The sequence below is a fragment of the Pristis pectinata genome, chromosome 17 (genome assembly GCF_009764475.1).
Source record: "Pristis pectinata isolate sPriPec2 chromosome 17, sPriPec2.1.pri, whole genome shotgun sequence".
In the NCBI taxonomy this organism is placed as follows: Eukaryota; Metazoa; Chordata; class Chondrichthyes; order Rhinopristiformes; family Pristidae; genus Pristis; species Pristis pectinata.
In genome coordinates, this window is record NC_067421.1 from 20,317,306 (window position 1) to 20,384,578 (window position 67,273).

The 67,273-nt window shown below is 41.1% G+C and overlaps 1 protein-coding gene across 3 annotated transcripts; it reads right to left on the reverse strand.

Annotated features, from left to right (window-relative positions):
- Positions 1–8,995: 8,995 nt before the first annotated feature.
- Positions 8,996–56,881, reverse strand: sdsl (serine dehydratase-like). Of its 3 annotated transcripts, XM_052032440.1 has the most exons (9): positions 56,670–56,881; positions 44,105–44,266; positions 43,962–44,001; positions 42,005–42,144; positions 35,860–35,948; positions 28,285–28,512; positions 25,813–25,937; positions 24,008–24,189; positions 8,996–9,330 (listed from the first exon to the last, which is right to left on the reverse strand). In XM_052032440.1, exons 1-9 carry the CDS (start codon positions 56,670–56,672, stop codon positions 9,322–9,324), a joined length of 978 nt encoding a protein of 325 aa, XP_051888400.1. In that variant the 5' UTR covers positions 56,673–56,881; the 3' UTR covers positions 8,996–9,321. The 3 variants fall into 3 exon arrangements, with proteins under 3 accessions (XP_051888400.1, XP_051888398.1, XP_051888399.1); XM_052032438.1 differs by lacking the exon at positions 8,996–9,330 and having other exon boundaries at positions 22,873–24,189; XM_052032439.1 differs by lacking the exons at positions 8,996–9,330; positions 56,670–56,881 and adding an exon at positions 46,359–46,378 and having other exon boundaries at positions 22,873–24,189.
- Between the last annotated feature and the right edge of the window lie 10,392 nt (positions 56,882–67,273).

Below are 67,273 nucleotides of genomic sequence, written 5' to 3' on the forward strand. Positions count from 1 at the left end.
CTGTCATCGTCATCATCGACATCATCATTGTCATCATCATCACCACCATCATCAACATCTTCGCCATCGTCAACCCAGACAACGAAGTGAGGTAGGGACCTGAAGAGGACTGAAATGTCACTTGCTATTTTCTTAATGAGGTAAAGCTTCTTCAGTGGTCTTTGAAATCACACAGAAGTTTCCTCTCAGCTGTGGAAATCTTGTGGAAAGTGCAGTATCATTGTAAAATAAGTGGTTGACAAACACATTGAAGGATACCCAGCCTTCACTACGCTCTTGCAGCCACAGTAATTAAGTTATTACCAAGCACTTGAGTGAAGCAACATTAACTTGCTATTCATCATTCCAAGCCTGAATGGTGACAAGGGCTTGCTATCTTCGGGCACAGACTCCCTCTCTGTTTATGCTGTGAGCTCGTGGAATGGAGTCCACCATTGAATCTCACGGCTACAAGGTGTAGCCTGACCCATTTCCAGATAGGACCTTTCTTACGTGCTGTCTGTTGCTTTCTTTTTCCTCCTCTTCCACCTCTTCCTTTCTTCTTGCTATTGTGCATTGGGCGAGAGACGTGTCCTCATGGTAGCAAAGACCATGGTCCTGTGGCTGTAGCTGTGATTCTACTCCTCAGCACAGAAGTCCACACTACAGTGAAGAGCCCTCATCGGAGAGACTTGCCTCTGGCACTGCAGCTGAAATTGGACTTAATTAGCCTCAGGCAGACTGCTCAAGTGATTGGCATGTGCAACCCAGAGCTTCATATGAGTGTCATCTTTCCACTCCCTGACTCTTCAGAAGCCCAGAAACAGCGAGCTCCATGAGCCTGGATAGAATTGTCTGGATAAGGCCTGGATAGAGTGGAAGCGGAGAGGATGTTTCCATTCGTAGGAGAGTCAAGGATCGGAGGGCACAGCCTCCGAATAAAGGGATGTCCCTTCGAGACTGAGATGCGGAGGAATTTCTTCAGGCAGAGGGTGGTGAATCTGTGGGATTCATTGACACAGAGGGCGGTGGAGGCCAAGTCATTGGCTGTATATATGTCAGAGATTGATAGGTTCTCAATTGGTAAGGTGGTTAAGGATTACAGGGAGAATGTGGGAGAATGGGGTTGAAATGAAAATCAGCGATGATTGAATGGTGGAGCAGATTTGATAGTGTAGCGGTTAGCGTAATGCTATTACAGTGTCAGTGACCCGGGTTCAATTCCAGCCGCTGTCTGTAAGGAGTTTGTACGTTTTTCCCATGACTGCGTGGGTTTCCTCTGGGTGCTCCGGTTTCCTCCCACATTCCAAAGACGTACGGGTTAGGAAGTTGTGGGCATGCTATGTTGGCGCTGGAAGCGTGGCGACACTTGCGGGCTGTCCCCAGAACACTCTACGCAGAAGATGCATTTCACTGTGTTTCAATGTACATGTGACTAATAAAGATATACTATCTTATATGGCCTAATTCTGCTCCTATGGTCTTATGGTCTTATGCTGCTGATACTCTCCAGTCAAGGAGAATAGAGGAAGGCATGGTTTATGTTGTCCATGTTTGCCTGGAATGAACCAGAAGTCAGGAGTTCATTGCAACAATCTCCTTCATCCCCACACAGGCAGAGTGGCTCCAGCAGGGTATGGAGCTCTGTTTACAGGGCGGAAGATCTCCACAACCACTGACTTAAAAATCTTACCATTGCATGGCTTCTTGAGCAGGTCAAGGTAGGGACATGTTGTCCAGAAGTCTTTGAAGGACAGGTCCACCTGACCAGAGCCATGCACCATTCCTCCTTCCACCTGCTCCACCACAGGTCCTGTTGGAGATCCAGTGAGATCACAGCCAAAGTAGTCATTGCCTTTATCAGAAAAAGGCAGCTTCACTTCTAAAATGCTCTCAAACATCCATCGGTACTGCAGTTCCAAAACATACAGTGGCTGAGCCCGGTTACTTCTGTTCTAAGTGATTCAGCAGTAAATCTGCAAGTAATTGATAAGCCCTTTGAAAATTACACAAATAGAGCTTTTTGGATACATGGAACTGTCCTTGTTTCATTGTCCTTTCTTCTAGTGCTTGTTTCTGCTGTTCAGACCTGATTTCCTGAGCACGAAGCACAACAGGTGGTAAATCCACTCTCAGGGAAGACATCAGTTGTGCATTGCACAAGGACCGATGCCCCTCTTGTATGCGCTCCATGCTTTAGGTGCATGCACCTAACGTGTGTGGAGCTAAATGATAAAAATATTCATTGCACACAATGTCCTCTCTCTAAGGTAACAATTATGTTCAGCGATTGATTTTTTGCTTCAATTAAGCTATGTTGCATCTAGAGTACAAGTGCAAAGCTATCAAGTCTCCAGACCATGGAATTCTAGAGGTAAATTGAGGTGCACTACAAATTCTGAAGGTGCCATCTTAGATTTAATATGTTTTTAATGAGAGTTGACTCAGAGGCCTTGCATCTGGTGGCACAATAGCGAACCCAAGGATGTAACAATAGCACCCCCTAGTGATCTAAACTGGATATCTGCGCTTGTTGGATGAATGTTGCTTTAAATTAGAGACTGACGTACATATAAACGACAAAAGAACATAGCACAGCAATTTTGATCAAATTCACCTTGCTTCATCAGTACCTTCATGTAATGATCCAAAATAAACAATTTTTCCCCAGATCAGTGGGCTGTCTTATTTGACTTTGTCTTCCAACTGACATCTCAAGAATTGTGACTTTCAAAATCTGCCTAAAGCTTTCACTATGTTCTGCTTGAGAAAGCTTGTCTGCCTGTGCCCCTGTGTCGTTTTATATCCTGCTTCACATCAGACTGAGATCAAAGGACCTTCCAACAGTTAGCAACCATCTTAGATTTGTTTTCTTAAATGTTGGAGTTTGCTTAATGAGAAAAAAAAGGAACTTCTTTTTCTGTTCTTTCTAAGAAGGGGCAAAACATCTTAAAGTCTAACAGGTTAAAATGGGAAAGTACAGGGAGTAGCAGCCAAATACAAGAAAGCATGCAGTATTATGTATTTAATACTAATTAAAATTGAGATAAAACACTCAATTATTATAACGTATTAGGAGATAGTGGATTGCAGTTCAGAAAATGGCTGCTATAAATAAACAGGCTGGCTGATAGGAAGACAGACAAAACCTCCATTGACAACGGAAAAATTGTTATTAGAAAAAGATATACAAGATAAATAATATTCAATGATGAGTAGGAGTTGCAGCTAAGGAAAGTGTTGGAGTATATTGAAAAGTCAGAACAAGAATAATATGAGTGTAACAGCTGCAAGGAAAGTACATTCAGTTTCACAGAAGGCTCATTGGAAATAAATGACAAGATAAAGGAACGACATAAAAGGCCAGAACAGAGCTAGAAATTATAAACAATCATTCATTGTATGCTGCTCTATTCTATGTACAGTAGTCTAGATCTGGAACAAAATCTAATATAGAATGAGAGATGAAATGGCAATGGGGTGAGAGGACAATGAGTGCAATGCGAAGATAATCACATGCTGCAATATCATCAGAGAGGACAAGGACACACGCTTTAAAGATTCTGGGCAACTGGTTGTAGCCATTTCCAAAAGCCCATCTCAAAAGAGAGCCCAATGCAACCCATTGGTAACTATGGTAATTATAGTACATTTAACCACATTTCACTGTCTTGTCATAGAAGTGATTCCAACTGCCAAAGGTAACCGAGTTTATAATACAACTTCACAAACTAGTCATTCCCCCAAGTGCTCTCGACCCGAAATGTCGATTGTTTACTTCCCTCCATAGATGCTGCCTGACCTGCTGAGCTCCTGCAGCATTTTGCGTGTGCTGCTCCAGATTCCAGCCTCTGCAGAATCTCTTGTGTCTCCTGTGTGCCCAATTGTCTAACTTATCAGCCTCTCATTTGGCAGCCTCATGTCCATATTTCTGGTTACCCGACCCACTCAGATAAGAGGAATGTAACAGCAGAATCTGGAACTGGAAAATAAAAATCAAAGGTCTGGTGTCATAAAAATAAAAATGCAGAAATGATGAATAAATCTGGCTATTTATTTATTTAGGTTCTATTATGCAAAATGTGTCGGCAATCTATCCTCAGTACCTTGCACTATTGAAGTAATTGTGGTTTGTACACTTTCTGAAGGTTGGCTCATTGACTTAAACAGAAACAAATTTTGAGAATGAATTTCAATACACAGCCAATATCAAATAAACAAGTGGAAGCTACCAAGGATAAAGTCTGACTACATTAGAATAAGCAACGTGATAAATGAATGAAGTACAAATGGCCTACCTGGTCTTAAGGTGGTATCATCACTGTTGCTCCTGTGTGTAAGGCAAAACTATTTCCATGCACAAACATGTACACGCTAATGCAGTGGAGATTTCAATCCTGTGCATCATGCAAAATTGACAGACAGCCTTAAACTTGTAATGTGAGCAGATGGTAAACATCTTTGTTTACAAATATTGAAATTTTAATTAATATTAGCTACAAAATCTAAGAGATTTGCATTACAATTTTTTTAACAAAAATCCCTTTTCTCAGATTTGAAATATTAAAGCAAATTAAAAATAACTTTACATTGGTAGCTTTAACATTTTGTCATTCATTTGAAATAGTTCTCCCCTAACAATTCAACTCTATGCTTTGTAAAAATGAAATTTTTCCACACTTTCTACAGCAAGACAAGTATCAGGAATGCCTCATTGGCAGTGTTCTGTGTGAGCAGACAGAAGGTCATAGAATCATAGAGCAATGCAGCAGGGATACAGGCCCTTCGGCCCAACAAGTCCATGCTGACTTTTTTCTGTCAACAGAAAACACTAAAGTGAAGGTCCTGATTTTAATCCTGGACAGGTGCACTTAGTTTCATGACTTTACTTTGATAAAATGGTAACCACATCACGGGAGGCAGAGGAGGGCTGAGGAGTCCAGGAAATGCTCACTATTCATTCACCGGTACTGCCTGTAATTCGTCGGGAACAGAAGTAGTACCTTGTGGTGAGGAGATCACTCAGTCCGTCTCCTTAAGGTGCCGCTCATGCCAATGATCTTTGAGCAGCATTGGGAAATATTAGAGACAAGATAAATTCTAAGATGTGCGGAAAGGCAGGTGGAGGGGAGAGAATGAAGAGGAAGCTCTATGCCAAGAGAGAATCCTGACTCCATGGGGACGGGCCACCAAGTGAGACACAGCTGAACTACAGCTCTTCCATCCATCTTTGGAGCAAGGATGTAATGATCCTGATAGAGCCCAAAGATGATGAACAATATGTTGGCCACACCTTCCGTCACATTGCTGATGACTGAAAGTAAACAGACAGGCAATAGTTGGCTGTTTTTTATGAGCAGACACACCTGGGTAATTTTCCTCATTGTCACAGAGAAGGCAGTGCTGCAACTGTACTAGAACAGTTTTTCCAAATGCAAACTGGAGGAACAACACCTCATGTTCCATCTTGGGACCTTACAGCCTAACAGGATGAACATCGAATTCTCCCACTTTAAGTAAACTGACCCCCCACCTTGCCTTTTCTTTTCTTCCCTTTCCCAACCTACCTCTCTTTTTTCTCCTCGCTTTTTTCTCTCTCCTTTTCCTCCCCTCCCCTCCCCCCATGCTGACTGCCTCCACACTTTTGATCCATCCCCCTGTGGATCTGCTCTCCCCTCCTCCCCCGCATCTGCCTATCACTATCTCTTACCTGCATCTACCTATCACCACCTTGTGCCCACCCCGCCTCCCCCCTTTTGTCCACCTATCACTGCTCTGTTTTCTCTCCCTACATATTGGGCTTCCCCTTTTCCTATCTTCAGTCTTGAAGAAGGGTCCTGACCCGAAACGTTGATCACCTGCACGGGTGCTGCCTGGCCTGCTGAGTTCCTCCAGCATCTTGTTGTTTTTTCATCTCGATTCCAGCATCTGCAGTCCTTTGTTTCTCTTGTACTAGAATAGCTTGGCTGGAGGTAGCCCAGCTCCAGACCACAAAGCACAAGCACTAAAACTAAGCTGGTGTCATGCCTTTCCTATATCTCAACATCTCTTGATATTGAGTGCAATGAATGAAGTTGCCCAAAGGCTGGTTTCTGAGACAGTGGGATCTTCAGGAAGAGGCCATGTAATCACCATTCATGAATGAAGATCACCAAAACACTTCAGCCTTGCCTTCTGCAGTTAGATGCCGGGCTACACTGAGCGGGGCTGTTTATGAAGCCTCCTTCTCCCATTGGAAGTTTAATCGCACACCCAGCATTCACAAATGGATGTGGCAGGATGGCAAAGCTTTGATCTGACCCACTGTCTGTGGGATTGCTGAGCTCAGTTAACAGCCTGTTGCTTCTGTTGGTTAGCCTGTAACCCTGTGTTGAACCTTTCTTTTAGCACCTTACTTTTAGTTAAACCGGGCTCTGCTCCTGGTATGGCCTTCTGTTATCCTTAATCCATCAGTGTTGGTCCCCTGGCTTAATGGCAAGGGTAGAGTGAAGGGTGGATGCCCAGTGTTGAGCCTCTGCATTGATCTGAATCTGTCTTATTTAGTATTTTGTTAGTTCCACACAATGTTGTAGAGACTGTTCTCTGTGTGAAGACAGGACTACAACTCCACTAGAACTGGGTGGCAGCCGGTCTTAAACAACAATGACAAGTAGCTTGGACAGGGTGAGGTCAGCCAGGTTTTTCCCTCTTGTTATTTCTCAGCATTAACAGCCAAGGCTGGGAGAAACTTTCTCCACTTGTGTTGCCTTACTGGTATTGCGACTTCTTCTGGAGATATTCAACAGGGAGTAGTACTGATTTATCATCTAATAGAGGTGAATGTGGTAATCAGCAAGAGGTCTCCTTGCGCTTGTTTGACCTGATGGCTTAAGACTTCATAGGGTCTTGGGTCAATGTAGAGGGCTCTCAGGTCCACTTCCTCCCCCTTGTTTACCATTGTGCCACCGGTGGGAAAAGGTGTACCCAGGAATTAGAAACATAGATAGAAACATAGAAAACCTACAGCACAATTCAGGCCCTTTGGCCCACAAAGCTGTGCCAAACATGTCCCTACCTTAGAAATTACTAGGCTTACCCATAGCCCTCTATTTTTCTCAGCTCCATGTACCTATCCAACAGTCTCCTAAACGACCCTATCGTATCCGCCTCCACCACCGTTGCCAGCAGCCCATTCCACACACTTACCATTGTGATGGAAGAGTCTGTGAAATTGGCTGAAAGGTAAAATGCTGTGAGTGTGATGATATCAGTGGAAAAGAAACAAAGCTCTGATGAAGGTTTATTGACCTGAAATGTTAACTCTGTTTCTCTTACCACAAATATTGCCCTGTCTGCTGAGTATCACCATCATTTTCTCTTCTTCATTTCAGATTTCCAGCACATAGAGTTTGTTGCTTTTGTATTGTCTTTATGAAAGATTGCATAGCATTATAGGAAGGATGTAAGGGCGCTAGAGGTGGTTCAGGAAAGACTGACAAGATGGTTCCTGGATTGAGGGACTAGTTACAAGATAACAGGGGCTGAGACTGTTTTCTTTAATGGGGGGAGATTTGATAGATGTATATAAAATACTGAGAGGTCAGGACAGGGTGGATAGTGAAAGACTGTTCCCTTCGTTCCCCTTGATGGAGGAGTCATGGACCAGAGGTCACAGGTATAAAAGGAAAAAGATTAAGAGTAATGTCAAGATAACCTCTTTTCTACACAGCACGTGATTGGAATTTGGAGTGCACTGCCAGCAGATGTGGTGGAGGAAGGATTCAGGAGGGAATTGGACAAATATGTGGTGAAGAAAAATTCACAAGGTTATGGAGAAAGGTCCATGGAATAGAACCAGTGCTTTGCTCTGGCAGAATCAGAATCAGAATTATTACCATTGACTTATATGACATGAAATTTGTTATTTTGCGGCAACAGTACAGTGAAAGACATAAAATCACTATAAATTACAAAAATAAATCAGTAGCATAAAAAAAAGGAATAACGAGGTAGTATTCATGGGTTCATGGACTGTTCAGAAATCTGATGGCGGAGGGGAAGAAGCTGTTTCTCATTCATTGAATGTGGGTCTTCAGGCACCTGTACCTCCTCCCTGATGGTAGTAACGAGAAGAGGGCATATCCCAGATGGTGAGGGTCCTGAGTGATGGATGCCACCTCTGTGAGGCACCGCCTCTTGAAGATGTCCTTGATGGTGGGGAGGGTTGTGCCCGTGATAGAACTAGCTGAGTCTACAACCCTCTGCAGTGTTACGTACCAGCAACAATAGAAACATAACGAGCCAGGTTTCCATGTTAAAATCTATTTATTAATAACTACTTATAATAATCAGAGAAAATAAAAACATTAGACATTGACCCCAAAATAACCCGAAGTGTGTGTGTGGTGAGTTCCCAAACCCGAAGTTTAAGAACAGTTCTCAAAGTTCAGTTCAGCAAGTCATGAAGCAAAACGATGAGCAAAGGCTTTTGAAAACCACATTAGGATGTAGAGAGAATGTACAGAAAATGTAGAAAGAAGGTGTTTACGAATTCCACAAGTTCCACGATGGAACCAATACGACGCCTCAATCACCAAAGATCTCCATTGCTTTGCTTCGAAGTATCTGCCACACCGAGGGCACTCGATACATGGCCACCCACAGATATACCTGCTTTCCAGTACAGGTTAACGACAAAGTGAACTCCACAGATTGCTCCAAAAATCCATACTTGGATTTTAAAGTGATAGTCGCAACGATTGTTCTTCATCCATAGATACAGAGACCGGCAGTCAGTACTACCAACTCTCTCTCTCTCTCTCTCTCTGTCTGTGCAATTGCCAGCCCGTTCCAGTTACAGTCATGTTTTTTTCGTGCAGTAGTCAGATAAAGCCACACACTACCATTCGAGCATCTTAAAGGGACACTCATCAAGTAGTAACCTGGGCTCGTAATAGCAGCCTCTTGTGACCCTGTGCATTGGAGCCTCCATACCAGGCGGTGATGTAACCAGTCAGAATGTCCTCCACCACACGTCTATAGAAATTTGTAAGAATCTTTGACGACATACCAAATCTCCTAAAACTCCTAACAAAGTAGAGTCGCTGGCATGCCTTCTTCATGACTGTATCAATGTATTGGGCCCAAGGTAGATATTCCAAGATGTTGACGCCCAGGAACTTGAAGCTGCTCGTCTTTTCCACCACTGACCCCTCAATGAAGACTGGTGTGTGTTCTCCAGACTTCCCCTTCCTGAAGTCCACAATCAATTCCTTGGTCTTGCTGACATTGAGTGCGAGGTTGTTGTTGTGACACCACTCAACCAGCCGATCTATCTCACTCCTGTACGCCTCCTCATCGCCATCAGAGATTCTGCCAACAACAGTGGACCCATCAGTGAATTTATAGATGGTGTTTGAGCTGTGCTAATGCGCACAGTCATGAGTGTAGAGAGAGTAGAGCTGTCTCTCTAAATACCTGTTATTATTGCAACAGTAATATATATAAAATTAAATGTCATTAATAACTGCAAAAGAAGCATAAATGACATAGAATTAAAGACACAAGGAATGTACCATCAATATAGAGTGAGAAGTTGCAAAATCTTGAGACAAAACACTTCAGTAAACCCAACCCTTGTATCATCTTCAACAAAGATAATAAGAATGAAAGAAATTTGCTCTTTATGTATATCAAGATTCAGGAAAGATGGCATTATATTGAGTCGCTTGGGTGACATAGAACACACAAATGTTTATTGTTTATCTTTCTTGTAGGCAAGGTCTGCAGCCATACCTTTTGTCTGTGGGCAGTCCCTCGGGATTGAGGTTGACTTGCTTCTGCTGCAGTTTTGAGGAACGGAAGTTGCCTGTGGGTGAATTCTTTCAATGCGTTGATGGTGGAATACACCAGCTACCACATAGTCTTGACAAAAGCGGGTCTTGGTCCAGTGGCTGGGAAGCCCAAGGCCTCTGGAGACCAGGCATTGCCACACAGACTTGGCACACCCATATATAGACACAAACACCAGCACACAGGGACACAGTCTGATTAAACGTATGGACACAAATAATCTTGCCTACACCCTATTCCTCAGCTCTCCCCTTTGCAAGCTCCCTCCCTATTCCTCCCCTTCATTTGCTCTCTCACTCTCTTAAATGCCTGCCCTTGCCTTCCTCCTCCCTCTGTACCCCCCCTTCTCAGCTCACTCTCTCTTCACGCCTTCCCTTTTAGCCCTTTCCCTTCCCTCCAGATTCCCCCATTTCCCCAGTCTTCCTCGTCGGCGTTACCCTCATTGTCGAGCTGCTCTCAAGAGTGAGAACACTCTTCGACCACGGCCACTCTCCCTCTTCAGGACTGTCGTGCGACTCCGTTCCACCACCTCCCCCCGTCCCTGGCAGCTCCAAGATCCACGCCGCCTGTCCCAGAAGCTGGATGTCGCCTAAAGAACCCCAGGGGAACCTTCAGTCGTCACCCACTCCCCTGCCCCGGGGTTGCCCGACAGCAGCTGAAGCTTTCCGAAGGACACACCAGAGGTTCAGACTTATTTTTCAATGAGAGACGAGTGCTATTGAGCAGCAGTTCTGTGCTGCCATCTCCTGGAGAGTTTAAAGCAGATGGAAACAATCGCTGGACTCCTGTTAAGATTTTAAAGAATAATTTTACGTTTTCAAGCTAATACAGACTTTCTATGTCAGCCTTGACAAGGCTATTTAAAAGCAGATGTATCTTTCAACAGCTGCTTTTGAGGAAGTGATGGAAACAGCCTATTTATTGGAACAACATGCAGCAAACCATCCCCCCCCCCCCCCCCCAGATCTAGCAGATTGGAACCCACGGGAAACCAAACTCTTGAGCTCTGAGTTTGTGATTCCAAATCCGATGATCTGTGGAAATATTAGTAAATCAAGTGCAGGAAATTTAAATATAAATAGAGAGAAGACTCAAATGTTGACGAAGGGTTGGGTGAGAATGAGATCTTGGAATTTAGATGAACACTCAAGTCACTTCATGTTTTCTTCTTATTAACTCACTTACTTTAAACGATTAAATATCTCCACCAAACACAGCAAAGTACTCTCGTAAGTGTTAAATGAAACTATCAGTGATCTTTAGCTTTCTCAGTTAATATTTCAGAGATTTCTTCTTCAAGCTGATTGAATACGTCAGCACCAGGAAGGGAAGATTTTTGAACCCCAAGGGTCCATGTTCACATCAAACATGTAAAACTCTTTCTACTCTCCCAATAGAGAGAAAAAAACTTTTTAGCTTAAGACTCTGAGCAACCTTCCTTCAAGTGAGTGTGAACTGTGCAGTTTCTAGACCTTAACAACTTCTATGATTTAGGTTTGCTGCTTTCATGCCAACTTTCATCCAGAGGTGTACAGTTTTGTGAAGTGGGGATTGAAACTGTAAAACACAGTTTGCAGTAGTATCATTTTATAGCAGGCAAAGACCTTTTTGACGACACACTGACCAAATCTGAACCTATTTTCATTTGGACTGACATTGAAAACCATTTCCCATCAGTTCATCAGTTCATAATTGGCAGTATAATTTCATCCTAAACTTAATTGTCTTTCCTTCTTGCCCTAAATTATGCTGTTCCGTTAAAAGGATGAAACTGATAGATATTGAGCACATGTGATTGCTAATTCATGTGGCCTTTGGAGACTCCAATATTATCCTCACAGTGGGTGGAAATTTATTTTTAATACGGAAGCTACTAATTGAAAACTGAGATATGATTCCTGCTGCTCTGGTCATTATTATGCTGAGCATCAATATGAATTAATTAGAAATTTTACATTATTCGCTCAATAAATATAGTGTCATCCAATGTACTGAAAAAGAAGCAGTCCTGATTTGTTGGTAAAAAATAAATTAGCTTGTTGAATTTGTTTATTAAAGTACTTTGAAAAGTTAAGATTAATCGAATTGTAGGTTACAAGCATATTTTACCAATTCATGGAGTCTGGAAATTCAGTACAGATATTGTTCAGCTAAACTATCTTAATTGAAACAATGATGGAGATAATTTTGGTCCTCCAAAGATCTGGTACATCAGTTAATCAGGAATGGGATTGTCATTAATGGTCCCTGGCTGATTATTTTCAGTCTTATTAAATAGCCTACAGTGGATTACTGATCATGAAGTGGAAATTTCCAAGCTGATTGTGTAAACTGCAAGATTGCTTCAAAACTGAAAGTGCTGCAGTGTAACGTTCAGGTATTTCAGTTTGCATAACTAGAGCAGTTCAAAATTAAGGAAGTTCCAAAATGAATCATGTTATCAGCTGCCAATTACCAGTTGCCACTGCCCTTTGTTTTTTTTACATAGTTTACATTGTCAGATTGGCTTATTTATTCCTGTGTTTAGCTCTCTACTGTTTACCAAATGCTTACATACTGTGGTGTCTGTAGGATCTTTTGTATTGCTGTTTGAATAACATGGAGAGAGCTATTGACAGAACATCTATCTATCAGCAGAGCATCCTTTTGTGAAAGCAGTCGTATCTGGTACAACAATGTATCAAAGTCTTACCACTGGGTGCACTTAGTTTTTAAAGGTTTACTTACATTTATATACACTACAGATACCAAGAATGATTTTTCAGTTAAGAGGACATTTTTCTAGGGATGATGAATATTATTGCATGAATGGTGGGGTGTCAGACCTCAGAAAGGACCATCACATATTTGCCCATTTCCTTTTTATCAAATGTCTTTTCAGCCTTAGTTCAATGTACATTAAGACTAATGTTGCATCCTTTTGGTAAGCACAACTTTCTTTTACCTATAAGAAGTTCTAACTTCCCTCTATAACATATTTGGACACTAATCTGAAGCCATCTTCATTCCATAGTTGTCAGCAATGTGGCTATGTTTGTACAACAACCTTTACTGTGAATTGGATTAATTGTAAAATCTTAGGTCATATATTTAAGGAAATTGCAGATATCAAAAAGCAAAGTTTCCAGATGGCAGTATATTACAAAATGGCAGCAGTATGGATCTACAGTAGTAACATGTGCAAACTCGTGCAGTTATGTATTTATAGTTTGCAAAGTGCTTGGAATGCAGATTATTTTTATCAGGACATACTGGGTAGGATATAGATCATATATTTTAAGGAAAAAGTCAAGATGATGACTCCGAATCTTTCCATAAACACAAAGGCCAAAACAAAACAGATTGTTATAGATCAATGAACTAAAAAAAAGTAAGGGTCACAATTATGGCATAAACCACCTCCTGTTGCAAATGACTAGCTTTTCAAGAAGGACTCAGAGTTATGGCCCAGGCTTTCCATTCTGCTCACTAGCACAAGATTTTTCTACTTGATCCCCTTAATGGGCCAAAAGTCAAAGAATCAGAAGTACAGAGACAGCATACAATTTAACAGGGAGTAATGGGATCTTGGCTTACATCTAGGACAGCCGAAGAATTAATACAGCTATAATAAACACACTGGAGGTCCTGAATGGACTACTAGGACCCTTAATTAATGGAATTTGACCACAGTTTTTCGCAACTAATGCTACCTTTGTCATTGATCTGGAATAAAGTTGTCTAAACATTGGATTGTGTCTATAGTTAACGTCATGGGAGCTACTACGAAGTATGGCAGTCGCCATCAAAAAATTCTTCTCATGATCCATGACCAGCTAGCTTTAGGGAGAGTTCAACCTGGAAAAGTATGAAGTGATACACTTTGGGAGATCAAATTTGAAGGCAGAATACAGGGTTGATGGCAGGACTCTTAGCAGTGAGGAGGAACAGAGGGACCTTGGGGTCCACATCCATAGATCCCTCAAGGTTGCCGCGCAGGTCGATAGGGTTGTTAAGAAGGCATATGGTGTGTTGGCCTTTATTAGTCGGGGTATTGAGTTCAAGAGCTGTGAGGTAATGTTGCAGCTCTATAGAACTCTGGTTAGACCACACTTGGAGTATTGTGTTCAGTTCTGGTCGCCTCATTATCGGAAGGATGTGGAGGCTTTAGAGAGGGTGCAAGGGAGATTTACCAGGATGCTGACTGGATTGGAGAGCATGTCTTATGAGGATAGGAGTGAGCTAGGGCTTTTCTCTTTGGAGAGAAGGAGGATGAGAGGTGAGTTGATTGATGTGTACAAGATGATAAGTGGCATAGATCGAGTGGACAGTCAGAGACTTTTTCCCGGGGCGACAATGGCTAACATGAAGGGGCATCATTTTAAGGTGATTGGAGGAAGATATAAGGGGGATGTCAGGAGTAAGTTTTTTTTACAGAGAGAGTGGTAGGTGTGTGGTATGCTCTGCTGGCAGAGGTTGTGGGGGCAGATACATTAGGGACATTTAAGAGACTCTTAGATAGACACATGAATGATAGAGAGATGGGGAACTATGTGGGAGGGAAGGTTTAGATAGATCTTAGAGCAGGATAAAATGTCGGCACAACATTGTGGGCCGAAGGGCCTGTACTGTACTGTAGTGTTCTATGTTCTATTAATGAAAAGAGTCAGGTTTTGCATGAGTGCAGTTGGTGGCAACTTGCACAAGAAAGAAGCCAACATTGCTGGGGAATCCCAGTGTCTGAGATGATACCTTCCCCTCAGTGGAATCAAAAAAGGATAGAGTTCCTCTATGAGTAGAGAACCTTGGTGCTGCTGTAAGCAACAAAAAGGAAAGTATGGCAGAAGTCTGCTGTGGCTGCCTGGAATGATTCAGTGTGAAGAAACACGAGAGTCACTGACTCCTTCACCTCCGTAGACAGAGCAGTGGCCAAAGGCTGTCACATATTTTTGTTATTGCAGACTTGGAGAACATGAGCCAGACTCGGGTCGGTCAGGACTCTCTGCACATAGTTTCTTCGCAGACTTACAGGTTTGTTCCTCCTGTCACATAGTCCCTGACCTACTGTGCCTGTCCTGAAGCCTCTAATAATGGAGTGCTACCAGCAGTGTTACCACCCAGACACCCATTGAATGGATAGCTCAGCTGTTAACTACAAACAGTCACTAGTAGGTTTAGCACTCTCTGTAGACTCTGATCAGTCTGTGGTCACTTCTGAAGCTGCTCTTTGAAGCCTCCTGATGTCAATAGGGTATCCCTTTAAGTTGCAAGTAGGAATGTAGGGCATAATGGCTTCTAGTTCTCGTGGGACTATTCCACAATCTTTCTTATGAGGTCAATTTTTTGGTGTTGGTAGAGATTTGCATTGCACAATGATTGAAAGGCAGCTGTACAAATCATAAGAACAAAATAGTACATCTACTTTTTTTCCCACCTTCATATATTAATTGCTGACAAAGCTCATCCTTGTTTCAAGAATAAAGACAAGAATGTCAGTTGTGCTAACAAGTACCGTGACATGAATGCCCAGTCAGTTGGCACAATTTCACCCAGACATGAACACTAATGTGATTTACTCCAGAAAAATCAATTTTGGACAGCATCACGTTGAAAAAACTTTCCAACTAATTAAATTTCTTGGCAAATTTAGAAGAGGTCATTCAGTGTTCTAGCAAAACAGGCTTGAAAACTTTCTAAACAAAAAGTGCCCAGTGCTTCAAAATCAGTCACAGTCATATCTTCAGAAAAATGGAATCCAAGTTAAAATGTTGTTTATGATAGATTATGAACTGATTTAGAATCAGTATTTCAATCCTTAAACCTGTAGGTGGCATTATTGTTTCAGTTGATGGTAACTCAATATTATATCAAAGTGTGACCAATACTCAGCAAAATGGGGTTGTTATTTAATGTCGAACACACAACAAAATGAACAGCAATTCCATTTTTGATAGCTTTTGATAATGCTTAACAAAGCAGTTCCCAGTTTTTAGTCATTTACATCAATTTTATTAAAACATGGAAAATTCATTAATGCATTTTAAATAATATTTTGTGAGAGAGTTGAGAAAAGCATTCAAATACTAGAAATAGGAAACACGGCTAAGTGAAAAGCTCACACAGTATTATGGAGCCTTTATTAAATTGTAATCATACACTAATCCATTAAGAGAAACATTAAACTCTTCTAAATTTGAATCACTTTCTGCAAGACATTAAATTGGGTGATTATTTCCCTGAACAGTTCAGATGGATAAACACCTCAACATATGGCACAAACTGCGTAAACTACTCAAGAAGCTACCTCCATAGATCTGTGCTCAGGGAGGGAAACTCAAGAGGGAAGGAAAACCTTCTTTCATTCTGACAGCTGGGGCTCTGTACCTGTACACTCTCTGTCATTGCCTAGACACCTTTAATTACCAAACATCTGTTCTTGTCTTAATTCTTGAAAGAATGAGCTTTGTCTTTATATATTCAGCTGAAAAAAGGCAAAATGTATTCAACTGCTTGCAATTCTTCCAAAGTGACTACCAACACACAAAAACCCTTCACTGATATTATGATGAATTTGCATTATTTTGATCCATTATTTATGTTGCGTTTGAGTGGCATTTGTGGATGTATTCTAGAGACCTGGACTGAAGGCCCAGGGATAAGAGTTCAAATCCCACTTTAGCAACTGGGCAGTTTCACTTAAGTTAATTAAGTAATCTGGACTTTAGAAGGTTGCCATAAAGTCTATTCAGTTCATTTATGCACTCTAAGAAAGGAAATTTGCAGTCTTCACCCGGCAACTGACAAACCAACATGTGACTACAGTCTTATAATTAAGGGAATCAAGAGACATGGGAAAAGTGGTGTTGAGAGAAATGATCAGCCATCATCTTATTGAATAGTGGAGCAGACACGAGGGGCTGAATGGCCTATATCTGATTCCATTTCTTATGTTTATGTTCAAAGCAACACAACTAAGCTCAGTTGTCCTCTGAAACCTCCCAGCAAGTCACTCAGTTGTGTGGGGATTAGCCATAAATGCTGGCTGGCCTGTGATACCGACATCCCATGAGGGAATAAAAGAAAATGATGGATAGAAATAAGACAAGGTTTGCTTTAACTGTTTATTCAGATCTTGAAGAATAAGAAGCTATTTGGTTTACTGATATGATCAGTACTCAAAAAGATCATGCCAGGGACTGTTTAATATGCCAACAGTAAAACTCTGTAAATCCGGCATACTCAGGACTTTGGTGATGACTAACTGGCAGATTTTCAGGAGTATTGAATGTTATTCCTATTAATATTCCAACACTATTAATTCACATTGTTTAAGGTATAACACAGTGGGATAATAAATGTTCCAAGTGAACCTGGTAAATTTAAAGGGAGCATGTGAAACAGTACCCAGCATTTCCTTTTAAAAACTCTTTAGCTCTGATTTTTGGTAGCCTTACAACATTAAGCTCAATTATCAATACTTACCTTGCATAAGTCTTCACGGTAACTAAGATTCCTCAAGAACACCCCTTCCACCAATGCTTTCCTTTTTTGTTCCTTATATCAAAATGTGACAACAAATGACACAGGAAAGGACTGGCTCTGAATTAGACTGGATCATTCCTCATAAAATGTGGCATTTTTTCCTTCTTTTTTTCTGTGGGTCAATATACATAACCAGGATAAATCTTAAGAAAAATATTAAAAAATATTTCTTTAACAAGAAGCAAATGCATCCTTTGTGGGTTATAACACGACAATGTAAAAGTAATGCTTTAATAGTTAGAACTGGCTATTTTTTTTTATTTAATGGAATTTTCTGAGGATCACACTGTGATAAAGAAAAGACTAACACTTCCATTATTCACAGTGATCACAGTTGCAGTAATGCACTGCTGGTCAGTCAACAACTTTATATTTATCTGATAATTCTGGAGCAATTTATCGAAAACAGAATTACTTTATTGCCACCTTAAATCACCATTTCTGTGGTGAATATTACCTTCCCATGTAAAGTTGAAATGTCTATGCAGCATATGCGCTGTCTTTAAAATTAATTTAGTATAATTACACATGCTCTTCTTTGTCATAACATGACTTTACCAGCTCTTTGTTGAAAAAAAACACATATTGAGATACAGGAACATTAAACGCTGAGTCACTAAGGTAGATCGTTGAAACAAATGTTAGTTATTTCCCTGAAAGAACATCAACAGTAAAGCTTCATACAATCAATGAAATCAATGGAACAAAATAAGGAAAATATTTGCATTCTTTCTGATTTCTTGTCAACAGTTATCAGGTTATTATTAATCAGTAAATTAGTATGTTAAACTAGCAGCCTCTCAGACCAGAATTCCAGCGTCGAGGCTATTTATGCTATAGGTCTATTTGTTCTAAGAACTAGCCTGAGAATGTTGGAACTTAACTCCCAAAGCTAATTTATTGCAGTACCTACAGCAAAGCAATTGTTGAGATACACTATACCTTTCAGTCCCCTTTGGCTTTATAAATTGTAAACATGGCTCACAATTTGAATTTCCTGATGTTAATATTCATCAGAGTGGGAAGGAGTATATGATTCATAATGGTAATGGTTTATCTGGCATTTCACTGCAGCACCTTTGCTGCAGGAATATCTGATTATGTGATGCATAATGAGAAAGTGGGAATAATAATGCAACTTGGAAACAAGATGGATGGGTGTTGGGTGTTTTTTTTCACACATTGCAGGCTCAAGGTTCCACCCAGCTCAGGTCAACTGAGGCATCAAGGAGTGCTGGTAAAACTGGTCACTAGGTGTCAAGGAGAAAACACTCCAGTGGTTGAAGTCATACCTTGCACAGAGGGAGATGGTTGTGGTTCTTGGAGATCAATCAGCCCTGCCCCAGTATATCACTGCAAGAGTTTCTCAGGGTAGTGGCCTTAGTACAAGTATCTTCAACAGCTTCATCAATGACCTCCCTTCCATCATGACAGAAGTGGGGATGTTCGCTGCTGATTGCACAATGTTCAATTCCACTCACACTCTTCACACCTCAAGCAGTCCATGCCTGCATACAACTAGACTGGGAGAACACTGGGGCCTGAGGTGAGGAGTGGCAAGTAACATTCGTGCCACAAAATGCCAGGCTTTGACCATCTCCAACCAGGGGGTCAAACCACCTATTCTTGACATTTAATAATGTCATTGCTGAGGCCCCACCATTGACATCTTGGGGTTCACTATTGGCCAGAAACTCAATTGGACCAGACATGTAAATAAGAGCAAGTTAGAGGATGACTAATTCACCTCCTGACATCCCAAATCCTTTCCACCACCTAGTACGCATAAGTCATAGTGGAATACTCTCTACTAGCATGGATTAGTGCAATTCCAACAACTCTCAAAAAGCTCAACAACATCCAGGACAAAGCATTCTGTTTGACTGCCACCCCATTCACCACACCAAATATTATCTACAGTTCCTTCCGTCACCAGTACATGATAATCCAGGGCATTCCAAAACATGGAGCAAGAGCAACAGGCACATCAGTGCATTGCCACCAGCAGGTTCCACTCCAAGTTGCATCCCATCCTGCTTTGGAAATGTATCACCAGTCCTTCAGCACCAGGGGTTCTGAATCCTGGAACTGCTCAAGAAAGTGGTTCATTATCATTTTCTCAAGGGCAATGATAGACAGACAATAAATGTTGGCCTTCCCAGAGACTGCCAGATCCCAAAAACAAAAAAGAAATCAGGAAAAAACTGGGACCAATCTCAGGAACTAGAAAACAGAGCCAGATTAACTTTATTGTGGATTCTTTGCATTCCAGTAATTTTCTGTTTGCAAAGATTTTGACTACATCCTCCAGACCTTCCACATCCGGGGGGATGGACAGAGAAAGTCACTTGGAAAATCCTGAAATTTCATCTTCTCTACATGGTCTAGCTGGGTTGAATGGCAAGCCACATTGAACTGGTAGAGTCAGTTACTGGTGTCAGTCCTAAATTAACAGTCAGTTTATGTGGTTCTGGAAACAATCACAGAGTATTAAACTGTATATGTTCCATGAAAACTAAACTTCTCCAATATACAAGTTCTGATTACAATCTGCACTGCTTAAAAGGGAAGACAAGAGCACAAAGTTAACTATCTGTTAGTCTTTCAGGAATGCATCAGAGTGCACTTTGCATGACTATAATAACAATTTGTAAATTCACATTGATGTTATAGATTTTAATTTGATAATCCACAGTATCTAAATTACTCATGCCCTGATGGCCTCTTAAAAGGAGAAAATATGTCATTTAATATTTCATTTAATAATATTATTTTTATGAAACACCCAGTCCCACACATCAGTTTACATCCCTTACATTTGAAGAAATATACTTTATTAATTGAACTATAAAGGAAAAAGAAAATAGATTTTGTATATGAAGATATTTGTTGACAGTAAAAATATATTTCAGGCATGAATTTTTTCCCAAGTTATGCTGCATCTTCAGCACTAATGTTCTTTACAACACAATACCTACATGTGACAACTTTACCAATAATGCAAAGCCCAGTGGTATAGCTATTTCTCTGACTGTTCAGCCTCACATGATTTTAAAAGTTTCTTAAGCAGCCAGTGACCAGCTGGTGAATAAAAATCTGTCCAGGCATTTCAGTTTGGTTGCTTCTTGATTTGCTTTCTCTACCTCTGTGATTAGGTAGTTTAACCGGGCTGAGCACCCACTTTCTGCTGTGATGGTACTAAATACTTTGGTACAATGGTACAATGCTGAAATACAGTTCTATGACCCCCTGTTTTTATACATGTGCTGTTACCCATTAAGAGGAAAGTGACAACTTGACAGCATCCTGCAGAACTCATGACAATGTGCGTTTATAATGCTCTAGTCATCAGCTTAATGTTGGATGAGATCACTTACTGAATGTATCATAATAAAGCACACTTTTAGTATAAAACAGCCTTCAGATATACTGTGGATGGATCACTTCCAGCAGCGCACTGTGGCATTAATTACTGAACATCCCGAAACAGGAACTGGATGAGAGGTGTTACAGTATCAGATAAACTGAAAGAATTAGAAATGCATCAGTTTATTCAACCCTGAGTCAGGTGTTTTAATTTCAGAATGTCAACAGTGATCTCAAGGGATCTTACATTATCTGCCATCCTCAGTGTAGAAATTTGGTAAAACATGCAAATAAAAACCTGAGGGGAAGTAAACTTGGGCACATTATTTTTCTGAATTATCTAGTTTTCAAAAGTCTTCCTGTGTCTCTCCCTTTATCTGAAAAACTTAGTTATGATGCAATAGAGGGGTTTGGGCACAGTCCTCACAAAAAAGCATTTAGCAAATCTTCCCTTTATCTGCTTGAAGCAGTTCATGTAATAGTACAGTGTGTGTGTGAGATATCACAGTAAGGAAATAAGAACATATTTTCTGTTCTTTGCCTTCAGAATAAAATGCTTGCTAAACATACCTTCTCTAGAAAGCTGTTCTTTAAAGGTTATATTTCAAAATATTTTGCTTAGAAACTGGAATTCAGTTTTTGGTCTGCTACAGAGTACTCAGTGCTGGAGCCTTACCTGCAGGAAGAACACATTTAAAAGGATCAAGCAGCTGTCTCTAAAGGCAATTTGGTGGCCTTCATACATAAAAATGATCATGCTTCATATCCCAGCACATCATGAGAAATAAGGGAGCTTTAAACTGAACTTTTAAAAAAGGTTTGAGCCAGCCAAAGGATATGAGGTGCATGTTTCCTTCTCTGAACCCTTGTGATCTGGCCTCTACAAGCTCACAGAGAAATAGCAAATATAGTTCCACCAAATTTGAAGTCAGTCCAAAAGCTTTTTAAAATATTGTTCAAATTGTTGCTGGAGTCAAAAACACTCAGCAGCTTTCAAAATCCTGATAACCCCATTACCCTTAACTGTGTGATAATGGTCTAAATATCAAGCAGGATGACTTTCCTTTGTGAAGACAACAGGCTAATTCACTGACATAGGAATGAAAAGGACCATTTTCACTGACATATAGCAAACAGACAAGATTACGATAAGGATGCTATGCTTCAATTAAACTGTCAGAGGTGTGATGTTTTGTACCATAAAACAGCAAGGGTCAAAACAAAACTTAGCAACTTGGAAGGAAGCCGTGGACAGGATTAATCCCCTGTACACTGGGCAGTCTATTCCAAGCAACCGCTACGATGTGTATTGTTCAAATCATTTAAAGATAAAGAGAACTGTGCAAGCGAGTAATATTTAATGTTAAAAGGCAGCTTGCAAGGGAACGATAGACGTGGTGATCATCTGAGTAGTTGGCTACAAGTTCATCACGAGTATTCAGAGCCAGAGTTAGAATGTACTTGAGTTGAAGCTTCAATTACAGTTAAGAATTAAAGAGGTGTAATGTAGTTAGCACACAAAGGTCATATTAGAACAAGTATTTTGTTACATTTTACATTGTCTAATCTTTGTCAAGATATTATTTGTAGCACTTGTACTTATCTCACTTTACCTGTAGGCTTTATTCAGTTTTAATAAGTGTTTATTGGAGTTTCTGGGTTGTGCTGCTCTGTGAGTCTTGATTAGTTTTACCCCAGCAGTACAGGTTTAGGCTGAACTCAGAACAAGTGTACAAGACAACTACCCACAATGCTGGTGCCCAAATGGGTGACTAGTAGTATAGAAATCAGGAAGTTGGTGAAAATCTCATTCGAAGAAGTGTTGGGGAAGGTTTCATCTTCATTCATTAAAATGCTGCTTGTGTATTTCCCGAGAGCAGTGCCCTACTGAACTTGCAGCTGCCAGGTTATGCCTGCATTGACCACGGGAAAGGGAGTCCGATCCTTAAAGTACAATCTCCATGGCAGCCACCGTATAGTAGCATAAAGGCTGCTCTGGTCTGTTGGGTTTCTATAGAACAAGTTGTCCCCAATCACTGCAAGGGATCATTGAGGGACCAGTGTTTACAGCATCCTGCAGCGGGGTGCAGAATAGAGATAGTGCAATCTTTGTCACCCATGGACACAACTGCAGCACATAAAAATGATTGTGGAAGAATTGTCAAAACATCAATGTCCCAGTGGGGTCTCTTTAATTGCATATCAGTGACAACTTCCTGCAGGGGTATGTCATTGTTTCAGTGAGAGTTTACAACTAAGGTTGAAGGCTGCACGTTATTGCTACAATTTCTGTTAGTGAGGCCAAAGGGAAAATCGTGCACGTCAATGACATTCATGATCGGCTCTGGAAAAGCAGCAGTCGTGTCCTTTCCCATTTCGTGATGACCAGCACTTTCCCTGGCAATGGACGCCACCATATCAAAACACCAGCTAAACTGCTCACAGGTCTATTTTATTCACTAAACAAAACTCAGGTCCAATTTCAGGGCTTCTGGTGCTTTCACCAAACACTGTTCTCAACCAATGGGTATGATATTAAAGTCCCACATTCACTTCCCTTTACAGCCAGCAGAATGAAGAAATATTAATCTGCCTGGGTTGAGTTGAATTAGATCAGATTGCAAACTCAGAATTAGAAGCAGAAGTCTAAATCCACTGTCATCTAGTGCAGAGCCAAAAAGCTTCAAGTTATTAAATATAACAACATTTGCACCTACCATCATTGAGACTAAAGCTATCAACAACATTCTGGCAGATGAAGAGTCTCAACCTGAAATATCGACTGTCCATTTTCTTCCACAGATGCTGCCTGGCCCACTGAGTTCCTTCAGTGGCTCATTTTCTCTCTAGATTTCAGCATCTGCAGTCTCTTGTGTCTCCATTTTACTACATCACCTTGGATGTTTAGAGTAAGAAATACATTTATTCTGATCATCTCAAAACAGGTGGTCGGTGAAAGATGATAATTGGAGAACAGAGAGAGAGAGGGAGATACATAATAGAATCACAGTGAGAGAGAGAGGGAGGCTGGGAATGGTAGAAAGGGAGCGAGAGAAACCTCACGTAAACCTGGTATCTACACTTCTGCTAAGCATGAGAAGGCAGAAACAATTTGCAAGCTGCACTGTAGCATGGAGGAATATTGCAAATAAGGCCCAAGCATGATAAAGAGACCTTTCCCAATCCATTCATTTAACCCAACTTTTCAACAATTCCAGTCATATGATTTCACATGATTACTGTCTGCCAGACGGGAATGATTTATAAGGAAAGCGACACATTCAGAAAAATTGCTTCATTGATCGCTCACTAGTTGCATTTTGTATTCTTTAAGCTGTGCCATTGTGATGCTGCTTCCACCACAGACAATGACAACTATTGACTGTAAGTCCTTGACCAGCTGTCCCTCCTTCTGCAGACGCTGGATGACACCGCTGTAAATGGCAGCTAGTGATGCACCGCAGGCTGGTTCAACCAATATCCTTTCATCATCTGCAAAAAGCACCCATTGTATGCAATCAGGTTGCAAGTTCTGATTTGATAATCATCTCAGATTTCAAAGCTATCACAGGAGACAGAATTACATTCAATATAAAACTTCTGGCTTTTCAATGATATGTACGGAAATTTCTAAAATGGAAACCAACAACAAAGCCGTGACTCTAAATTCAAAATCCATTTCTTCCCCTTAAAGATATGTGAAACAGTCTTCAAAGGCATCAAAATCCAAACTGTGCTCCTACCCACTCTCCCTATTATTTTCCTATTCAATTTTGGACTTGACTATTGACCCAGCTGGAATTCTTTATGCACAGAACAGTAATTACTGTGGGGTAACCAATTTATTCAAGCTCAGTGAGCAAATAGACAAGTGAGTCAGAGGTTTATTGGTGTGGTTACTTATATCTGATAAACATTTAATTATGAAATGTAACTTTAGTCATGTTTGGTTTCTAACCACCCCCACCTGTACATGCCCTTGGTTACTCTGTCTCCCTCATTAGCACTATTCTTTTCCCGTGCACACTTCTTTCTCAGTTTCTCTCCTGGTTGTCCCAATTGACAGATGACCAAAATTCAACCAATGCCTATTAACAACAAGTTGGTAAATTATGTGTGCTCTGCCAAGGCAAAGTCATTGAGCATTCATATTTAACAAACTCACAATGGATATTTCAGAACAATTTTATTCATGAACCTTTCTGTTCATTGGCTCTTGCTGATGTCAAATGGATGGTGACCATCTTTTTGACTGTCTTTTACATGCTTTTTAAATTGTTGATCTCAATGAAACAAGTCAGTAACATTATTTAGGGTGAAGGGAAAATAATAGCCATTTCCATAATAATTAGGAATCAAAATGCTTTACTTTCCAGAAGGGAGAATCCTAATTTTGGGGCCTCAGAGCTCATTAGTGATGTGGTTTGGCCAAGAAAGGCCTCAGTTCATAGAGCACAGTCAGCAATAATTATATTGAAATGTATTCAAAGCGTATAGTTCACTAGGTCAAATTGGACAAAAAGTGTACTTGTTTTCTTAACTGTGCCCTCTCGTATTCACTTCTTTCACATCTCAGCTGGTAAGCTAAAGAATCAGCATTTTAGCTACAGAAGTCATATGCAGCTCACTGAACTTTGGGACATCCCATTTCTGTAATTAAATATTGTGACCATAATTTAACAATATAGTGGAGTATAAACCTGAGATAAGTATTAATTCAGATTGTCTGTAAAAAAAAATCATATAAACTTGTTATTGATAGTTATGTACAAAAACTTCCCATAGAGAAAACTGCACTAAATTCTCACAACTCTTATATTAAATCAGTGTGAGAAACTCTCAAAACCAATTGATACCATTCTTCTTGGTGAAGGAGAAACCAATTTGTTTACATCTGATGCTTTTATTAAACCAAAATACACCGCAGAAGATTTCTGCTGCAAATGGGCTATATAAGGAAAGAGTTCAAATCATAATATATTATTCATCCCATTGCAAAGTAGAATTCTTTAATCTATTTAAGTAAAACATGAAATTAAATAGTTTTGTGCCTTTTTGGAAGGAAGCCCGATTTTCAACAACATGGCTCTGTGAAAATTTTAAAAAAAGTCTCACCTAAAAATCTCTCTGTTGCTTGCACAGCCTCATGATCACTGATTACTTCAGAGAGAACAATATGTTCTTGTGTATTCTGAAGTGCTTTCTCACACACGGTCTTAGCTCCAAGGCTTTTGGCCACACTAGGGTACAAAGAAGAGCAAAGAACATCTCATCAGAGGAATACATCCACACACTGATATACCAACATCAGGCATTCATATAGCACTTTCAATGTGCAACACTCCACATGGCTTGTCAGAAAATGAAATGGTTGCTCAACCAAGGAGCAGATACTAGGACCAGGGACAAAGGCTGTAATGACATAGGTTGTAAGGTGGCTCTTAACAGTAGCACAGTGGCTAAATTACCAGCTTAATGATCTGAGGGTACAAAGTTCAAATCTCAGCATGGTAGGTGGGGAAATTATGTTTTGTTAATGGATTAAAACCAAAATAAAAAATCTAGTGTCAGTAACAATGCCCAATGAACTATCGGATTGTCATGATAAAAGGCTGGAATTCTCCTATGTTTATCTGTGCCAGTCAGTGGCTCTGAACCCACAGTAATGTTGTTGGACCTCAACTGTCCTTAGAAATAGCCTAGAAAGCGTTCAGGATGAGTGATAAATGCTGGTCTTGTTATTGATGCCCACATTGATGGAGTCATTTAAGAAAGATTATGGATGAAACCCCAGAACTTAGAGTCAAGGGAGCTGTCGTCACAATTGCCAATGGTGGTCAAAAAGAAGTGGAGGTGCCAAGGATGCAGCAATGCACACAGAGATACAACTGCTCTCAGACCCTCCAAGTTACACACAGTCAGCAGGGGAAAGAAAATCCAGAGCACTGTTCTGATCATCAGCCTGCTGTTATTGCTCAGGTTGTTCCCAACTATTTTTCTTCCCTGCCTGGCCACAGTGTAAACAAGCAGATCACACGTGACACACGCTGCCACTGTATTATTGTTCCCAAAATTTATGCAGGTATTAAAAACTACCAACGGTCAAGCTTTACCACTGTCTGTTATTAACTGTAATCATGGTTTTGCTAAACATACCCACCTTAACCACCTAGCAGCTAGCTGACCGAAAAATTTAAAGTCATTAAGTTTGGAGAGATTACAGAAACTGCAAATTCTGTCCGGTGTTCATATAGTACTTTCAATGCAGAGCAACACTTCAGGACACCTGAGATAATGAAATGGGTACATGTTATAGGACAAGGGACAAAGGTTTCAATGATACAGGTTGTAAGATGGCTTCTAACAGGAGAGAGAAATAGTAACACAGTGGCTAAGTTACCAGAGATACGAGTTTAAATCTCATCATGGTTGGTGAGGAATTTAGATTTCAAATCCAGTATCATCTTTGAGTGACAAAGCACTTAGAAGGATTATTGGCACATGTCACTTCAATATTGATACCCTGAAGTTATTCAATCTCTCATCTGTTCAGGAGTTACCGATAACCCAATGATGTCAAGGTATTTACAGGGTGTCCCTTTTAACCAAGCTCTGTGATGTAGCTGTCTATATCACAGGCATTTAGTTTCCTCACAAAGAATGTATAGTACTAATGCACTCGATCATGATGGTAGCATAGTTTCATAGTCAGTTGAGTTCTCCTGGTTTTAGGACAACTGAGGGCATATATTTACAAATTGTTAATAAACCTGCACCATTTCAGCTGATAGCATCAGAGTAGCCTGCAGGCAATGCAGGTTAACGGAGACAGCCCTGAAGCCATGAACACTTTTAACTATGCAAAGCATATTTTGTAATCAAACATATTACAGTCATGAGTAACAAATATTGAACTGTTTCTATTCTGGCAGCTTTATTCCCTGACATCAAGGTGAAAGTCAACCCCATACTATTAGCACATCTCCTGGGGGTAAGATGGTAATTGGAGCATGTCCTGAAAGAGTTAATTATTCTCCAGACATTGACACACAAAAATAAATTGAGAAGTAGGTTGTCCATGCGAATCTGAAGCTAAAAAATAATTTAGGTCATCAATTTTATTTTTAATGCCATATGTTTTAAGCTCAGATGCTGGACAAAAGAAATGCACTTCAAAAGGTACAAATGAATTCCAAAGCAAGATGCAGGAGTGTTTTCATTGAATGGAAAATCCATCAGGCATTATACAAGGTCCTTTCCAGAAGAATGAACCTGAAAGGACCGAATTTCACCAACATTGCTTGGCTACCAATTGCCAGGTGATAACTTGACTGCTGGATTTTTCCTTTTTGGAAGAACCATCTGGCTCTGTTTTATTGTATTCATTCTAAACTGTGTGGCACTGTAGAGCAAGCCCACTCGTCTCTCATTGTCAACAGGGAACACAGTCAAAGGGAACACAGGCTGGAGGATCAACAATCGGCTGCAGCGCTGTCTTACAGCATGGCTTCCCGTGTGATTGGCAAATTTAATATTATATCTTTGTACTCAGCAAAATGATATGTTTAAAAGGTGTAGCTAACATACCTTGTGATATCAGGAAGCGTGACTAACTTCCCAGCCTTCACTGCCTCGTTCAGACTGTTGGCACCTTTGGTCTCCATGGCAATTATAGGCACGTCACACCAACCCACCTTCTTCAGACCTTCTACCACTCCACAAAAGAGGCCTCCACCTCCAACCGAGAGAATTATAGCCCCAGGTTTACACGGAAGTGCGTCCCTAAGCTCCATCACAATACTGGCATGTCCTTCCCTGAAAATTAAAAGTAAGATTTGGCATCTAACGGGCTTGCAAGTTCTGTTACGTGACATTAGTGTTGGAATGAGGTGTGTGTGAGAGAGAGAGAGAGAGAGAGAGAGAGAGAGAGAGCGCAAAGGCTGAGTGTACTGCTATTTCCTTATTCTCACATATATACTGCACCATGAAGATTGAAATCTAGAGATATGGAAACAGCTTCAACAAAGGAATTCAGCATGATTTTCCTACTCTGACCCTCATGTTAAATCACTGGGTAGCAAAGTACAATCTTCTGATCTGGCCTCCTAGTGTTTGCAGAGAATATCCTGGTGATAAAAGAATCTCATTACTGCGAACACCTACATGAAATTTGCTAACACCACACAAAAGATTTTGACTGATTTGACCAACTAAACGTTACGTCCAGCAAAAAACATCAACTACATAATATTTCATCCAAGTTGGTGTCAAATAATAAGATTACATTTGTTAGAGATCTCAGGTGTTGTAATGGCTAGTAATGCACCTTGGGAAGAGCTGAAGTTCTATAAACCCTACAACACGACACTTGTGGTCTTCAGGTCCAAAGACTGACCTGATACCAATGTAACTGCACAATGCACTTATTGTGTTGTTCAGCTAAAGGAGGAAGCATAGGTGAAACTATCACCATAGATGGATGAAAAAGTACTAATGGGGACTTTCAATAGAATATCAAAGCTCCATTTGGGTACGATGAGAGTTATTACATTTGTTGCTATAAAGTGTAACTGGCTGTGAAGTTACTGCATAAATAAAAGAAACTTAAAGAAACTTCACCCTTGAAACACCATTTTTAAAATCACATCCACAAAGATAAACCTAAAAGCACAAACCGTGTCCAGCTGGATGTTTTAAACCATCCAATTGTTTTACAATGTGTATAACGCTCACCATTTCTTTAGTCTTCTCTTCGTGAAACTGCTGCTTGCTTCATGTGTCAGGTCTTTAAGCAGAAAGGCTACACTGAACACCTGGCAATAACAGCTCTCACGGTGACGGGACATATTCCAGTATTTGGCACACATAAGTTTATGACCTGTTCAAACTTATCAAAATAACAGCATCACACCCAACTACAAACCAGAATAATTCCTTGTGTACAAATACAAAAATTTATTTCCCTTGAATTAAGATTTAAATTTCATGACTGTTGATGGTTTTGGACCAGATTCAGAGTTCTCAGATTCAAAGCATGCAAGGACCAAAGAACTTCTTGGGCTGGAGATGAACTCAGTACCATTGATAACAATGAATGGATATGGATGGACTGAATAATGGTGCAAAGGTTATTAATGGTGCACTATTATTCAGTCCATCCATATCCATTATTGCTGCCTCACAGCTCCAGGGACTTTGTTTTGATCTTGACCTTAGGTGCTGTCTGCATGGAGTTCGTACAGTCTCACTGTCACCATGTGGTTTTCCTCCAGGTGCTCCAGTTTCTTCTCACTTCCCAAAGATATGCTGTTGGGTTAATTAGCTGCTGTAAATTACCACTTAGTGTTGGTAAGTAGCAGAAAAATTAAAGTGCAGGTGAGATAAAATAAATTGCAGGGCTACAGGGAAATAAGGAGAGTCAATGGGATTGCTCTATTGGGAGCTAGCACAGACGATGGGATGAATGGCCTCTTTCTGTGTCATAAGTAAGTAATTGCTTTGTAAATAATGACAGCAAGCTTTGTTCCTTTTTTAAAATGGCAGGCATCATATTAAATTGCTTTTTCTGAATCAAGGGGTTTCATTTAGTTATGTTTTAGTCAAATTGAATCCAATGGACAATGATTTAAAATGTATTCAAGTGTATGTGAGATTACAGTCACTGCTGCCACTGTCACCAATAAATGTACCCTCTGCATAATCCTGCAGCCTTATCTGAAAGCAAGCAATCTGTGGGATTTTTATGGAATTTACAGTCAGGAGCTGACCCGAAGGCCGATTATTCTCTTGAATAACTTGTAAGGATACACCTAATTACCATCTATTAATACAGGTTTCCCAATTTAATAAGCTCACAAGCACCAACTACACCTGTCAACTGTGGCTTTTAGCTGTTTCCCCTTGTATCTAGAGATGTTACAACTTCGACGCGAGTATCATACTTGCTATCAGCTCACACATACACCATCAACTTCACTTCACCTGCCATAAAACATGTCCACTACCAGGCTACTCCATCAACTGTTTTCAGATCTTGTCTACATCTTAAACATTCTCTTGGTTCACATTTTGTATGTGACTTTTTAACCCCTTTTTCCTCAAACTTTAGAAATATGTGAATCACCCAAGGTGTCTTTTAAAACTTTTGTCCTCTATTGTGACTAATTGGAACTGGATTGAAACTATTGTGCTCAACACCTCAAAACATTATAGCTGAAAGAGAGTAAGTTTTTCCTATCCATCTGTCCTGGATACAAACCCATAGCCCTGAAATAAAACAGAAAATGCCGGGATACTCAGCGACTCAGGCAGCATCTGCGGAAAAAGAGACAGAGTTGACATTTCAGGACAATGATCTTTCATCAGAACTAGGAAAATATAAAGATAAAACAAGGTGCAGAGACACTAAAAGAAAGATTTTCTCTGATGGGGTGAAAGATAGGAGAAACAAAATGACAGGAGTGATTGTGATCATTTCTGACCTAAATGACATGAAGGTCATTCTGCAATGAGGACAGTGAGGTTTGACTTAAAGTTGAAGTCAATGCCAGGTGTCTTTAGCAAGAGTTGGTAAAATCCAGGAATATCAGACTTCCAACATTTAAATTTTTCCACGCAATCTGATTTCTATTTTAATTTACTAACTTTAACCAATTCAAAAACTTCTTGAAGGTTTCAATTTTGTGTGTGTGTGTGTGTGTGTGTGTGTGTGTGTGTAGGGGTGGTGGAAATTAATGCATACATTAGAGAAGTTAAAGACATTTTAAAGCATAATAAAATAGTAAAACAAAGCTTATCAATCATAACAGGTGTAGGTGCCAAATGCACAGATGTTCTACCCAGTAGGTTTCCCAAAGAAGATCAGTAATAACAAGCAGTAAATCAGGTGAGGTGGCTGTCATGCTGGGTATGAGAATAATTAGGAAAGGAGGGATCTCAATTAGGTTAAATTTGTCATGTTTACTTAGTAGTCTACATGGCTACAGTACAACAGCAAAGGAGTCCATGCTAGTAATTGATCAAACCTAGAATGGGAAGAGAAGTTAATGGACTGCAGTAGTTTGCGTTCCACCATCGATCACCAACAGTGTTTGCTTTTACTGGGTGAGTAAGCAAATACTGGAGACCAAGACATGCCAAGTGGATGATTGATTACATCAAACAGCAGGCCTTGGAGCAGAGCACCTTATGCAGTAATAAAGCATTGTGAGAAATGTTGTGAAAAGCCATTCTGTGTAAATCCCTTGTTCAAAAAGAAAATCCAGCCATATCATTTAGCGGGCAATTGCGGAAAAAAAACCTCATGATTTATTCTGCAGAATCAGTGGTGACCCACACAGAGATGATTGATAAATTTATCTTTTTCATCACTGCAGTTTTGAAAAGGTTAAAAAGCACTCTTCAAAGCTGGAACCTTACTTTTGAAAGGTGCAACCATTGACCCTTCAGAATGGGTACAGACAATAGCCACTTAAAACTACTTGGTGTTGTGACTAGTTTCCAAAAGCACATGAAACAGAAAATGGTGGAAATACTCAGCAGATCAGCGGGACCTCTGGAGAGAGAAACAGAGCTGACATTTCAGGTTGATGTCCTTTCAACAGAACTGGAGGTCAGTGACCTGAAACATTAACTCTGTTTCCCTCTCGTCCTGTTCTGAGATTTCCTAGTATTTTCTCTTTTAGTTCATTTTTCTAGTACCTGTAGTACTTTTCTTATGCCTCAAAAATCACATCTTGCTCTAGAAAATATTCTCCTTCAAATAAAAATAATTAAACAACAATTAATACACAAATCCAGCTCCTACTCCAGGCCTAATGCCACTTGTATATGATATTAGTGCCATAAAATTCCTTATTTGAAATTGACTGGAACAGTTCAACATGCATAGGCAATTTTACCCTTTTTATTTGCAAGATTCTACATGTGACTATAACACTACTGGAAACAGAGTGCCCTCTGGATGAATGCAATGTCACATATTTAACATTTTATCTGGGTTGGCATGTATAGCTTATCAATCAAGTGCACAATTTAAATAGATTGGAAGCAGTACACTAAGTCTATGATAATGACAGACACAGGAAAATAAAAGGTCACATCAATCTCTGTCCAAAAATCTGATTGAGTGCCACAGCTTGTGGTTGATTCCTAGCTATGTTCCTGGAAAGATACCTGACCAGCTGCAATGTCCTTTATAACACTGGTTCTGTCATTCCCTGATTCCTGCCCATTACTCTTTAAAACCTGCTAACCGCCACTTCTTGGACAGAGGAATGGGGAGGGAGTAACAGAATCACTCCCTTTCTAATATTCTGACAGTCACACTGTAAGTGATTCATGTGTATTACTCGTTTTATAAGATCCTGACTGTGACACTTCCCTTGCACAAGACCTTGTTCAAGTCTCAGACCTTGTTTAGACCTTGTTCAAGTGTCCAATTTCAGTCTCTTCACAGGGTAGGAGTTATTGAGGCTTTGCACAGGGCACAGAAGAGGGTCGCATAATTAATTCATAATCACCCTGGCTGCCCAGTTGGGATTAGAGTCATAGAATCATAGAGTTATACGAAATGGAAACAGGCCCTTCAGCCCAACTCATCCATGCTGACCAAGGTGCCTTCCTCAGCTAGTCACATTTGCCTGCATTTGGCCCATATCCCTCTATCCTATCCGTGCACCTGTCCAAATGACTTTTAAACATTATAATTGTATCAGCATCTACCACTTCCTCTGGCAGCTTGTTCCACATACCCACCATCCTCTGTGTGAAAAACATGCCTCTCAGGTCCCCTTTAAATCTTTCCCCCCTCACCTTAAATCTATGCCTTCTAGTTTTAGACTCCCCTACTCTGGGAAAAAGACTGACCATCCACCTTATCTATGCCCCTCATGATTTTATAAACCTCTATAAGGTCAACTCTCACCCTCCTTCACTCCAGGGAAAACAGTCCCAGCCTAACCGGTCTCTCCTTATAATTCAAGCCCTCCAGACCCCGCAACATCCTTGTGAATCTTTCCTGCACTCTCCCAAGCTTAATCACATCCTTCCAATTGTACGGCAACAAGAACTGCACACAATATTCCAGATGCAGTCTCACCACCATCCTATGCAGCTGTAACATGATGTCCCAGCTCTTGTAATATGTACTTGTATTTGTATCCCTAGGTCTCTCTGTTCCACAACACTCCCCGTGGCCCTGTCATTTACTGTGTAAGTCCTGCTCTGGTTTAACTTCCCAAAATTCATCACTTTGCACTTCTCTGGGTTAAATTCCATCTGCCATTCCTTGGCCCATTTTATCAGTTGATCTAGATCCTGTTGTAATCTTAGACAACCTTCTTCACTGTCACCACACCACCAACTTTGGTGTCATCCACAAACTTACTAATCACGTCACCTACATTCTCAGCATATCGTTAATATATGACAAACAACAGTGGACCCAGCTCCAATCCCTGTGACACACCACTGGTCACAGGCCTCCAGTCTGAAAAACAACCCTCCACTACCACCCTCTGACTCCTTCCACCAAACTAATTTTGTATCCAAATGGCTAGCTCACCCTGAATGCCACGTGATCTCACCTTGTGGACCAGTCTACCATGCAGGACCTTGTCAAAAACCTTGCTAAAGTCCACGTAGACAATGTCTACCACCTTGCCCACATCAATCCTCTTGGTCACCTCTTTAAAATAATTAATTCATGAGACATGATTTCCCACACACAAAGCCAAGCCGACTATCCCTAATCAGTCCTTGCCTTTCCAAATGAAGATAAATCCTGTCTCTCCGAATCCTCTCCAGTAACATTCCCACCACTGATATTAGACTCACCGGCCTGTAGTTCCCTGGCTTGTCCTTGCAGCCTTTCTTGAATAAAGGCATGATGTTAGCCATCCTCCAGTCTTCCAGTACCTTACCCATGGCTAATGATGATATAAAATTCTCTGCTAGGACCTCAGCAATTTCTTCCCTGACTTTCCACAATGTCCTAGAATACACTTGGTCAGGTCCAGGAGATATATCCATCCTTATGTGCCTCACCATCTCTTTTATAATATCAATGTGTTTCAGGACATCATTATTCCCTTCCCTGAATTCCCTAGCTTCCATAAGCTTCTCCATGTAAATACAGATAAGAAGTATTCATTTAAGACCTCACCAATCTCTCATGCCACCACACGCAGACAGCCACACTATTCCTTAAGGGGACCTATTCTTTCCCTAGTTACCCTTTTGCTCTTAATATACATAGAATTTCTTAGGATTCTCCTTTACCTTATCCACCAAGGATATCTCATGTCCCCTTCTTGCCCTCCTGATTTCCTTCTTAAGTATACTGCTACATCCCTTAAAATCCTCAAAGGACTCGCTTGACCCCAGCTGCTTATACCTGACATATGCCTTCTTTTTCCTGACCAGAGCCTCAATATCCCTTATCAGCCAGGGTTCCCTAATCCTGCCAGCCTTGCTTCCACTCTAACAGGACCATGTTGACCCTGAACTCTCATTTTTAAAAGAGTTAAAGAGCTGGATCTTTAAGTTAGCAGATAGGGACTATTTGACGTACATCTACCGGTTCATGTATATGATTCCTTATTGTGCATCTGTTCCTATGAAAGTTTCCTAACCACATGTCCCTCATTCTTACTGATTTTTTCACTACATTATCCCATATCTAACACTGTGGCACTCCCAATAAACAATTCCTTATTGTGTGTCCCTCAACACAAGGATTTCTTGTGAGTTGACATTCATTGCACCTGATTCCCTGCTATATTATAAGGAATCAGGTCCATTACGTGTTATTGGTTGTAAAGGCCTCTGACCATCAGTCTCAGAATCTTTTCCCAACACTTCATTACAAGAATTTAAAACTAAAAATAATTCAGTTTGTGATTTTAAAAATGCTTTCAAAATAAATCATTCTCACAACTGCAAAACCTCTTCATTAATGTATGAATAATTTTGATCATAATTGGTCATTTAAGAAGAAAATATAAAAAATTATTACTTATAAATTTCACATTGTTGTAGTGGATGGCAATCATCAGGTTTTTTTTTGAACAGTCGTTCTATCCGTATGTTGTCACGGCTGATACCTGATACTTTGAAGTAATTAAACAAGCTGAATTTTCAGATTCTTTGAAGAAACCTTACCAGATCAAGGGGTGATCAAATGGAGGAACATATACCCAGCCAGCGTTTTCAGATAGTTTTAATGCTTGCTTATTAGCATCATCCCAAACCTAGTAAAACATTAAAAGATGTATAATTGCCTTGATGATTAAGAAAATCTTTTTTTTAATCCTTTTTGACATACCAGTATCAGTTTTCACTAAATGCAGCTTTGTCTGCATCATTCACTGCATTAACTAATCTCTACAGATTTCAGGTTTACAGATTTACAATAAGCTTTGCACTGTGTGTATCAGAAAAGAAATAATACTTTTTTCCCCCAAGAACATCAGCGACTCAATGTGCATTATGAACTTGCCTTTGCAGCTCAAGGAATCATCTCCAATTATTACCTTGCAAAATTAATTTCTTTCGAACTAAGGTGGCATTTCATGCTGTTATAGTAGATGACAACCATGTTTACTTTTAAAGCAGTCATTCTATCAATTCAACCCTTAGAAATCTCAAGATAAAGGAGCTTCTTTCACTGAGATTGAAGATATGAACCAATAGAGGAATTCAAAGGCACAACTGAAGGTTATCAGACTTAAGTGTTTTCTCTGACCTTGGCTTCAATGAACGAAAAGAAAGTAAGGGAGGCCAACACTAAGAGGCCATAAATATAATAAATCCAACAGGCAATTCAGGAGAAAACATCTTTACCCAGAAGTACAGGATGTGGAACTCATAACGACAAATAGTTGCTGTAGATGGCAGATGCATTTAAAGTAATGATAGATACACAAGAAGAAAGGAACAAAAAGATATCTAAATAAGATTGAAGACGAGGGTCAGGGGAAATTTTTGTTGGACCAAATGACCTATTTCTGTGCTGGGAATTCCTTGATTGTGCAAAAAACAAAGAGGAAAATTGATCTAGCTGAGTTGATGGTTTGTGTGGTTATAGATGTGCTTACTTAATCCTCAAAGCTTCAGATATATATATTGAGAGAGAAAGAGCAAATAACTTGAAGTATGGTTTTCAAAAAAATCAGGAGAATTTATGTGGAAATTTATTTTCATCACAAATAGTTTTGAAATAAGGAGAATGTATCAATGCAGTGGTCATTATTGGCCATTCCTGTCACTGCATTAGCGATTGCCAGGTTTTGGATGTAATAACTGGGGTTTAAGTGAATTACACTCCGAGTCATGTGTTTATGATTTAATGTATTGCACTGTTCTTGACCTACAGACTGAGAAAACTTATTATGCAATTGATACAACTAATATTATTTCCATATGTTTGTTCTAAAAAAAATGTACTTCATATGTTTTTTTATGACTGTGTTGTGTGATGATTTTAAGATGGCCATGTGGAAGCATTTACATTGACTCGTGGAGATGCTTCTCATCCTCTCTCATCCCATGAAAAGCGATCCAATTCTGAGGAACCAATTTTGTCCTACATGCCATTTTCATCCCCACCTTCACTTCATTTGTATTATCTGTATTTGCAAGATCAAATTTATTAAGTTGTAGTGTGGATTTTTTTTATATGTTGTTTTCTACAACACCAGGAAATTAAAATTCAAAATAATTTTAAATTTTGACAGTAATTCTCCTGTTCCACCTTGCAACTTACTGCAATCCCAATTTAACAAGAGTTAACCCTACAGCTGCAGTACCAAGCCTACTGTTTATCAAAGCCTGACTGTAAACTCACATGCAGGGAGTTTTATAGTATAACCTCTGCTATCATATGGAATTCAACTGAGATGCCCAAATTCATTTTATGTAGGCCCTACTGAGAAAGCAAAGACATGTGTCTGGATGTGAGCTTAAGGAACAAGAAATAAATGTTGTGTCTCTCAAACTACCGAAATACCCAGTTCTCCATCATGGTATGTGATCTAGGGAGGTCAAGCTCAATTTGATCTAGTGAGGTCAAGCTCAGTGTCATCAGCAAGTATGTGGAAAATGATGCTGTATTTTCAGGTGATGTTGAAAGTAATTCATTTTTTAAGCAAAACAGTTGATTGCCGTATTTACGGCAAATTCACAACATGGATTCAGAATGGGGAGTGCTTGCTAGCCAAATAGATTTTCTCACAACACACTTGACTACAATCTCAAATGGGGGCACTGAAATCAGATTCAGGCACCTTGCCCCTGCTGATGAATAGTCTGAGGCTGCTCATTTGTCAGAGCCACACATAGAAAATTATCTGCTGGAGCAAGGTAATGAAAGAGCCACCAGTAAACGAGCAACTGTAATCCAACAGAAGACAGACAACACCTTCAAAAAATGTGGGGAGCATGAAACGTAACAGCATCAGTACATGAGTATTAACAGCACTTTAACCTACTGCCAACCATTCAGCTTTTACAGTAAATAGCAGGTGTTGGCTGCAAATCCTGACTGGCAGAATTATCCTTATTGATGAGGTTGGTGCCAAACAAGCAGTGCTCTCTCCCTGGGCTGTGCAGTCCAAATTGAGACTGCAGTGCCTTGCAAACACTGGCAAACACTGTCAGATTCCAGTTGCGCATCAACGAATCATCAGTTGCTTGGTGAACCATTTGGTTCTTAAAATAATGAAGGAAATGGATACCTGGCTCAGTGACTGTGGCTCTGAGACAACAATGTTCTTCATCCACTTTCAAACATTATTCTAGCACGGATAAACAGAGCTCAACAGATTGGCTTTGTTCCCCACTGCCTTCCATCTCCTCTTCAGATTCTTATCATGTAAAGACTGCCACAGATGACACGCTTAAGAATCAGCATATTGTCAGTGAAAATGTCCAACTAAAATGACTGTTGAAAGCAATGGTAAGCACTCAAAAAAATTACACCCTTCAAGAGACGCAATATAGAATCAAAATTAGATTTAATCCGAGATTTAACGCTGTGATTGCTCAAGACACAATTCACTAGCAAAATAATGTCCCAGTTTGCAAAGAACTGAGTGGTCCTTTATGTAAATAAGGTTCATCGTCATGGAAATAAGGTGCACTGTAATGCAAATGAGCAGTCTGCTTTGTTGGTCTCAATATTCAGGGCAATAAAACATCTGCAGCATAAAGAAAAGCAACAGATGGTTTTGCACACAGGGACTAGGAGGGGTACGGTGAAAGGGTTAAAACCTGACCCTGAACTTCACACTTCACTTATTTCATCGAAACTGCTGACGCATTTATTTCACAGCATTACTGCCAGCCTCAGCAATGGTTCGGGAGTTTGTGTGGAGCAGTGTGTAGGGGATGGGGGAAAGCAAGAGGGATAGGTTGGTTGGGAGGAGAGCCACATAAAGAGGTGGCTTAATTGATCCCAACGGAACAGAACCATGTTGGTAAGGTAACTGCTACTTAAGCCATTAACGGGGTTACAAACTCCATGTGCCTTCCCAACCCATCATGGCAGGACCAAGAACTTCAAAGCATCTGACTATTAAGATCCTTTTGGATGCCAGAACACCAACAGATTGGGCTGAATGGCCACCTCCTACAGCATTTATGAGAAATATTCCTGATATTGTAAAACTAGACACACTTTACTGTATATAGTGCTGCATTTATCCACTCTATACAGCTGGAAAAGGATCCTTCCCAGAGTAGAGAGTAATGGTATGGTTTCCCTATCCAAATTGTGCCAAAATGGAAATTAGCCTTGGTACTTCTGGTTGCAATGCACACGTCACCCCTTTGCCGAGTGGGACCCACGCATAGTTGGCAGGGGAGACTTGCCTGTGTATCAAAGTAAGGAAAACTATATTTTATTCCCACAAAGTCTACAGGAGTCCCCTTCCTAACTGAACTACTCCAAGGACCAATGTCTACAGACATCAGCAATCTACGATCTCCAGCACCCACAATTCTAGGCATGCACCCATGCCTGAACAGTTATCATGCAGGTCAAGGTCACAGCCAATCTGAACCTCCTAGCCTTCAAATTATTCCAGGCAGCAGTAGCTGATCTATACCTTATCTCTCAGGTTCAGGTGGCAATAAATGTACCCTCTTGGCACTTCACTTTCTCCTTCAGACCCGTGAATGCAAGGACCACAGCTCCCAGAACATACAACTAGTAGTCGATCATGTATAGAACCTTCTCATGGTCAATGCTATGAATTCAGGAGTTGACATCATTCTTGTATTTTAAGCCAGATTGTATTGCTTCCCTTGATTCCAGGACTGCAGCGTTTAAGGGCTGAATCCAGGAGGGTAAGGGCTGTCCCCTTCTTCCTTGGATTTTGAGAGTGAGCTGAATGCCCCTGACAAATAGAAAACCAACATGAGATCTAGTGGAGAACATCACTGGGCTCCTCAAAAATGAGATTCTCCTCTCTGCTTCACTCCAGGGAAGTGCTCCAAAACTCAGCAGGCAGGGTTCAATGTTTTGTCATTATCCGCTGCTGACCCTCCCAGCCAGCACAGCTCAGTCCCCATGGTCCTCCAGCACAGGAGCTGCAATCTGAAACTGAGTCCTCACTGCACCAGCATGAATCAGGGTGGATGAACCGTGCAATGATGGATTGGTCTCCAGTTCAGGAGCAAGAGAAATTTTAGGCAATGAGATCTTAAGAGTGTATTTTCTGATCTTTGTAAATGCACCAGGAAATGATGGGCAGCATTTTGAAACGTGCACCTCGAGTGTGTAGTGTATGTTGCCAAGCTAATACATAACATTAATTTTGTTCCTTGATTTTCTCTTGTGATGTTCTTGAATTGAGTCCGTCTACATACACACATTGTTATTTTTGTACGGGTGTATGCTAGTTTTCCAAATTTGGAGACAAATATTTTAAAATGTAAGTATCCACCTCTGATTATTAAACAGATTTTTTCCAGATGATGCTCTTTCCACCCCTCATTCTAATTGCCTTCCCTCAAGTGGTCTATGCTGGTGACCTACTGATCAGCTCATTAACCCAGTCAGTAATGGGACAACACAGAAACCGTCTTCAGCTAACTGCTGTTACTGCCACTCTCAGTACAGAGAGCAGCCAAATGTAGGGCAGACATCAATTATGCATTCTCTACCCAACCAGGCTGTAAGCCAATCCTTTACTAAATATGCAAGTTACTTGAACCTATTTCAGACAGAGTGACAAACAGATGGACAGGGTTGACTCAGTATTAATCCCTTGTAGGCTTTACTAAAAATGCATTGAAGACTAACTGGTAATACATTCTTATTAGCTTTTTAGCAAACTTTTAGTTTTGTCAACACCTTCCATGTCTCCAGTTAAAAATGTGTTTACTCTGCTGTTGCAATGATCCTTATATGCATAATATTTCTTTTGTAAAATAGCCAGTGAACAGAAATGTATATGGATAATATCTGCCCAATTGGGCAAAATGTTGAGTGGCATGTAAGGTTCATTCAGTTCAGTGAGCCAGAAAATTCAAAGTGAACCAAATGGATAGGCGAAAGCAGCAAAACCCAATGAATACAGTGGGCTGGGATCCTGCGAACCAATGCTGAGATTAATCTTAATTGGAATTGTGGCTAACAGCAGGACTCGGCAGGTTTAACAGCAGACTCATTGAATCTGAGCTGGCTGTCTCAAGCCACTAACTTCAGAATGCTTTTGAAATGCCTCAGAATACTGGCACAGCTGTTGAGCTAAACTATCAAAAGCAATGTACAGAACAAGAAAAACAATGCTGTCTGTTCCAACATCTGCAGAGAATTATCAAATTTCTTATTCACTTCATTCATATTTCAATAATTTATTTTTACATGCCAATATCTTGAAGTGAATGCAGAGCTACACTAGGGAGATTTATTCATAGACGCACAGCCAACCTTCACTCAAACAACTGCTTGTCAAGAGGAGGGACATCTTTATCTCCTCAGCAAGTTTGTTCCCAATTTATTGCAGTATATCTTGCTGGAGTTTTCATAAATTGGTTTGATAGGCCTATACATGCATTTTACTTATCCCACAAGCTGAATGGTTCTGGATTTTCTGTTTTTGCAATATACAACATCCCTTCAACCATTCACACATTGATCCCAATTATGTTAAAAGAGAGTGAAATAAACGATCAAAATCAGTGAAATTTTACCTTATAATTTACACACATTGTTTCCCCCACAAACTTAACATCCTAAACTGCCCATCAGCCGAGTTCTAGGTGACTGGCAATCTCTCACAAAACACTAACTAAGACCTACCTTACCAACCACTTCTACAAGTGCTCCATATTCCTTCAGCTTCTGAATGGTAAATTCTGGTGTGCTACTGGGCACCAGAATAGTGGCAGGAATCTGCAACTTCTGAGCAGCAAAGGCAGCAGCCAGGCCAGCATTCCCTCCTGTGGAGTCAAGACACCCACAGCCATTAGAACAATATTGACTACTGATGACTTTCACTAAGTAAGAGCACTTTGGCATTTCCTGCAGAACATTCTGCAAAGCTATCCATTGCAAGTTGGTTCTCAACAGGTCAGTGATCATTTGAAAAAAGACTGATTGCCCTACACTGAGCAGTTAAGCTATCAGGGAAGACAAAGTCAAACTAGTTCACCCACCCCACCCCTCACTACACCCCCACCAGTCTCTGCTTGTTATTAACCCATCCACCAGCAGAAAGAGATGATCAGTGACACCATCACTTACTTCCAAGCTCCTTTGCAAGTCACCCTTGACTTGGACAGATGTTCTCACTACTCCTTCACTGAGACTGCAATTCATTCCCAACTACGTTGTGGCAACCCAGGCCCACAAGGATCACAGGGGTTTAAAATAGCAACCCACTCCCATCTTCCCAACGTGACTAAGGATTGGCAATAAATCTGGCGCTAGCAGCACTCATGTCCCCAAAACAACTAAGCAGCATTGTCTACAGTTTAATTGGATTCAGTGCCTACACATGTCCTTATGACATCAGCCAGTTTCTTTGTTGCTGCAATGAGTTCTGTACCCATTCCTATTTTCTGCTCATTAAACTATTACATATTATTCTACTCTGTAAAATGTGAAATATTAAGGCATCTGAAAAAGCTGTGATGTAGTGCATCAAATTCCTGGAACCATTCCTATGAGGATGTTCTACTTTAAGGTGAACTGTGCTGGCCATGCATCCACAAATAATGGCATTCTATTCATGGATAATGGCTCGACCACGGCGACTGAAAACTAAGAGATTAGAAACGGACTAAAACAAAATGTGGATTATATAAGCAGGCACAAAGGACAAACAGAGGAGCCTGTGATGTTTTTAAAGGATCGTCCAGGTGAGCAGAAAAGTCATCTACACCTATCCCTTCTGACATACGTAAAATATGGAGTACTAAACATAGCAGAAGAATAGAGCAAAAGTGAGCCATACACTCTCTCAAGCCTATTCTGCCATTGGATATCATGGGTGAACTTCAACAGTGGCTTCACTATCCTCATGTCCTTAACTGACCAAATCCTATTGACCTGTCTTGAACATTAACAGAGCATCCACAGTCCTCTAGGGCGGAGAATTCCAAAGGTTCATAGAGTCTTGTGTGAAGAAGTGTCTCCTCCTATTAGTCCTGAAAGGCTGAATTCCTTAAGCTTCCTTCCAGTCAGAGAGAAATAAACCCTGAGTACCTAATTCATCACAATACCTCCACAGGGGAAGTGAAAGAAGTCACCTGGGCTTTTAATTCCTGTTGGAAAATACATGGCCATGAGTAACTACAGGAATGGGATTCTGCTGTAATGAATCATACAATATATAACTATAGATTAATTATTATATCTGCTTCAGCAATATATTGTCAATTGGGCTTTGAATTGACTCATTTAGTTCTGATGTCCTACCCACTCTCATTTATAGTATGAAGATGGCTGAGGTAGATTCCAGCTCCTGTCTGCTTTGAGCACTTGATTAAACATTACCTGTGTCACAACATAATATGGAAACTACTTTTATCTTGGACTACTTTATCCCCTCAGGGTGAATTCAAATTAAGATGTTTACACAGCTGATTAAAATGCTCACCACCATTCAGTTTGAATTTCACTTATCAGCAACGTCTACACAACTCATTTTAAGCAAGTTCTTAAATCACATTGAATCCAATCTAGTTTTGATTATCTCAACAGGCATCAGTACAATTACAAGGAATAAAATGCTCACCAGTAACTAATTACTTACCTGAAGAACATACAAAATGTTTGCAGTTTTCCTCCGCTGCCTGAAAAAGGGAAATACAGTTTTATTTACAACCCAGACATGAATATAAATTCCCAGTGCCTTTTAACGTGAAACAGAAATAAGGCTGCCTACCTACTGCTTACCTTTTGACACAAATATCCCACTCCTCTTATCTTAAAGGAGCCAGTTGGCTGCACATTATCAAGTTTAATGTAGACTGTGGTGCCTGCTACCTTTGACAGTGCCAGACTTTTATGCAGTGGTGTGCAGATGTGGAAGCTTTTTTGGTCCGTTGATGCCATTATCTGTCAAGTGAACATTAAAGTCAATGAATTAGCTTAACCTTATTCTAAAACCAAAACTATCACCCATTGTCTTTTTAAATTCTTTTACCTCTAATTTAACCTTGTTCCTGTGTTTTTACATAACTTATTCCAGCTGTACGGGTAAGGGAAAGCCTTATGTGTCCCCTCCCTGGTTCCTGGTACATTTGGACTGAGCACAACCTTAGAGATGCATGGCTTTGTCCATATCTTCTGCACCAGTTCAACAACCAATTCCCCATTATTTTTTTTAAAGTCCCAATGAGCAAATCAGAGCACATAACTGAGCAAAGAGACAACATCATTACAAACTACATTTCAGAGAAAGTAACACCAAAGGGAGGACAAATAATTAAAGACAAAAACAGGTTAAAAACAAAGTGCTCTGGCATTCCTACATTTGAGAGTTCCACTGTGTTTCCCTTGGCCTTGTGTACAGATATAGGACATAGAGAAATGAACCATATGCATTTATCAAATGTTTAATCATATTTAACAAAATTATGTATACCACGAATATTGTTGTAACAAAGAGTATGTAATCCTTTAAACCTACTCTGAAGAAAAGAGAATAAAACACCCACAGTACCAATGAATTACATCCTATTATTTCTTCTGTACCACCCCTTGGGATCAATGAAAAAGCCATTCAAGCACTATTATTTTTAAAATAGAGCAAATGTAATTTACTGTCCCAAAGACCAGATCACTTGTCTTTGGTAGCATTCATTAAGAGTGGAATATCGTCCAGGGCAACATAGTCCTCGAATATTGCCACCTTTTTAAAGTCCTTCCCACAAAACATCTTATCAAAACAAAGCAATAATACACTCCCTAAACACAGCATAGAGTGTCAGCCAATTAAGTACTTTTGATGTAGCTACTATTTGCCAATATTGAAAAAGCAGCAGTTAACATGCAGAGATCTGACAAAAAGCTGTGTGAAAGTGAGCAGATCATTTGTGTTTGATGATGACTGATGAAACATTGTTGGCCAGGAGACTGGGAAAAGCTCTCCTGCCCTTCTTGCAAAGATTGCCAATGCATGTTTTTTGTTTGCATTCACCAGAGCAGCAGAGAGAACCTGAATAAATTACCAGGAGGACACCTTCATCTGTGTGGATCTCCTTGGGTAATGCCCAGGTTTTGTGTCAAGTGGGGCTTGAACCCATCACGTTATCCCTCAGGGGCAGAAATGTGCAGTGCTAATTTATAGTGCTCTTGTCTACTGTGGAGAAACAAGGCTTGGTAGCTACTAGAAAGTTTGCAAACTCATGCAGTTAGCAGAAAGTTCTGGCAAAGACCTCTACAGGAGTTTTCAAGAGAACAAAGATAGGACATTTTGGGCTGTACACTTTGCACTTGGAATAACTTTGTACTTGGGTTAGCTTCCCACTCTTTTACCCAGAACGGGGCATGTGACAGGCGCGGGTGAATGGGTAACTTGTGAATTAGTGTAAGATTCTGTTTAAAATCCCCTTTGACAAGGGTACATTTTGCAAGCAGTCGAGTTTGTAGATTGCCAGGACACACTCCTTTAATACTTCTCCCTACACTGCTTATAGGCAGGCCCCGCATCTCAGTTTTAAGCTTGGACATTAATGAGTCAATTCGATGGTGCTACAATAATTTTGCAAATGTTCCTGCGATATAGCGTTACGCCGCTGCGTTATGTTGGACTCTGCGGTGGTTAAAAAAAAGAGATCCTAATTATTCTGCAATCGGATTCGCCTCCAACCACTCAATGAATGTACAATCTAAGGGTATTGGTATGGGGGTAAAGATGAAACTTTGGCCGAGATGTCCACGCAAATAAAACCCTTTTTCGACGGGTTTCGCAGTCTGCAGCATCAGGCTCTATATCCTGAGGCAGACGCGAACTACCTGACCTCGGCGCTCAATCTCAGGCAAGAACTCCGGGGTTGCAGCACTGAGCAGTTACCCCGGCTCCCAAACCCCGCAGTCCCGGGCTCCGCCAAGTCCTAACACCAAATAGGAACAGCAGGCTGACAGGCATTTGTTCTTCAGGACAAGAACTTCTCCCGAGGAGCCGCAATATCAGTGAAACGCTTACCCTTGCTTTGGAAATGTATCCAGTGGAAGTTCACTTAATTGCACCGTTTGCCTCCTGGAATTGAGCGGGATTAGCCAGAGCCTGCTTAAATCCTAGTTATTGGCCTGGGTTAAAGTTTGACTTGGTTATTGGCTCAGGTTAAAGTCTCACTGATTACTGGCCGGGTTAAAGTCTCACTGGTTACTGGCCAGGGTTAAAGTCTCACTGGTTACTGGCCAGGGTTAAAGTCTGACTTGGTTAGCAGTCGGTGTTAAAATCTGTCCTGGCCCTTTAAAGTCTCACCTCCAGCTTTTCAAAGGCAGTTAGGATGGGCAATAGCCACTGTCTCATAGTGCGGTGACTAGAACTGCACACAACAGTCCAAATGTGGCCTAACCAACATGTAACATGACATCCCACCTCCTGTACTTAATGCCTTGGCAGATGAAGGCGAACACAGCAGACGCCTTCCTCACCACCCCAACTGTGTCGCTACTTTCAGGGAACTATGTACTTGTATCCCAAGGTCTCCCTGTTCAACAACAATCCCCAGGACCTTGTCATTCACTGTGCAGGTCCTGCCTTGGTGTAACTTCCCAAAGTGCATCAGTTTGCACTTGTCTGTGTTAAATTCCATCTGTCTTGTCCACTTTCCCAGTAGATCCATGTCCTGTTGTAACCTTGGACAACCTTCTTCACTGTCCACTACACCACCAACTTCTGTGTCATCTGCAAACTTACTAATCATGCCACCTACATTCTCATCCAAATTTAAAGCTCTTCAAAACAGATTTTCTAACATGCTCACTGGTAAGCAGAGCATGACCTTCAAAACAGTACTTTTGACTTAATTAATTTCTTCAGGTCAGACATCTCCCCAATCACTCTCCAGATCCTTGAAACAGCATTTGCTCCCACCTGCCATTTCTTCTCATTCGTACTGCATCATTTCCAGCAACTGTGGCCAATTCTACCAAAATTCCTCTCTCCTGCTCCCTGTAGGAACACTTCTACCACCTGATCATCAATCCTATAGTTTCTCAGCCTTGGAGCGTCCAGTGCCCAGCAGCAGTATTTGCAATATCAAAACGCTCTGCGCCACTGCTGGGATTTAGTTGACTTATTAGCACCGCTGACAGCTGCTGGCCCTCGTTACTGGTGGTGCTGCTCCACTGGTCAGCCTGCTGTTTGACCATGACAATACCTAAAAACCAGCAATCTGGGAGGCTAATGGGCTTTCATTGCAAGTCTCAAAATCCTTAAGCAATGCTCAGTTAACCCTTAAATAGTGGCCTGAAAGCAACCACTTGGCTTATTTGTTGGAAGTAATAGTAATCATTAAATTTGCAACTGAAAAGCTAAGCTGGCATACTTCCACTTTCAAAACCATCTGCTATAAATGATTAGCTTGGCAAAGAAGCAAATGCACTCCATGAAAAAATATCACTGCCAACCTAAGTAGATTTTCTGGTTAACATAGTCTTTCCAGTTCAAACTCTGAGTAGATCAGACGTAAATCTAGGCTTTCCTTCAGTTTCATTTATGTCATCACCGACTCATAACACACAGTGTTAAAATGACGTCAGACTGGAGTAAAGTCACATTCCAAGGGACTTAATGCAGGTAGATGAACATCAGCTCCATGGGCTTTGAGTCTCAGATTTATATAAAATTGCAGATACAAATGGACATTATCCAGGGGGAAACATGAGCTTCATACTCACACTATCAACTCATGATACACTTCCTGCTCATCCCACTCCCTGCATGGGACAATATAATTGACCCTCGTGCTTTCATCTCTGATGGATTGAAGACTTCTTTCCTGTATTTGCAGAAGTGGTGCTATGTCATGCTTTCAAGCTGCAGACTATTATGTAACTGTGGTTGAATTCTTGGATAACGACATACTTGCTTGGATTAAAGGCACTTTCCTGTTTTCACTATTACTTTACAAGGATGCTGCTGGGACTCAAGGGACTGATTAATGGAGAGAGGGTGATCAGGTTGGGACTTTTTTCACTGGAATGTAGGAGAATGAGGGGTGATCTTATAGAGGTGCATATAATCATGAGGGGCATAGATAGGGTCAATGCGCACAGTCTTTTTTCCAGGGTTGGGGAATCAAGAACTAGAGGACATGGGTTTAGGGTGAGAGGGGAGAGATTTAATAGGAATCTGAGGGGCAAATATTTCACCCAGAGTGTGGTCAGTATATGGAATGAGCTGCCAGAGGAAGTAGTTGAGGCGGGTACATTAGCAACACTTAAAAGGAACTTGGACAAGTACATGGATGGGAAAGGTTTAGAGGGATATGGGCCAAACGTGGGCAACTGGGACCAGTTTCAATGGGAATCTTGGTCAGCATGGACCAGTTGGGCCAAAGGCCCTGTTTCCATGCTGTATGACTCCATGACTCTACTTTAAAAGAGACTGTTGGAGTGAAGGTGAATGGGTAATTCTAGTGTCAGTCAAGCTTGATGATCTTACTGCTGTAAGTGACCAATAATGATCTCACCCCCATCCATCTTCCAGTAACTGCATCTTCAGTCTTCACAGGGGGTGCACGCTTGTGTGGATCAGAAGCTGATTCAATTCAGAGATTTGATCTAGACAGTTGCACCAGTTCAGAACCGAGGGAGTGCTATGTTATCGGAAATGACTTATGAATGGGAGACATTAAAGCAAACTGTTCTTTAAGGAGGATGTAAAAGTGTTCATGGTATAATTCGAATAAGAAAATAGGGCAACCTTCTGGTGTCCTGGATAAACTCAGCCTTCAACCAAATCAGTGCAACAGATTGATCCTAATCTGGAAATTCATCATGTGACTCATTTGCTGCACAATGCATCCAGAGGCATTTTGGTTCTGGGCCTGCCACTTGTAAGTGCAGAAGTGCCTGAGGTCCAACACTTTGAGAGCTACCAAAGCCCTCACACAAGGTAAGACCTTTCCTTTGTGCAATGCACATGAATGGCAGAACAATGGAGGGCTATGTGGGAGGGAAGGGTTAGATAGATATTAGAGCAGGATAAAATGTCGGCACAACATCGTGGGCTGAAGGGCCTGTACTGTGCTGTAACGTTCTATGTTCAAAGGCTAACAGGCAAGTCTGGGACTGTATCTGGGTCACAGGGATAGAGGTCAAAGTTTGGGGAGAGGGATGGATTGAATTGCGGGATTATTGGGCAGGTGTGAGGTGCTGACAAACAAGTGGTGAGGCCTGTAATCTGTGGCAAGGAGGGGACAAGTGGTGAGTTGGGGTGGGGGCTGCAACCAGTGGTGAGAAGCAAGACAGAGGCATGCAGTCAGTGGTTCGGGGGAGGGGTGGGGTTTGTACATGGTTGTGAACTTGTGGGTGGGTCCAATGGCAAGTACAGGAGTATTGGTATTGGTTTATTATTGTCACTTGTACCGAGGTACAGTGAAAAACTTGTCTTGCATACGGTTCATACAGATCAATTCACTACATAGTGCATTGAAGTAGTACAGAGTAAAGGGGAACCAGTAAATAAATAATTAAAGAAGGGACAATTCAAGTTGGCACCCTGGCTTCAATTGAACATGCTCCTGTTGGACACTTTCCATGACTGGGATTGTTGCAGGGTACGTGGCGGGCAAGTTATTTTACACAGAGCGTGGTAGGTGCCTGGAACATGCTGCCAGGGGTAGTGGTGGAAGCAGATATGACGGTGGCATTTATTAGGCATTTAGACAGATACATGAACATAAAGGGAACGGACGGATATGATCATGTGCAGGCTAATGGGATTAGTTTCATTTTGCATCACTGTGGGCACAGACATTGTGGGCCAAAGTGCAGGTTCGTGGGCTCAACTGTTCTATGTTCTATGATTCCCAATCAGAGGGGCATCATAGAACATTACAGCACAGTACAGACCCTTCGGCCCACAATGTTGTGCTGACATTTTATCCTGCTCTGAGATCTAGCTAATGCTTTCCTCTCACATAGCCCTCCATTTTTCGACCATTCATGTGCCTAAATAAGAGTCTCTTAAATGTCCCTAATGATTCTGCCTCCACCACCTCTGCCGGCAGTGCGTTCCATGCACCCCCCACTCTCTGTGTAAAAAACTTGCCTCTGACATCCCCCTTATACCTTCCCCCGATCACCTTAAAATTACGGCCCCTCGTGTGAGCCCTTTTCCTCCTGGGAAAAAGTCTCGGACTGTCCATTCGATCTATGCCTCTTATCATCTTGTAGTCCTCTATCAAGTCACCTCTCATCCTCCTTTGTTCCAAAGTGAAAAGCCCCAGCTCGCTCAACCTATCCTTTGAAATAATGTGAAGTCATTTTTCTCAACAGCTGAAATTAGCCTTAACAAGTGCTGTATAGGAAACAAAATCATTACTTGCTTGGTCAACTGGCAATCAGTTAATAACAGGAAGCATGGTCCATAATAGGAAAGGGCCAGTGTACTTCCAGAGTAGGGTGAAATGACCCAGAATCCAGTCACTGATTGCATGCAAAGCAGAGGTTTTCTGGATATTAAAGCAATCTGTGGGTTCAGCAGGAAAATGTTGTTGAAGTAGATTAGTCCTGATCCTGTTGGATGTTGGAACATGATCGGGGTTTGAATGGACCACACCTGCTCCTGTTTCTTATATTCCTATGTTCTCTACCAAATAAGATGAAATGCAAAATGCTGGGTTAAATGGATTGTTGGGGAAGAAGTGTTATGAGATACATAAGAATATAACACCAGATTTCTATTTTGGTAGCACCTTTCATGGTTTCAGGAGTCTCAGAGCCCCTTAGACTCAATAAAGTACCTTAAGATTGTGGTTAGTTTTATGGTATCTGTAAATACCCCACTTAGAATTACCAGATAGTTTCCTGCAGTGAAATGTATTTGGGGCGGAGAATTTCAAAGACTCCCCTCACCTCCCCTCCACCCCAAATGAAGAAATGTCTCCTCATTCCAGGTGAAGATGGTCTAAACATTGCACAGAGGTACGGGGGTAATAAGGAAGCCTAATGGAATGTTGGCTTTTATTGCAGGGAGGATGGAGCATAAAAGTAGGGAAGTTTTGATGCCACTTTACAGAGTGTGGGTGAGACCACTCCTGGACTACAGTGCGTAGTTTTGGTCCACACCTTTAAGGAAGGGGTTACTTGCATTGGAGACAGTGTAGAGAAGGTTCACTGGATTGATTCCTGGGATGAAGGTCTGACATATGGAGAAAGGTTAGGCATGCTGGGACCATATTCATTGGAGTAGAGAAGAATGAGAGGTGATCTTATGGAAACAAATAAGATTCTGAATGGGAATGACAGGGTGGATGTTGAGAGGATGTTTAGCCTAGTGAGGTTACCTAGAACCAGGGCATAGCCTTACAATATACCCTTTTAAGACAGAGGTGAGGAGGAAATTACTTTCTTAAAGGGCCATGACCTTTGTCTCCTCAGTTCTCCAGGGTAAAGAAGTCCAAAGTCATTGAATATATTCAAAGTGGAGATTGACAGACATTGAGACATTTATAAGGGAGTTAAGGGGAGAGAGTGGGAATGTGCAGGAGAGGCCACGGTTGGATCAGCCATGATCTTACTGAGTAGCAGACCAAGCTAGAGAGGTGATTGGTCTACTCCTGCTCTTATTTCACTTTCCTACCCCATATGTTAAGACAGTGACCCCTAGTTCTAAACGGCTAGGGGAAACTTCCTCTCCATACCTACCTTGTTGAGCCTTCTAGGAATTTTTTTATATTACCATGAGGACAGCTCTCACTCTTCTAAAGCCTCTAGAGGTCTGCTCACTATTGCATTTCTCCTCATATGCTACACCTGCCATCCTACAAACCAGTGGGAGAATTTTCATTGCACTCTCTCCATGAAAAATATATCCTTTTTCAGATAAGAAGACCAAAATTATACACAATACTCCAGGTACAGTCTAACCCAGACCCTATGTAATGGTAGAAAGACATCTTTACTCTTTTTCTTTAATCCTTTTACTTTTCATTTCTTTAATCCTTTTGCAATAAAGTCCAACACATAATTTGCCTTCCTAACTGCAACTGAGTTACATGCAAACAGCCAGTGCATTGTTATGCAACAGCTATGCCAGAACCGAGCTGAATATGGACAAGGATAGGATTTAGTCATGAAGATAACAGACATCACAGGTATTATTATCTGTCATTTTTGATAATCTCCATAACTTTGAGATAAACATGCTTTTTAATGTATTTTTAACTAGCCCGGCCATCTTGCCTTGTATTCCTTGTCATTGAGACTGCAAGCATTGGGTCGGGTATTTAAATCGGATCAGAGAATAAATTTATAGAAGTAGTTAAATAAGTTAAATTACACATTTAATTAACAAACTCATCAAATAGGACCGGACCACATTTCAAAGTGGCTGATAATGTCCAACTACCCAAATAATAGGTTTTCCATTAATAATAGAAGCACATAGCCATTCAATTTCAATTGGTTGGTGATGTGGTAACACTACAAATCATATTAACACTGTTTCCCGATCTTTTGCTGTTCAATTAATTAATACAATGGCTTCAGGAATAATTAATGTAATTAGAAGTGTAATAAATACCCTGTGTGACTTAATGGCACTACAGGTAATGTACCTGCCTCACAGGTCCTGTGACCCCGATTCAGTTCTGAACTCTAGTGCTGTCTGTATGGAGTCTGCATGTTCTCACTGACACCACATGAAGTTCCACCAGATGCTCTGATTCCTCCACATCCCAAAGACATGCTGGTTGTTAAATTAATTGTCTGCTGTAAATTACCCCTAGAGTTGGTAGATGATAGGAGAATCAGAGGGCAGTTAATGGCCATGTAAGAGAAAATAGGTTACAGGGAAATAAGTGGGAGAATGTGATTGATCTGACAGATAGACTCAATGGGACAAAATGGCCTTTTTTAATATCATAAGGAATAATATGACATTCACAGGTTTAGACTGAGTTAAGTTACAACAGATTGTGCACTGGCATCTTTGTTCAAACAAGAAACTAGAGGTCAGTAAGCTTAACATCTGTCATTGGGAGAAGGTTGAAAACTATTATTTTATACGTTACAACAGGACACAGAAAATTTCAAGGTAATCAGGAAAAGTCAAAGTTTTGTAAAAGATAAATCACATTTGACCTCTTTATTGGACTTATTTGAAGAAGTAACGTGTAATGTGAATAAAAGGGTGAATTCACAACACTGAGATTTGCAGAAGGCACTTTATATGGTGCCACAGCAATTGCTATTGCAGAAATTAAAAGCTCATTGTATAGGAGGTAACCTACCAGTATGGGTAGAAGATTGGCTGATTAACAGAAAGCAGAGAATAGTCAGAAATGGGTCGTTATCCAGTTGATGAGATGTAACAAGTGGATGCCACTGGAATCAGTAGTGGGGCCTCAAGTTTGTTATTGTTTATATAAATGACTTGGATGAAGGCACTGTAGGAATGGGTTCTAAATTCACTGATGACACAAAGACAGGTTGGAAACTAAATTGTGGTGAGGACATAAGGAGGCAACAAAGAGATATTATTTGTTAAATGAGTGGGCAAAGCTCTGGCAAATGTAATCTGATGTGGGAAGACATGAAATTATGTATTTTGGCAGGAAAAATCATTATCAGTAATTGGTTTATTATTGTCACACGTACCAAGGTACAGTGAAAAGCTTTGTTTGCGTGCCATCCAGACACAGCATTCCATACACAAGTACATCAAGGCAGCACAAAAGGAAAGCAATAACAGAATGCAGAATATAGTGCCACAGTTACAGAGAAAATGCAGTGCAGTGCAAGGGCCATGACAAGGTAGGTTAAGAAAGCAAGAGTTCTTTATCATATAAGAGATCTGTTCAACTCTTAAAACAGCAGATTACAATTTAGGAGACTGCACAGTTCTGAATTGGAAAGGTATTTGGGTGTTTTAATGTACAATTCACAAATGGCTAAAATCCAATTACAGCAAGTAATTAGGAAAGCTGACAGAATATTAGTGTTCATTGTGAGAACTAGGGGATCTCTATTTAAACATAAAAGGTCACCCATGTAGGACAGATATGAGGCTTTATTTTCTCTCAGAGGGTTGTGAGTCATTGGCACTCTCTCCCTCAAAAGAGCAGTGAAAGCTGAGTCTTCATAGGGGAGTCCAAAATTAGAGGGCATAAGTTTAAAGTGAGAGGGGAAAGATTTAAAATGGACTTGAGGGGCAATTTTTTTTCCACACAGAAGGTGGAACAAGCTGCCAGAGGTGGTAGAGGCAGGTACAACTGTGACATTTAAAAGGCATTTGGACAGTTACGTGGACAGGAAAGGTTTAGAGGGATGTGGGCTAAATGCAGGCAAATGGCACTAGCTCAGTTAGGTAACTTGGTTGGCACGGATGGGTTGCACTGAAGGGCCTGTTTCTGTGTTGTACAGCTCTTTGACTCTATGCCACTGGGATATACCATTAAATAGGCAATCTCATTTGATGAAACAGTAAAGTAATGCTCCATCTGCCAATTCAGGTGGATGAAAAAGATCACATGACACACTTTAGAAGATCTTAGTAAAATTCTCTACTTGTCCTGGCCAATATTTATTGTTGCACCAACACCACCAAAACCAGATTATCTAATCATTTGTGTCTGTGGTGCATAATGTTCTAGTGGGGAAAGTGAGATTTACAATCCAAACCACTTCTGAGGGTAACTTGCCAGAAACACCTTGCTTTTTTAAAGACATAAATGCCCTAGTTCTCACTGCTCCACTGACAATTCAGCTGCCCCCTCTCCTACCCTGGAGAAAAGACTTTGGCGATTCACCTTATCATGCCCCTCATGATTTTATATACCAGTTACAGCTGAGATTATCTATTAAATCCTGGCCTGCAGACTATGTATCTTTCTTCTTCCTATGCAAGCTGAGTGGAATGGCGAGAGTCCCACTGGGAGCAACAGCCTGCTCATCAGCACTGATATCTCAATGGTATGTCATCCTGCATAACGTGAACATGTTCCCGTAACTACACAATAACCCTGCAGAATAAATGTTGATATACGCAGATAAAACAATGCACTTTTATGGTTCCAACAGTCAGCTTATTTCTGGACACCTCAAAAAATATTTCCCAATGCTAATATACTCTTAGGCTTCACAGTTTCAGGCTGTTTAATTGTATATTAAACAAAAGTGTTAGACAGTTGGAAAGTGTCCCAAAATCAACTCAGCTTTAAGCAGATTAGACTAGAGAAGCTGGAGGCATTTATTTCCCTGACACCAGGCCAAACATTGGCAACTTGGCCATTGCAAATCTGTTACTGTGTCTCTGATTTTTAGAAATAATTTCCATCTAGATAATCAGATCAGGATATATGGTGTTGTGACATTTACAATGGATCACGCTGCTTTCTTTGGAAAGGGACTTCATAGATCAGCTTTTCGTCTGCTAGGTAGTCAGGAGTTAAGCTGTTTCTTTTGTTTTGCCACCTTTAAGGACTTTGCCACCATACAACGGCTGTCTTCAACAGGTTTCTGTTCTGAAGAGAATATTTTCACCCCAGAGATATATTCTAATAGTAGTTATAAAACCATTTTTCTATGTATGCTCACTGGTGTGTTTGCAACCAATGCAAGCGCTGTTGTGAACATGTTTTAACAATGGTTGAAGCATGGTACTTTAGTTCCTATTTACTATTACTACATAAATTGCCTATTAGAGAGGGAGCATTGGCAGTATGTGAGACAACTTTTCTGTATATCTCCACTCACTTACAGAGCAACATCTATAAATATAAATATCTCCGCACTTCCATTATTCTACACTTGTGCCAAAATCTACATTCAAAGACGATTTATAATCGTTGATAACCGTGACCTTGTTACTTTTGTCCACAAACAACAATGCTTTTCAAATGGCTAATCAAGATCGTGTTGCTCTGCACAGTATCTGTGTGACCTTAAATTCAAATCACATGGTACTTCACACTGAAAGTGCAAGTAATTGTATGTAACGCAGGTTCCTTTCCTGTCCTTTATCTTCATAGCCATTATAATTTACATATACGCCATTGTGGATATTACTGTCAATTCAGTGAGTGCCGATCCCACACAGTGAACAAGATGATTCTGCTTCACTGTATTTTATTTCTCCCTATGTTTTTTGCTCCAAGGTACAGCACAGACATTTATCATTGGCTTTCCCATTAACATGTTACTGGGAGCTCCATAATGTCGGTATAATTTATGCCAATTTAGAAAACGTTTGCAAATTTATAAACGCCTGCCGCTATAGATAACAGAACTATGTTTTTTTTAATGAAGAAATAATCTCCTTCATTCTGATCGCTCTTACCATTAAAACAGTTCCGATAAATCAGGATGATACGTCTCAGTTATTCTTCCAACTCGAAAAGCACACACTGTGCGAAGTGACCGGTTTAATGTTAACTGCACGGCCGGTGTTGTGGGTGTCAGTGCGTTCCCTCCACAGGCAGAGGGCGGTGACGGTGCGGGAATCCCTGCCGAACCTTCACCGGTTTTGCTTTTGCAGACGGGTTTGCAACAGATCGCGTGGCAGCAACGTTGGCAGCAGTTCTGCCGGTCCTCAGCGTTAGCACTCCCTGTTATATAACTGATACACAGCTCCCTCTGTGTTATGCGTTTCTTTGTGAAGTTCCTTCAGCTGCCTCAGGCGACCCAATTACAGCAAATCACAACAGCGAGCCATAAACTCCTCTCAAATAGTGAAGTGTGTTGGGGGGCATATTATTAAAACGCTTCCAAAATAGCGATGGAGACTGGTAAATTGGTTTATTATTGTCACATATACCGAGGTACAGTGAAAAACTTGTCTTGCATACCGTTCGTACAGATCAATTCATTACAACAGTGCATTGAGGTAGTACAGGGTAAAACAATAACAGAGGGAAGAATAAAGTGTCACAGTTGTTTTCAGTGGAGTCTAAATGTGTTAGTGGAGAGGGCGAGATAATCTTGCCTTGACACGGTTGTAATCAGAAAAGTGATAACACTGTCATTGGGCTCAGAACAAGCAGGTTCAAAGCACAGCAAACAATGTCAAGTTACAGTGTCGGCAGAAACAGAACCTCTGCAAGAAAGAACAGCAATGTCCCCAATCATTTCATCCACAGACTGGAGTTTACAACACATGTGGTGCGCGCAGCAGCTTCTGGGTTCCCTGTCAGTACTGAGTGAGGCTTTGATGCCACTAAGATATCTTTATGAGTCACATGTACACTGAAACACATAGTGAAATGCATCTTTTGCGTAGCATGTTCTGGGGGTAGCCCGCAAGTGTCGCTGCGCTTCCGGCGCCAACATAGCATGCCTACAACTTCATAACCCATACACCTTTGGAATGTGGGAGGAAACCGGAGCACCCGGAGGAAACCCACGCAGACACGGGGAGAACGTACAAACTCCTTACAGATAACGGTGGGAATTGAACCCAGGTTGCTGGCGCTGTAATAGCATTACGCTAACTGCTACACTGTCGGGCCTGCATCAGTCCAGACTGACTCGGGTGTCTGGAAGCTCCCCTGCCACAAAAGTTTATGTTTTACTAGTGCCAGAACTATCACACTGGGAGCACACAACTGATGCCCGAAATCAGCACTTAGAAAAATAATTCCTCTGTTGCTTGCAAGATATTCAACGGTCACCTTGGAAAGTCCATCCTTTTAAAAAGACAATTCAGCCATATTTTTTAACGTAGGTAAAATTGTTGATTGGATTGGTCCATAATTTGCTAGTTAATTACATTAGTTTACTATAAACCTATAATTTCTTTATTAGCTCAAATTCAGAAAACGGTGTTCGGTAATTTTTAGTGAGCAATTGCTGAAAAGTTTAACCAAAATATTAATGAAATACGTTGGTGAAATTGGCGGGTGAGCGTCTGTGGGAAGGGCAGTCAGTAATGTTTGGATTCTGAGGGTTTAATTAGAATTGGGGCAAATATCACCGAGGGGGAGGGTTTAACTACAGCACAGCACAGATGGTTGGGCATGTGAGTAGCCCAGAGAGCGGGATGTGGAAAACAGCATGGAATGGGAACAGGGAAAACTAAAACGCAGCAGTTTCAGACCAGGTCAATGTCAAGTCTGTCGCCCTCAGGGCCACACTCTACAGCTGCCGTGAAAGCTGCACACCACATCCCCTGCTTACAGCCGCTGCCTTACACATGGATTGCTGAGGGAGCGCTGCACTGTCAGAGATGTCACCTTTTGAAACCCCCGTTGTTTGTCGTTTGGGCAGATTCGTTAGCTCTCATCCATGTCTGCCTCAATGAAGCTCTGGGTCCTGAAGAAGGTTCCTGATCCAAAATGTTGACCGCTTGCTTTTCTCCACGGATGCTGCCTGGCCTGCTGAGTTCCTCCAGCATCATCACATTTTTCATTATGGGGGTTGGTGCTCCTTTGTTTTATGAGTGGGCTCTTGGGTCACCACAGTTCAAGGCAACTTTCAGCTTGTCGGGATATTTAACCTCTGGTGATTGCTGGTTGATCAGTGTTTGATTGTGATGAATGAGTCCCAGTATATATGCAAACTTTCTGTTGATGCTGCCTGACACCAGCTCGTTATGTGACCCTCTGATAGCATTCTTGATTCTGTGGTTTGTGTCGGTATTACTTCTGTCAGCAGGCTGGTCACTTTATTGCTTGTCCCTATTCAACTTTTTGTATTTACAATTAATGATTTGACCCAATTATCTCAGTTCAAATGCACCCTACTGCCGCACCAAGATGGTGATGTGTGATTAACAGGCAGTTCAATGTATGTTTGGCATCCAAATGATGATGGATAAACTGTAGATAAATCTGATTTTAAAGTAGTCTGTTCTGTGCACTTAGATTTGAAAAGTCCCTTGCTGATATACTCTGTCTGACTGGGATACCGACCCAACTTGTTGTTCCTCATGACTGTGGAACAATAGACTATTTCACGAGCTTCTGGTTTCAAAACTAAAGCCACCGTATTTTGGATTGGTTTACATTTGCACTGACAGGCATCGCCACCTGATGGTCTGATTGTAAAATGTCACCTCTTTATTCCCAACAAAGATTGACAATGCATTGCATAATTACACAGCCCTGGATTCTGCAACTAGTGGAGAAGGAACAACGCTTGTCGTTCGGTTTGCATGAGCTGAATGCCCAGAGGGATCTGACCAGCTTTAGAATGGAGGCTTCCAGTTATCAGGCAACTGATCCAGGGTGCCATTACACCCACTGCAGGGTTCTGCGGCATCTGTACAACTGTGGCATCTGGAACAAAGGACTGCAGATGCTGGAATCTAGATGAAAAACACGATGATGCTGGAGGAACTCAGCAGGCCAGGCAGCATCTGTGAAGAAAAGCAGGCGGTCAACGTTTTGGGTCAGAATTCAGTGCTCCTGGCCTCCTCTACATTGGTGAGACCAAACGCAGACCAGGTGACCGTGGAATCTAGATGAAAAACACGATGATGCTGGAGGAACTCAGCAGGCCAGGCAGCATCTGTGAAGAAAAGCAGGCGGTCAACGTTTTGGGTCAGAATTCAGTGCTCCTGGCCTCCTCTACATTGGTGAGACCAAACGCAGACCAGGTGACCGTTTCGCAAAACACCTGCGCTCTGTCCGTAACTGTGACCGGCATCTTCCCATTGCCAGTCACTTCAACTCCCCCTCCCACACTATCACAGATATGTCAGTCCTCGGCTTCCTCCACTGCCAGGAGAATTCTAAGCGCAAACTGGAGGAACAGCACCTCATTTTCCATCTTGGAACCTTGCAGCCTTATGACATGAACATTGAATTCTCCCACTTTAGGTAATCCATTCCCCCCTTCCCTAAACCACCCCCCCACCCCCCCACCATGCTTCTTCTCTTCTTCCCTTTCCTAGCCCTTTTTTTCCTCTCTCTTCTCACCTTTGACCCATCCCCTGGTGGATCTGCTCACCCCACCTCCCCCGCACCTGCCTATCACTATCTCTTACCTGCAACTACCTATCACCTCCCTGTTTCCACCCACCTCCCCTCTTTTGTCCACCTATCACAGCTCTGCTTTTCCCTCCTATATATTGGGCTTCCCCTTTTCCTATCTTCAGTCCTGAAGAAGGGTCCTGACCTGAAAAGTTGACCACCTGCTTTTCTCCACGGATGCTGCCTGGCCTGCTGAGTTCCTCCAGCATCATCATATTTTTTTTATCAATAATCAATCAATTGAATTAGATTCAAATCATGAAAGAAAAAGGAAAAATATTTTTGAAGTTATTAAACGGAATTCACAACCATTCAGAATATTTCAAGTGTGTTTGAACCAGAATTCTATACTCCAGAGACTTGATCACAAAATCTAGACTGGAATTTCTATGCAGCACAGAGGGAGTGCTGCATTGTCAGGGATGTCATCTATTGGCCAGCTGGGACGAGGAGGGTGAACAGCATGACCAAAAACGATGTATCAAAAGGCAGATGAGCTCCCTGCAAACCATGGGCAATGCAGAGGCATTCAGTAGATGGCTGGCAGGAGATCAGGCATTTGATGAATCAACCATGATGCAAAGCAGCTCACCCAACAGGTCAAATCCCATGTTATCAATGCTAGCTATACACAGGCAAAGTACAAGATGGTTATCGCAACAACTTTATTGTCCCAAGAGCCACAGGGATGTTTTGACAATATTCATCCAGTTGTTTACATTGCCCAAGAGTGTCTTTGTCCTGACCCCTCTCCCATTCATAAAAAAGCTGCTCCACCTTTCCAGCTATGTCTCCAATTGGCAATGCCCTTAGCTTTGGCATGGTCTCCCTATCATTTATATTCCTTTGTTATCATTCACTACACCTGGCACATCCTTACAACACGCACATTGGATCAAAATGGCATCAATTTTTCTTTCCAAAACATTCCATCAGCAAGAGTTTGAGAAAAGATCATACACAGCCTAGTCCTTCCTAAACCCTCAGCCATTCTGCCTCTCCATCATCCTTAAAACCCTCTTCTATAATCAAAATATTTATCAACAATCCTAACATATCCTCATGAACAACACACAAAATGCTCAGCGGGTCAGGCAGCATCTATGGAGGGACAGTCAATGTTTTGGATCGAGGCCCTTAGAGACGCTTCATCAGGACTGGAAAGGACTTTCTGTTCCTGATGAAAGGTCTTGACCCAAAACATTGACTGTCCATATCCCTCCATAGACTCTGCCTGACCAGCTGAGTTTCTCCAGCATTTTGTGTGTTGCTCCAGGTTTCCAGCATCTGCAGAATCTCTTGTGTCTCCATATCCTCATGTAGCTCAGTGTCAAATTTCAACTGTTGAAACTTCTTTGAAGTACCTTAGGATATTTTACTTTGTTAAAGGTGCTTTGAAAACAAAAGTTGTTGTTGTTGCGAACCATTTGTTATTTTTATAATATTCCTTAGATTCACAGTCACTTACATTGATAACAGCTTTTCACTTCCAGTTCAAATATTCAAACTGATTTAGACTCCTGTGGTAGATTATTAGACCACACCTCAGTGCAACTAGCTCAGTCATAAAACCATTGCACTTCCTCAGCCTCAGATCAGTGTAGGAGGGAACGTTTGTGTTCTAAATAAATGAGCAATGATGGAGTAAGAGACATTCCTCATCTGTATTGATTTTGTGATTAATATTTTTCACGAACTCCAAATGGACTCTCCCCACCTACCCTGTTTGCTAAGATAATTATTATATAGGTTCTTGGTGTTGTTCATTAACCTATCTGTAAATAAATCAGTTCAATTTACTTTAACGGGCTGGATCTCCCAACCTGTCACTCACCACAATTTCTCACTGCTCCACAAACCCACACCAACTGTGCTGAAATAGAACAGAGTGTTGCTGCCCATCTCACTGTTGTGGACATCATTGGGACATACTGAGGACCATGTGATTGATCTTTGCACATACTGATGTTGTAACGTCCTTCATTCGACGGGTGATTATCATGGGAACATTGGGTGACATTTCTTGGCTTGGCCCTTTTTATGGAGTGAGAGGTGGGCATGACACCATTTAGACATGTCACTGACTCCATACACAGTGAACATCCCAGTCAGGCAAGAGGTGCAAGGCACAGCACAGGGATCAGGTTTGATAACTGGGAGAAAGGGGGAACTTAGAAAACAAAAAATATTTAGACCCAACATTCAAGGTGAAATTTGGTGGTTGCTAATCACATAACCAAAGAATTAGAAGCAGGAGTAGGTTATTCAGCTCCTCAAGCCTATTTCACCATTCAGTAAGATTATTTACCTCAGTACTATGCTCCTGCACTAAGCCTATATCCCTTGATTCCCTAAATATCCAGACTTCTATTGATTTCTGTCTTGAATAGACTCAGCGACTGAATCTCCACAATCCTCAAGTAAAGAATTCCAAAGATTTAATTTCCTCTGGGTGACCAACTTTCTTCTTTACAGTCCTGACCCTTCAGTTTGAGACTGTGAGCCTTATTCTAGACATCCCAGCCAAGGGAGATATCATCTCTACACCTGCATAAGAATTTTTCACGTTTCAAAGAGATCACCCCTTTTTCTTTGAAGTTGTGGAGAACATAGGCCAAGTCTGCTTAATGACGTCTCATAAGACAATGTTTGCATTCCAATGCACTCCCTCTTTTGCAAGTATCCATTCCTTAGGAAGTGAAGCCTGACCTGTGCACAATATTCCAGTGCAGTTTCACCAGGGCTCTGTAGAATTGCAGAAAAACACTATTCTTGCATTCAAATCCTCTCGTGATATTGTCTAACTTCCTAATTGCTTGCTATAGCTGCTTGTTAGCTCTCAAACTTGCCAGGAAAGTTTGGCAGTCTCTGTATCACAAACCTCACTTCATGCTGAACCCCACTCCCACCTAAGTTCTGGACTGTATCAGGCACCCCCACCCATTCACTCAGTCAAGCCGGAGGCTTCCAGTCACTCAGCAATGCAGGAGCATCAAAAAGTCTCATTGCAGCCTGATTCACCGGCAGTAGTGGCCAAACTACTGGCACAATGGTCAGGAGCTACAGGGAAATAAGTGGGGACGGGATTGCTTTGAGAGCTGGCGTAAACTTAAAAGACCAAATGGCCTCTTTTTCTAAGCTGTAAGAAAATATGAGATCCTGACCAATACCATCATCAACCAGCTGAAAGAGGGTCAGGGCAGTTGGAAGACTGGTGAATTGATGATTGGTGCATGTCTACGCTGACACACCCAAAAACCAGGTGAATTCTGATAGTTTCTATTAGTCTCTGGGTGAGACAATCCGGTCCGTTGTAATCCCAGAGTTAAATCAGTTCTTTGCTATATTGTACTGGAAAGGGTTTGAAAGTGATTTTGCTAAAATAAAACTTGTTTTGTTCCTTTGACTCCAATCGCAATAGCTGTTCATGTGCCATTTTTAACATTTATTTACAGGACCTGGGAATTGCTTGTAAGGCCAGCGTTTATTGCTGATTCCTAATTGTCCTGGAGAAGGTAGTATTGTTGTAGTGAAGAGTATGGCCATGCAGACAGTAAATGGTCTAAAATCCAAGCTGCTTCCATGCCTGTCAGTCTAAGTAAGCGTAAGAGTCTTTTTGTTTGGTCATTTGACCTCACACCAGACTTCTCCGTGACTGTGCATAGCTCTTTTATTTAATCTCCTCCCTTGGCCATTCTCCAAAGAATTCTAACCACCAGCAGCCTGTGCCTGGGTTGACACTGACTCTCAACAATGCATTGTCAGTTGCTCCAATAGGAATAGAATGACCACTTCAAACCAAATGGTTTGGAATCAGAATTACACGTAACACCTGATCTGTGGGAGGTGCAAACAATTGTACATTATCACCTCCCTCTCCTTGGAGGACCAAATCACCACAATTGGAGAAGAAAATGGCACAGATGGCATCCTCACTGCAAACTGTATCACATCGAGATATTTGAAACAAGAGTCAACAAAGAGTCAGCACTTCAGACTGCCAAAAAACAAAAGATCATCAACTTGGAGGTTTAAAACTTCACTAAAGGTTGACAGTGGCAGTGAAACTGCTACCATTTGTTGACTACAAACTGCTGACTATTTGATTTAGGAAGAGATACAACAGGGCTGATAAGTGAATGAATCTAGAATTTTAGAATTTTCCATCTCCAAGTAGTGGGTGACATCAGAACACCTGTGCCTGGGGAAGTTGACAAAGCCTGTCTACCTTTCCTGTTGTGGTTTCTGTATCCATAACCCTACCAAATAAGAGTGAGTGTTGCTAATCTCATTAATGCCAATAAAGGAAGTTGATTCAATTTGTGGCTCTAAGTCATAAATGCAAAATAGGCAAATTTTGAAGTCGCAAAAAAAATTCATGTACTGTAATTTATGTAACTGCTTCATGTTCTGTATTCAAATTGTATTATTTTAGCCAAGTCAAGAATTTAGGCTTTTGATCCTTGTTGACAAAAATATACAAAATGAATTTGATAACTTGTGTGAATGTTCTTTGCAAGTTATCTACTTGGTGCAGAACCTAGGATGCAAAATGTGCAATTTAAGAAAAGGAATGCAAAAGCTACAGGAGAAACAATTCTTAGAGCTTTGAAAATTACTTTCTTGTTGTATAAAGCTGAATATTCCTTTCTGTGAAAGTACTGAAGCTGCAAATTTGATTGAGAAAAAATAACTTTTCAGAGTAAAAAACACTGAATTGTCAGATTAATCATTAAACTAATTGGTGGAAATAATAAAAAAGAATGTGCTGAGGCACAAACACATCTACCTCTCCAAGTTGCAGCATTAAGGCAGTAACCCTCTCTAGTGCAGCAGTTAGCCTAACGCTTTACAGCACCAGCGACCCGGGTTCAATTCTAGCCGCTGTCTGTAAGGAGTTGTATGTTCTCCCCGTGTCTGCGTGGCTTTCCTCCGGGTGCTCCAGTTTCCTCCCACATTCCAAAGATGTACGGGTTAGGAAGTTGTGGGCATGCTATGTTGGCGCCGGAAGCGTGGCGACACTTGCGGGCTGTCCCAACAACACCTTATGCAAAAAGTTGTACTTCACTGTGCGTTTTGATGTACATATGGCTAATAAAGATATCTTATCTTGTTCTGCTCTTTTGGAACAGATCATAGCTGTAGATATAATCAGTGTAACAAAATTATTGATTAATCAGTCAGCATTTTTCTAGCAGTCTAGATATTAATTATTTGCAGTTTCCTCTGTCTCTCTTGACCATTTCACGGACCAGCATATTGGGCTGCCATGCCTAAACTGTTTCATCATAGAGTGAAAAGCAAATAACTGCAGCTGTTGGAAATCTGGAATTAAAAGAGAAATTGCTGGGTCTCCTCAGCAAGTTGAGCAGCATTTGGGGAGAGAAAAACAGAGCTAACCTTTTGGATTGGTGACTTTTCTTAAGAGCTCTTGGATAGAAGAAAATTGCCCAGAAGAATGCCGTTTAGCACTAGTCTATCCCCTTGCACCTTTATCACCTGCCAGCAGGAACTATTTTCTATAGTTTACTCATAGTGAAGAGACCAGGTTTTACTCCCCTCCCTCCAGCGATCTCCAATCATTCTGGCTGCCATTCACTGTTCCCTGAAATGCTGGCTCCCTCATACCCCATTTTTCACCTCCCTCTCTTTCCTCTGCCCCAATCTCCCTCGCACACCACCATCATGAACCCTAAACTCAATTTCCTGAAATGAATATTTGATGTAGTCTACGGCAGCTGCCCGGAACCTACAGCTCCTCCCTCACTCCCTGGCTATTGCTGAACAATCTTCACTGGCTCTTTTATTCCAGAGACTAAGCCCACTGGCCCATCTCCATATTAAGCTCCTGGTTTTAGTTTCTGAGGGGCGGGAGTTTGTTAGAGGCAGTCAAAACTTCGATTGTGTAGCTAACTCAAGTGTCCAGCCCATGATCCTCAGCACCAGCCACATAAAATGAACCAAAATGCAACTGCTCCAATGAGAAATCTGGTATGGGAAGCTGTTGAATGCAGTGCTAATACTGGGATGGCAAAGCTTTGCAGATCTCCCACTGGAGCCCGGAATCAAAGAGGAGTCCATCTCTCTCCACCACTAAGTGTTGCAGCATGCAGTGATAGGGCAGTTCATTAGGAGGGTTATCAGTGAATTGAGAGCATGCAGTCTAAAGAGAACAGATGTCATCTGCTGACCCTTGCATTATACCTGTTAACTTTAGCTTTCTGCTGCAGACACAGTGCTTCTTTTGACGTTAACAGTGGTAGTAAGTATAAAAGGACTAAATGTGGAATTATCAATGAGCAAAGGTGGTAGGTTTGCTTAAACATTGGAAAGAAATAAAGCACCACAACTTTAAAGAACTGAAAGAAAAAGTTAGCTGGTCCATCATGAGGCATGTGGTGAATGGAGCAATTCTTTGTGGGAGGTATCAGTGGATTGAGAGCATGCAGTCCAAGGAACTGATATCATCTTCTGACTCTTGCACTATATGTGTTCTGAGTGTTAGTCACATGTACTTTGAAACACACGGTGAAATGCATCTTTTTGTGCAGAGTGTTCTGGGGGCAGCTCACAAGTGTCACCACGCTTCCAGTGCCAACATAGCATGCCCACAGCTTCTTAGTCCGTACATCTTTGGAATGTGGGAGGAAACCGGATCACCCGGAGAAAACCAACGCAGACACGGGGAGAACGTACAAACTCCTTACAGACAGTGGCCGGATTTGAACCCGGGTTGCTGGCGCTGTAAAGCGTTACGCTAACCGCTACACTACTGTGCCTGCCCTTTCAGCTTTCTTTGTTTTGATAGATTCCCGTGATGGGTGTTCTGAAGAAGAAACCTTAACAGTGTAGATGAAACAAAGGGGAACTCCAGAGTAAAGACTAACAGAGCCACATGATAACCTATCAGCCATAAAACAGAGCAAGACTTCAAATAAAATATAGTGAATTATGCCTGAACTTTTCATTTAAG

What these genes read in the sequence shown, in the direction of transcription:
- sdsl (XM_052032438.1), bottom strand. An exon ending in TGGGATATTTGTGTCAAAAG is followed by an intron (nt 44,002 to 44,104) that starts GTAAGCAGTAGG and finishes TCCCTTTTTCAG; the next exon opens with GCAGCGGAGGAAAACTGCAA. An exon ending in ACATTTTGTATGTTCTTCAG is followed by an intron (nt 42,145 to 43,961) that starts GTAAGTAATTAG and finishes TTGACTCCACAG; the next exon opens with GAGGGAATGCTGGCCTGGCT.